Source organism: Dendrobates tinctorius, unplaced genomic scaffold, assembly GCF_039654945.1.
Source record: "Dendrobates tinctorius isolate UK_male_01 unplaced genomic scaffold, ASM3965494v1 ptg000162l, whole genome shotgun sequence".
Classification (NCBI taxonomy): Eukaryota; Metazoa; Chordata; class Amphibia; order Anura; family Dendrobatidae; genus Dendrobates; species Dendrobates tinctorius.
In genome coordinates, this window is record NW_027361829.1 from 24,361,695 (window position 1) to 24,433,783 (window position 72,089).

Sequence of the window (72,089 nt, forward strand, 5' to 3'; positions counted from 1 at the left end):
GGAATGCGTGTCTCAATGCTTTTCAATTGGCAACTTAAAACGTGCCCTGAGGCAATTCAAATGGCAGTAAAGCTCATTGATATGCGCAGGCACACCCATTTACTATGCCAACGCCGACGAACATCACATGACACCCCAGGACAGAGCTTTTAGCACATAATATCAGCTCTTAAAGCGAAACCCACAGCACAAATGCATATCTAGCCTCATCACATGACGCATGCCCCTGAGAGAGAATGTGCGCCAAAGTGGATTTAAAAGCCCAGTGAGCCACCCTGTCTCTAAAACGGCCGACGCGCCAAAGTGATTCTTAAAGGGCCAGCGTGCCAAATCGAAACCTGAGTGACCCCAGGCTCCAAATCGGAGGCTTAGCCACCCCGGCCTCCAAATTGGAGGTTGATCGACCTTGGCCTCCAAATCGGACCCAGCGTGGACCCGCTCAAGAAATCGGACCCAGAGGGGCTCCGCTCACCAAATCAGACCCAGAGTGGCCCCGCCCAGCAAATCGGACCCAGATTAGCCCCGCCCACCAAATCGGGCCCTGAGAGGTCCCGCTCACCAAATTGGACCCAGAGTGGTCCTGTCCACCAAATCGGACCCAGAGTGGTCCCGCCCACCAAATCAGACCCTAAGGGGCCCCACCCACAAAATCGGACCCTGAGGGGCCCCTGCCACAAAATCAGACCCTGAAGGGCCCCAACAAAATCAGACCCTGAGAGGCCTCGGCCAGAAAATCGGACCCTGAGGGGCCCCGCCCACCAAATCAGACCTGAGGGGCCCTGCCCACCAAATTGGACCCAGAGGGGCCTCGCCCATCAAATTGGACCCTGAGGGGACCCGCCCGCCAAATCGGACCCTGAGGGGCCCCGCCCACAAATTGGACCCTGAGTAGCCCCGCCCAACAAAACAGACCCAGAGTGGCTCCACCCACCAAATCGGACCCAGAGTGGCCCCACCCACAAAATCGGATCCAGAGTGGCCCCACCCACAAAATTGGACCCTGAGGGGCCCCGGCCACAAAATCGGACCCTGAGAGGCCCCACCCACAAAATCAGACCCTGAGGGGATCCGGCCACAAAATCAGACCCTGAGGGGCCCCACCCACAAAATTGGACCCTGAGGGGCCCCTCCCACAAAATCGGACCCTGAGTAGACCCGGCCACAAAATCAGACCCTGAGGGGCCCCAACCACAAAATCGGACCCTGGGGGGGCCCCGGCCACAAAATCGGACCCTGAGGGGCCAAACCCTCAAAATCGGATCCTGAGGGGCCCAACCAACAAAATCGGACCCTGAGGGGCCCCAGCCACAAAATCGGACCCTGAGGGGCCCCACCCACAAAATCGGACCCTGAGGGGCCCCGGCCACAAAATCGGATCCTGAGGGGCCCCGGCCACAAAATCGGACCCTGAGCGGCCCAACCACAAAATCGGACCCTGAGGGGCCCCGGCCACAAAATCGGACCCTGAGGGGCCCCAGCCACGACATCGGACCCTGAGGGGCCACAACCACAAAATCAGACCCTGAGGGGCCCCGGACACAAAATCGGACCCTGACGGCCCCCAACCACAAAACCGGACTCTGAGGGGCCCCGCCCACCAAATCGGACCCTGAGTAGCCCCGCCCAACAAAACAGACCCAGAGTGGCTCCACCCACCAAATCGGATCGAGAGTGGCCCCACCCACAAAATCGGATCCAGAGTGGCCCCACCTACAAAATTGGACCCTGAGGGGCCCCGGCCACAAAATCGGACCCTGAGGGGCCCCACCCACAAAATCAGACCCTGAGGGGATCCGGCCACAAAATCAGACCCTGACGGGCCACACCCACAAAATTGGACCCTGAGGGGCCCCGCCCACAAAATCGGACCCTGAGTAGACCCAGCCACAAAATCAGACCCTGAGGGGCCCCAACCACAAAATCGGACCCTGAGGGGCCCCGCCCTCAAAATCGGACCCTGAGTAGACCCGGCCACAAAATCAGACCCTGAGGAGCCCCAACCACAAAATCGGACCCTGGGGGGCCCCGGCCACAAAATCGGACCCTGAGGGGCCCCACCCTCAAAATCGGATCCTGAGGGGCCCAACCAACAAAATCGGACCCTGAGGGGCCCCAGCCACAAAATCGGACCCTGAGGGGCCCCACCCACAAAATCGGACCCTGAGGGGCCCCGGCCACAAAATCGGATCCTGAGGGGCCCCGGCCACAAAATCGGACCCTGAGCGGCCCAACCACAAAATCGGACTCTGAGGGGCCCCGGCCACAAAATCGGACCCTGAGGGGCCCCAGCCACGAAATCGGACCCTGAGGGGCCACAACCACAAAATCAGACCCTGAGGGGCCCCGGCCACAAAATCGGACCCTGAGGGCCCCCAACCACAAAACGGGACACTGAGGGGCCCCAACCACAAAATCGGACCTTGAGGGGCCCCTACCACAAAATCGGACCCTGAGGGGCCCCGGCCACAAAATCAGACCCTGAGAGACCCCGGCCACAAAATCGAACCCAGAGGGGCCCCACCCACAAAATTGGACCCTGAGGGGCCCCGCCCACCAAATCGGACCCTGAGGGTCCCCGCCCACAAAATCGGACCCTGAGGGGCCCCGCCCTCAAAATCGGACCCTGAGGGGCCCCGCCCACCAAATTGGACCCTGAGGGGCCCCGCCAACCAAATTGGACTCTGAGGGGCCCCACCCACAAAATCGGACCCTGAGGGGCCCCACCCTCAAAATCGGACCCTGAGGGGCCCAACCAACAAAATCGGACCCTGAGGAGCCCCAGCCACAAAATTGGGTCCTGAGGGGCCCTGGCCACAAAATCGGACCCTGAGGGGCCCCGGCCAACAAAACAGACCCAGAGTGGCTCCACCCACCAAATCGGACCCAGAGTGGCCCCACCCACAAAATCGGATCCAGAGTGGCCCCACCCACAAAATTGGACCCTGAGGGGCCCCGGCCACAAAATCGGACCCTGAGGGGCCCAACCCACAAAATCAGACCCTGAGGGGCCCCGCCCTCAAAATCGGACCCTGAGTAGACCCGGCCACAAAATCAGACCCTGAGGGGCCCCAACCACAAAATCGGACCCTGGGGGGGCCCCGGCCACAAAATCGGACCCTGAGGGGCCCCACCCTCAAAATCGGATCCTGAGGGGCCCAACCAACAAAATCGGACCCTGAGGGGCCCCAGCCACAAAATCGGACCCTGAGGGGCCCCACCCACAAAATCGGACCCTGAGGGGCCCCGGCCACAAAATCGGATCCTGAGGGGCCCCGGCAACAAAATCGGACCCTGAGGGCCCCCAACCACAAAACCGGACTCTGAGGGGCCCCAACCACAAAATCAGACCCTGAGGGGCCCCAACCACAAAATCGGACCCTGAGGGGCCCCTGCCACAAAATCAGACCGTGAGAGACCGGCCACAAAATCGAACCCAGAGGGGCCCCACCCACAAAATTGGACCCTGAGGGGCCCCGCCCACCAAATCGGACCCTGAGGGTCCCCGCCCACAAAATCGGACCCTGAGGGGCCCCGCCCTCAAAATCGGACCCTGAGGGGCCCCGCCCACCAAATCGGACCCTGAGGGGCCCCGCCAACCAAATCGGACTCTGAGGGGCCCCACCCACAAAATCGGACCCTGAGGGGCCCCACCCACAAAATCGGACCCTGAGGGGCCCCACCCTTAAAATCGGACCCTGAGGGGCCCAACCAACAAAATCGGACCCTGAGGGGCCCCAGCCACAATATCGGGCCCTGACGGGCCCTGGCCACAAAATCGGACCCTGAGGGGCCCCACCCACAAAATCAGACCCTGAGGGGATCCGGCCACAAAATCAGACCCTGAGGGGCCCCGCCCACCAAATCTGACCATGAGGGGCCCGGCGCACCAAATTGGACCCTGAGGGGCCCCGGCCACAAAATCGGACCCTGAGGGGCCACACCCACAAAATCGGACCCTGAGGGGATCCGGCCAAAAAATCAGACCCTGAGGGGACCCGGCCACAACATCGGACCCTGAGGGGCCCCACTCACAAAATCGGACCCTGAGGGGACCCACCCACAAAATCGGACCCAGAGGGGCCCCAACCACAAAATCGGACCCTTAGGGGCCCCGGCCACAAAATCGCACCCTCGCGGGCCCCGGCCACAAAACCGGACCCTGAGGGGCCCCGGCCACAAAATCGGACCCTGAGGGTCCCCGCCTACAAAATTGAACCCTGAGGGGCCCCACCCACAAAATCGGATCCTGAGGGGTCCCACCCACAAAATCGGATCCTGAGGGGCCCCAACCACAATATCGGACCCTGAGGGGCCCCACCCACAAAATCAGACCCTGAGGGCCCCGGCACAAAATTGGATCCTGAGGGGCCCCAACCACAAAATCGAACCCTGAGGGACCCCAACCACAAAATCGGACCCTGAGGGGCCCCACCCACAAAATTGGACCCTGAGAGACCCCGGCCACAAAATCGAACCCAGAAGGGCCCCACCCACAAAATTGGACCCTGAGGGGCCCCACCCACAAAATCAGCCATGAGGGGCCCCACCCACAAAATCAGCCATGAGGGGCCCCACCCACAAAATCGGACCCTGAGGAGCCCCACCCACAAAATCGGACCCTGAGGGGACCCACCCACAAAATCGGACCCTGAGGGGCCCCACCCACAAAATTGGACCCTGAGGAATCCCGGCCACTAATTCAAATCCTTATTAGCCCAGGCCACCGAATCGGATCCTGAGGGGCCCCACCCACCAAATCAGACCCTGAGGCCAAAGTGGCCCCTGAGAGGCACCCACATTTAAAACAGATCCTGAGTTGAAAGTCTTGCAGGGGCAGCAGGCAAGTCTCTCTTAAAGGGGCAGCCCAGGCACCATTTCAAACCACTCTCTGTACTTCCTTCAGGAAATACACATCTAGTATTAATGTTGTAATCCGAACGCTGCTAACTTTTTCTTTTTATTCAGTTGATTTCCGCAATTAATGCGGCCCGAACCGCTACACGCACAGACTCCGTTGAGGTGTCGTTTCGAAGCCAGCATCCACGAGAGGTGTGCTAAGTATTTTTCGTGTTGATCGGATTTGTAGTTTTTGCGCAATTTGCGTTTTTCCCGTCATTGGAATGCACTGTCTCAATGCTTCTCAATGGGAAACTTAAAACGTGCCCTGAGGCGATTGAAATGGCAGCAAAGCTCATTGATATGCGCAGGCACACCCACTTACTAGGCCAACGCCTACGAACGTCACATGACGCCCCCAGGACAGAGCTTCTGACACATAATATCAGCTCTTAAAGCGAAACCCACAGCACAAATGCAAATCTAACTTCATCACATGACGCATGACTATGAGAGAGAATGTGCGCCAAAGTGCTCCCCCGCCCACCAAATCAGACCTTGAGGGGCCCCGCTCACCAAATCGGACCCTGAGAGGCCCCGCTCACCAAATCGGACCCTGAGGAGCCTCGCCCACCAATTCGGATTCTGAAAGGCCCCAACCACAAAATCGGACCCTGAGGGGCCCCGGACACAAAATCGGACCCTGAGGGGCCCCGGACACAAAATCGGACCGTGATGGGCTCCACCCACAAAATCGGGCCCTAAGGGGCCCCAACCACAAAATCAGACCCTTAGGGGCCCCGCCCACCAAATCGGACCCTGAGGGGCCCCGCTGACCAAATCGGACCCTGAGGGGCCCCGCTGACCAAATCGGACCCTGAGGGGCTCCGCCCACCAAATCGGACCCTGAGGGGCACCGCCCACTAAATCGGACCGAGAGTGGCTCCACCCACCAAATCGGACCCTGAGGAGCCCCACCCACCAAATCGTACCCTGAGGGGCCCCCCACCAAATTGGACCCAGAGTGGCCCTGCCCACCAAATCAGACCCAGGGGGCCCCACCCACAAAGTCGGACCCTGAGGGGTCCCGCCCACCAAATCGGACCCTGAGGGGCCCCGCTCGCCAATTCGAACCCTGAGGGGCTCCACCCACCAAATCGGACCCTAAGGGGCACCGCCCACTAAATCGGACCGAGAGTGGCCCCGCCCGCCAAATCGGACCCTGAGGAGCCCCACCCACCAAATCGTACCCTGAGTGGTTCCGGCCACAAAATCGGACCCTGAAGGGCCCCGACCACAAAATTGAACCCTGAGGGGCCCCGCCCACCAAATCGTACCCTGAGGGTTTCCGGCCACAAAATCGGACCCTGAAGGTTTCCGGCCACAAAATCGGACCCTGAGGGTTTCCGGCCACAAAATCGGACCCTGAGGGTTTCCGGCCACCAAATCGGACCCTGAGGGTTTCCGGCCACCAAATCGTACCCTGAGGGTTTCCGGCCACAAAATCGGACCCTGAGGGTTTCCGGCCACAAAATCGGACCCTGAGGGTTTCCGGCCACAAAATCGGACCCTGAGGGTTTCCGGCCACAAAATCGGACCCTGAGGGTTTCCGGCCACAAAATCGGACCCTGAGGGGTCCCGACCACAAAATCGGACCCTGAGGGGCCCCGGCCACAAAATCGGACCCTGAGGGGCCCCACCCACCACATCGGATCCTAAGAGGCCCCACCCACAAAATCGGACCCTGAGGGGCCCCACCCACCAAATCGGACCCTGAGGGGCCCCACCCACCAAATCGGACCCTGAGGGGCACCGGCCACAAAATCGGACCCTGAGGGGCCCCACCCACAAAATCGGGCCTTGAGGGGCCCCACCCACAAAATCGGACCCTGGGGCCAAAGTGGCCCCTGAGAGGCACCCAAAGTTAAAACGGATCCTGAGTTGAAAGTCTTGTAGGGGCATCAGGCAAGTCTCTCTTAAAGGGGCAGCCTGGGCACCATTTCAAACCACTATCTGTACTTCCTTCAGGAAATACACATCTAGTATTAATGTTGTAATCCGAACAAAGCTAACTTATTCTTATTATTCAGTTGATTTCCGCAATTAATGCGGCCCGAACCGCTACATGCACAGACTCCGTTGAGGTGTCGTTTCGAAGCCAGCGTCCATGAGAGGTGTGCTAAGTAATTTTCGTGTCGATCGGATTTGTAGTTTTTGTGCAATTTGCGTTTGAAAAAACATTTTCCTCAATGCAATTCAATGGGGAAATGTTGCCACAGACAAAACATGCCCTGAGGCGATTGAAATGGCAGTTATGCTCATTGATATGCGCAAGCACACCCAGTTACTATGCCAACGCCTACGAACGTCACATGACCTTTCCAGGACACAGTTTCTGGCAGATAATTTCTGCACTTAAAGCGAAACCCACAGCACAAATGCAAATCTAGCTTCATCACATGATGCATGCCCCTGAGAATGTGCGCCAAACTGGCTCTTAAAGGGCTGACGCGCCAAAGTGATTCTTAAGGGGCCGGCGTACAGAAATAAGTCTTAAAGGGCCAGCGTGCTAAATCGAAAGCTGAGTGACCCCAGGCTCCAAATCGGAGGCTGAGCCACCCCGGCCTCCAAATCGGACCCTGAGGGGCCCCACCCACCAAATCAGACCCTGAGGTGCTCCGCCCACCAAATCGGACCCTGAGGTGCCCTGCCCACTAAATTAGACCCAGAGTGGACCCGCCCACCAAATTGGACCCTGAGGGGCCCCACCCACAAAATTGGACCCTGAGGGGCCCCACCCACAAAATCGGACCCTGAGGGGCCACACCCACAAAATCGGACCCTGAGGGACCACACCCACAAAATCGGACCCTGAGGGATCCCGGCCACCAATCCAAGCCCTGAGGAGCCCAGGCCACCGAATCGGATCCTGAGGGGCCCCACCCACCAAATCAGACTCTGAGGCCAAAGTGGCCCCTGAGAGGCACCCACAGTTAAAACGGATCTTGAGTTGAAAGTCTTGCAGGGGTAGCAGGCAAGTCTCTCTTAAAGGGGCAGCCCGGGCACCATTTCAAACCACTATCTGTACTTCCTTCAGGAAATACACATCTAGTATTAATCTTGTAATCCGAACGTTGCTAACTTATTCTTTTTTTTCAGTTGATTTCTGCAATTAATGTGGCCCGAACCGCTACACGCACAGACTCCGTTGAGGTGTCGTTTCGAAGCCAGTGTCCACGAGAGGTGTGCTAAGTAATTTTCATGTCAATCGGATTTGTAGTTTTTGCGCAATTTGCATTAGAAATATTTTTTTTCCCGTCATTGGAATGTATTGTCTAAATGCTTTTCAATGGGGAAATTTTGCCATAGAGAAAACAAGCCCTGAGGCGATTCAAATGGCAGTTAAGCTCATTGATATGCGCAGGCACACCCAGTTACTATGCCAACGCCTACGAACTTTACATGACTCACCCAGGACACAGATTTTGGCAGATAATATCAGCTCTTAAAGCGAAACCCACAGCACAAATGCAAATCTAGCTTCATCAGATGACGCATGCCCCTGAGAGAGAATGTACGCCAAAGTGGATTTAGAAGTCCAGTGCGCCAAACTAGCTCTTAGACGACGCGCCTAAGTGATTCTTAAAAGGCCAGCGCACCAAAATAAGCCTTAAAGGGCCGTCGCGCCAAATCGAATGCTGAGTGACCCCAGGCTCCAAATCGGAGGCTGATCGACCCAGGCCTCCAAATCGGAGGCTGATCGACCCAGGCCTCCAAATCGGAGGCTGATCGACCCCGGCCTCCAAATCGGAGGCTGATCGACCCCGGCCTCCAAATCGGAGTCTGATCGACCCCGACCTCCAAATCGGAGTCTGATCGAACCCGGCCTCCAAATCGTAGTCTGATCGACCCCGGCCTCCAAATCGGAGTCTGATCGACCCCGGCCTCCAAATCGGAGTCTGATCGACCCCGGCCTCCAAATCGGAGTCTGATCGACCCCGGCCTCCAAATTGGAGGCTGATCCACCCCGGCCTCCAAATCGGAGGCTGACCCACCCCGGCCTCCAAATCGGAGGCTGAGCCACCCCAGCCTCCAAATCGGAGGCTGAGCCACCCCGGCCTCCAAATCGGAAGTTCATCGACCCCGGCCTCCAAATCAGAGGCTCTTTGACCTCGGCCTCCAAATCGGAAGCTCAACGACCCCGGCCTCCAAATTGGAGGCTGAGCGACCCCAGCCTCCAAATCTTACCCAGAGTGGCCCCGCCCACCAAATCGGACCCTGTGGGGCCCCGCCCACCAAATCGGACCCTGTGGGGCCCCGCCCACCAAATCGGACCCAGAGTGGTCCCGCCCACCAAATTGGACCCAGAGTGGTCCCGCCCACCAAATTGGACCCAGAGGGGCTCCGCCCACAAAATCAGACCCAGAGGGGCCCCTGCCACAAAATCAGACCCTGAGGGGCCGCGGCCACAAAATCGGACCCTGATGGGCCCCAGTCACAAAATTGGACCCTGAGGGGCCCCGGCCACAAAATCGGACCCTGAGGGGCCCCAAACACAAAATCAGACCCTGAGGGGACCCAACCACAAAATCGGACCCTGAGAGGCCCCACCCACCAAATTGGACCCAGAGTGGTCCCGCCCACCAAATTGGACCCAGAGGGGCCCCACCCACAAAATCGGACCCAGATGGGCCCCTGCCACAAAATCGGACCCAGAGGGGCCCCGGCCACAAAATCGGACCCTGAGGGGCCGTGGCCACAAAATCGGACCCTGAGGGGACCCAACCACAAAATCGAACCCTGAGGGGACCCAACCACAAAATCGGACCCTGAGGGGCCCCACCCACAAAATCAGGCCCTGAGGGGCCCCACCCACAAAATCAGACCATGAGGCCAAAGTGGCCCCTGAGAGGCACCCACAGTTAAATCGTATCCTGAGTTGAAAGTCTTGCAGGGGCAGCAGGCAAGTCTCTCTTAAAGGGGCAGCCCGGGCACCATTTCAAACCACTATCTGTACTTCCTTCAGGAAATACACATCTAGTATTAATGTTGTAATCCGAACGCTGCTAACTTTTTCTTTTTATTCAGTTGATTTCCGCAATTAATGCGGCCCGAACCGCTACACGCACAGACTCCGTTGAGGTTTTGTTTCGAAGCCAGCGTCCATGAGAGCTGTGCTAAGTATTTTTCGTGTCGATCGGATTTGTAGTTTTTGCGCAATTTGCGTTAGAAATTTTTTTTTCCCGTCATTGGAATGCATGTCTCAATGCTTTTCAATGGGCAACTTAAAACGTGCCCTGAGGCAATTCAAATGGCAGTAAAGCTCATTGATATGCGCAGGCACACCCATTTACTATGCCAACGCCTACGAACATCACATGACGACCCCAGGACAGAGCTTCTGGCACATAATATCAGCTCTTAAAGCGAAACCCACAGCACAAATGCAAATCTAGCTTCATCACATGGTGCATGCCCCTGAGAGAGAATGTGCGCCAAAGTGGATTTAGAAGCCCAGTGAGCCACCCTGTCTCTAAAACGGCCGGCGCGCCAAAGTGATTCTTAAAGGGCCAGCGCGCCAAATCGAAAACTGAGTGACCCCAGGCTCCAAATCGGAGGCTTAGGCACCCCAGCCTCCAAATTGGAGGCTGATCGACCCTGACCTTCAAATCGGACCCAGCGTGGCCCCCGCTGAAGAAATCGGACCCAGAGGGGCTCCGCTCACCAAATCAGACCCAGAATGGCCCCGCCCACCAAATCGGCCCCCGAGTGGCCCCGCCCACCATATCGGCCCCCGAGTGGCCCCGCCCACCAAATCGGCCCCCGAGTGGCCCCGCCCACCAAATCGGCCCCCCGAGTGGCCCCGCCCACCAAATCGGCCCCTGAGTGGCCCCGCCCACCAAATTGGACCCAGAGTTGTCCCACCCACCAAAACGAACCCAGAGTGGTTACACCCACCAAATTGGACCCAGAGGGGCTCCGCCCACAAAATCAGACCCAGAGGGGCCCCTGCCACAAAATCAGACCCTGAGGGGCCGCGGCCACAAAATTGGACCCTAATAGGCCCCGGACACAAAATCGGACCCTGAGGGGCCCCAACCACAAAATCGGACCCTGAGGGGACCCAACCACAAAATCGGACCCTGAGAGGTCCCGCCCACCAAATTGGACACAGAGTGGTCCCGCCCACCAAATTGGACTCAGTGGGGCCCCACCCACAAAATCGGACCCTGAGGGGCCGCGGCCACAAAATCGGACCCTGAGGGGCCGCGGCCACAAAATCGGACCCTGAGGGGCCCCAACCACAAAATCGGACCCTGAGGGGCCCCAACCACAAAATCGGACCCTGAGGGGCCCCAACCACAAAATCGGACCCTGAGGGGCCCGACACAAAATCGGACCCTGAGGGGCCCCGGCCACAAAATCGGACCCTGAGGGGCCCCGGCCACAAAATCGGACCCTGAGGGGCCCAGCCCACAAAATCGGACCCTGAGGGGCCCCTGACACAAAATCGGACCCTGACGGGCCCCGGCCACAAAATCGGACCCTGAGGGGCCCCACCTGCAAAATTGGACCCTGAGGGGTTCCGGCCACAAAAATCGGATCCTGATTGGCCCCGGCCACAAAATCGGACCCTGAGGGGCCCCAGCCACAAAATCGGACCTTGAGGGGCCCCACCCACCAAATCAGACCCTGAGGGGCCCCGGCCACCAAATCGGACCCTGAGGGGCCCCGGCCACCAAATCGGACCCTGAGTGGCCCCGGCCACAAAATCGGACCCTGAGAGGCCCCACCCAAAAAAATCGGACCCTGAGGGGCCCCACCCACAAAATCAGGCCCTGAGGGGCCCCACCCACAAAATCAGACCATGAGGCCAAAGTGGCCCCTGAGAGGCACCCACAGTTAAATCGTATCCTGAGTTGAAAGTCTTGCAGGGGCAGCAGGCAAGTCTCTCTTAAAGGGGCAACCCGGGCACCATTTCAAACCACTATCTGTACTTCCTTCAGGAAATACACATCTAGTATTATTATTACTATTCAGTTGATTTCCGCAATTAATGCGGCCTGAACCGCTACACGCACAGACTCCATTGAGGTTTCGTTTCGAAGCCAGCGTTCACGAGAGGTGTGCTAAGTATTTTTCGTGTCGATCAGATTTATAGTTTTTGCGCAATTTGAGTTTGAAAAAACATTTTCCTGTCAATGCATTTCAAATGGAAAATTTTGCCATAGGGAAAACATGGGGCAGTCGTGAGGCGATTCAAATAGCAGTTAAGCTCATTGATATGCGCAGGCACAAACTTTTCATGAGCCCTCCAGGACACAGTTTCTGGCAGATAATATCAGCTCTTAAAGCGAAACCCAGAGCACAAATGCAAATCTAGTTTCATCACATGACGCATGCCCCTGAGAGAGAATATGCGCCAAAGTAGATTAAGAAGCCCAGTGCACCAAACTGGCTCTTAAACGGCCGACGCGCCTAGGTGATTCTTAAAGGGCCGGCGCACCAAAATGAGTCTTAAAGGGCCGGCGCGCCAAATCGAAAGCTGATTGACCCTGGCCTACAAATCGGAGGCTGATCGACCCTGGCCTACAAAACGGAGACTGAGCCACCCTGGCCTCCAAATCGGACCCAGAGTGGCACAGCCCACCAAATCAGACCCTGAGGGGCCCCACCCACCAAGTCAGACCCAGAGTTTCCCCGCCCACTAAATCGGACCCTGAGGGGCTCCGACCAAAAAAATCGGACTCAGAGCGGCCCCGCCCACCAAATCAGACCCAGAGTGGCCCCACCCACCAAATCAGACCCTGAGGGGCCCTGCCCACCAAATCAGACCCAGAGTGGCCCCACCCACAAAATCGGACCCTGAGGGGCCCCAGCCACAAAATCAGACCCCGAGGGGCCCCAGCCACAAAATCGGACCCTAAGGGGCCCCACCCACAAAATCGGACCCTGAGAGGCCCCACCCACAAATCCAGACCCTGAGGGGCCCCGGCCACAAAATCGGACCCTGAGAGACCCCGGCCACAAAATCGGACCCTGAGGGGCCCCAACCACAAAATCAGACCCTGAGGGGCCCGGTCACAAAATCGGACCCTGAGGGGCCCCACCCACAGAATCGGACCCTGAGGGGCCCCACCCACAAAATCGGACCCTGAGGGGCCCCGCTCACTAAATTAGACCCTGAGGGGCCCCACCCTCAAAATCGGACCCTGATGGGGCCCCGGCCACAAAATCGGACCCTGAGGGGCCCCGGCCACAAAATCGGACCCTAAGGGGCCCCGGCCACAAAATCGGACCCTAAGGGGCCCCGGCCACAAAATCGGACCCTGAGGGGCTCCGGCCACAAAATCGGACCCCGAGGGGCCCCACCCGCAAAATCGGACCCTGAAGGGCCTCACCCGCAAAATCGGACTCTGAGGGGCCCCGGCCACAAAATCGGACCCTGAGGGGCCCCGGCCACAAAATCGGACCCTGAGGGGCCCCGGCCACAAAATCGGACCCTGAGGGGCCCCACCCACAAAATCGGACCATAAGGGGCACCACCCACAAAATCGGACCATAAGGGGCCCCACCCACAAAATTGGACCCTGAGGGGCCCCACCCACAAAATCAGACCATGAGGGGCCCCACCCACAAAACTGGAACCTGAGGCATCCCGGCCACCAATACAAACCCTGAGGAGCCCACGCCACCGAATCGGATCCTGAGGGGCCCCACCCACCAAATCAGACCCTGAGGCCAAAGTGGCCCCTGAGAGGCACCCACAGTTAAAACGGATCCGGAGTTGAAAGTCTTGCAGGGGCAGCAGGCAAGTCTCTCTTAAAGGGGCAGCCCGGGCACCATTTCAAACCACTATCTGTACTTCCTTCAGGAAATACACATCTAGTTATTATTATTATTTTCCAGTTGATTTCCACAATTAATGCGGCCCGAACCGCTACACGCACAGACGCCGTTGAGGTGTCGTTTCGAAGCCAGCGTCCATGAGAGGTGTGCTAAGTATTTTTCGTGTCGATCGGATTTGTAGTTTTTGCGCAATTTGCGTTTGAAAATTTTTTTTCCCGTCATTGGAATGCACCGTCTCCAATGCTTTTCAATGGGAAATGGCAAAACGTGCCCTGAGGCGATTGAAATGGCAGTTGAGCTCATTGATATGCGCAGGCACACCCAGTTATTATGCCAACGCCTACGAACGTCACATGATGCCCCTAGGACAGAGCTTCTGCCACATAATATGACGCATGCCCCTGAGAGAGAATGTCCGCCAAAGTGGATTTAGAAGCCCAGTGAGCCACCCTGGCTCTTAAAGGGCCGACGTGCCAAAGTGATTCTTAAAGGGCCGGCGCACCGAAATGAGTCTTAAAGGGCCGGCGCGCCAAATCGAAAGCTGAGTGACCCCAGGCTCCAAATCGGAGGCTGAGCCACCCTGGCCTCCAAATCGGACCCAGTGTGGCCCCGCTAAAAAAATCAGACCCAGAGTGGCACAGCCCACCAAATCGGATCCTGAGGGGCCCCGCCCACTAAATCAGACTCTGAGTGGCCCCGCCCACCAAATCGGACCCTGGATGGCCCCGTCCACCAAATTGGACCCTGAGGAGCCCCGCCCACCAAATTGGACCCTGAGGAGCCCCGCCCACCAAATCGGACCCTGAAGGGCCCCGTCCACCAAATCGGACCCAGAGTGGCCCCGCCCACCAAATCGGACCCAGAGGGGCCCCGCCCATCAAATCGGACCCTGAGGAGCCCCGCCCACCAAATCGGACCAAGAGTGACCCCGTCCACCAAATCGGACCCTGATGGGCCCCGCCCACCAAATCGGACCCAGAGGGGCCCCGCCCACCAAATCGGACCATAAGGGGCACCGACCACTAAATCGGACCCAGAGTGGCCCCGCCCACCAAAATGGACCCAGGGGGCTCCACCCACAAAATCAGACCCTAAGGGGCCCCACCCACAAAATTGGACCCTGAGTGGGCCCGGCCACAAAATCAGACCCTGAGGGGCCCCAACCACAAAATCGGACCCTGAGAGATCCCGGCCACAAAATCGAACCTAGAGGGGCCCCAGTCACAAAATAGGACCCTGAGGGGCCCCAACCACAAAATCAGACCCTGAGGTGACCCGGTCACAAAATCGGACCCTGAGGGGCCTCACCCACAAAATCAGACCCTGAGGGGCCCCACCCACAAAATCAGACCCTGAGGGGCCCCACCCACAAAATCAGACCCTGACGGGCCCCAGCCACAAAATCAGACCCTGAGGGGCCCCACCCACAAAATCGGACCCTGAGAGACCCCGGCCACAAAATCGAACCCAGAGAGGCCCCAACCACAAAATCAGACCCTGAGGGTCCCCGGTCACAAAATCGGACCCTGAGGGGCCCCACCCACAAAATCAGACCCTGAGGGGCCCCAGCCACAAAATCGGACCCAGAGGGGCCCCAACCACAAAATCAGACCCTGAGGTGCCCCGGTCACAAAATCGGACCCTGAGGGGCCCCACCCACAAAATCGGACCCTGAGGGGACCCACACACAAATCCAGACCCTGAGGGGCCCCGGCCACAAAATCGAACCCAGAAGGGCCCCACCCACAAAATTGGACCCTGAGGGGCCCCACCCACAAAATCAGCCATGAGGGGCCCCACCCACAAAATCAGCCATGAGGGGCCCCACCCACAAAATCGGACCCTGAGGAGCCCCACCCACAAAATCGGACCCTGAGGGGACCCACCCACAAAATCGGACCCTGAGGGGCCCCACCCACAAAATTGGACCCTGAGGAATCCCGGCCACTAATTCAAATCCTTATTAGCCCAGGCCACCGAATCGGATCCTGAGGGGCCCCACCCACCAAATCAGACCCTGAGGCCAAAGTGGCCCCTGAGAGGCACCCACATTTAAAACAGATCCTGAGTTGAAAGTCTTGCAGGGGCAGCAGGCAAGTCTCTCTTAAAGGGGCAGCCCAGGCACCATTTCAAACCACTCTCTGTACTTCCTTCAGGAAATACACATCTAGTATTAATGTTGTAATCCGAACGCTGCTAACTTTTTCTTTTTATTCAGTTGATTTCCGCAATTAATGCGGCCCGAACCGCTACACGCACAGACTCCGTTGAGGTGTCGTTTCGAAGCCAGCATCCACGAGAGGTGTGCTAAGTATTTTTCGTGTTGATCGGATTTGTAGTTTTTGCGCAATTTGCGTTTTTCCCGTCATTGGAATGCACTGTCTCAATGCTTCTCAATGGGAAACTTAAAACGTGCCCTGAGGCGATTGAAATGGCAGCAAAGCTCATTGATATGCGCAGGCACACCCACTTACTAGGCCAACGCCTACGAACGTCACATGACGCCCCCAGGACAGAGCTTCTGACACATAATATCAGCTCTTAAAGCGAAACCCACAGCACAAATGCAAATCTAACTTCATCACATGACGCATGACTATGAGAGAGAATGTGCGCCAAAGTGCTCCCCCGCCCACCAAATCAGACCTTGAGGGGCCCCGCTCACCAAATCGGACCCTGAGAGGCCCCGCTCACCAAATCGGACCCTGAGGAGCCTCGCCCACCAATTCGGATTCTGAAAGGCCCCAACCACAAAATCGGACCCTGAGGGGCCCCGGACACAAAATCGGACCCTGAGGGGCCCCGGACACAAAATCGGACCGTGATGGGCTCCACCCACAAAATCGGGCCCTAAGGGGCCCCAACCACAAAATCAGACCCTTAGGGGCCCCGCCCACCAAATCGGACCCTGAGGGGCCCCGCTGACCAAATCGGACCCTGAGGGGCCCCGCTGACCAAATCGGACCCTGAGGGGCTCCGCCCACCAAATCGGACCCTGAGGGGCACCGCCCACTAAATCGGACCGAGAGTGGCTCCACCCACCAAATCGGACCCTGAGGAGCCCCACCCACCAAATCGTACCCTGAGGGGCCCCCCACCAAATTGGACCCAGAGTGGCCCTGCCCACCAAATCAGACCCAGGGGGCCCCACCCACAAAGTCGGACCCTGAGGGGTCCCGCCCACCAAATCGGACCCTGAGGGGCCCCGCTCGCCAATTCGAACCCTGAGGGGCTCCACCCACCAAATCGGACCCTAAGGGGCACCGCCCACTAAATCGGACCGAGAGTGGCCCCGCCCGCCAAATCGGACCCTGAGGAGCCCCACCCACCAAATCGTACCCTGAGTGGTTCCGGCCACAAAATCGGACCCTGAAGGGCCCCGACCACAAAATTGAACCCTGAGGGGCCCCGCCCACCAAATCGTACCCTGAGGGTTTCCGGCCACAAAATCGGACCCTGAAGGTTTCCGGCCACAAAATCGGACCCTGAGGGTTTCCGGCCACAAAATCGGACCCTGAGGGTTTCCGGCCACCAAATCGGACCCTGAGGGTTTCCGGCCACCAAATCGTACCCTGAGGGTTTCCGGCCACAAAATCGGACCCTGAGGGTTTCCGGCCACAAAATCGGACCCTGAGGGTTTCTGGCCACAAAATCGGACCCTGAGGGTTTCCGGCCACAAAATCGGACCCTGAGGGGTCCCGACCACAAAATCGGACCCTGAGGGGCCCCGGCCACAAAATCGGACCCTGAGGGGCCCCACCCACCACATCGGATCCTAAGAGGCCCCACCCACAAAATCGGACCCTGAGGGGCCCCACCCACCAAATCGGACCCTGAGGGGCCCCACCCACCAAATCGGACCCTGAGGGGCACCGGCCACAAAATCGGACCCTGAGGGGCCCCACCCACAAAATCGGGCCTTGAGGGGCCCCACCCACAAAATCGGACCCTGGGGCCAAAGTGGCCCCTGAGAGGCACCCAAAGTTAAAACGGATCCTGAGTTGAAAGTCTTGTAGGGGCATCAGGCAAGTCTCTCTTAAAGGGGCAGCCTGGGCACCATTTCAAACCACTATCTGTACTTCCTTCAGGAAATACACATCTAGTATTAATGTTGTAATCCGAACAAAGCTAACTTATTCTTATTATTCAGTTGATTTCCGCAATTAATGCGGCCCGAACCGCTACATGCACAGACTCCGTTGAGGTGTCGTTTCGAAGCCAGCGTCCATGAGAGGTGTGCTAAGTAATTTTCGTGTCGATCGGATTTGTAGTTTTTGTGCAATTTGCGTTTGAAAAAACATTTTCCTCAATGCAATTCAATGGGGAAATGTTGCCACAGACAAAACATGCCCTGAGGCGATTGAAATGGCAGTTATGCTCATTGATATGCGCAAGCACACCCAGTTACTATGCCAACGCCTACGAACGTCACATGACCTTTCCAGGACACAGTTTCTGGCAGATAATTTCTGCACTTAAAGTGAAACCCACAGCACAAATGCAAATCTAGCTTCATCACATGATGCATGCCCCTGAGAATGTGCGCCAAACTGGCTCTTAAAAGGCTGACGCGCCAAAGTGATTCTTAAGGGGCCGGCGTACAGAAATAAGTCTTAAAGGGCCAGCGTGCTAAATCGAAAGCTGAGTGACCCCAGGCTCCAAATCGGAGGCTGAGCCACCCCGGCCTCCAAATCGGACCCTGAGGGGCCCCACCCACCAAATCAGACCCTGAGGTGCTCCGCCCACCAAATCGGACCCTGAGGTGCCCTGCCCACTAAATTAGACCCAGAGTGGACCCGCCCACCAAATTGGACCCTGAGGGGCCCCACCCACAAAATTGGACCCTGAGGGGCCCCACCCACAAAATCGGACCCTGAGGGGCCACACCCACAAAATCGGACCCTGAGGGACCACACCCACAAAATCGGACCCTGAGGGATCCCGGCCACCAATCCAAGCCCTGAGGAGCCCAGGCCACCGAATCGGATCCTGAGGGGCCCCACCCACCAAATCAGACTCTGAGGCCAAAGTGGCCCCTGAGAGGCACCCACAGTTAAAACGGATCTTGAGTTGAAAGTCTTGCAGGGGTAGCAGGCAAGTCTCTCTTAAAGGGGCAGCCCGGGCACCATTTCAAACCACTATCTGTACTTCCTTCAGGAAATACACATCTAGTATTAATCTTGTAATCCGAACGTTGCTAACTTATTCTTTTTTTTCAGTTGATTTCTGCAATTAATGTGGCCCGAACCGCTACACGCACAGACTCCGTTGAGGTGTCGTTTCGAAGCCAGTGTCCACGAGAGGTGTGCTAAGTAATTTTCATGTCAATCGGATTTGTAGTTTTTGCGCAATTTGCATTAGAAATATTTTTTTTCCCGTCATTGGAATGTATTGTCTAAATGCTTTTCAATGGGGAAATTTTGCCATAGAGAAAACAAGCCCTGAGGCGATTCAAATGGCAGTTAAGCTCATTGATATGCGCAGGCACACCCAGTTACTATGCCAACGCCTACGAACTTTACATGACTCACCCAGGACACAGATTTTGGCAGATAATATCAGCTCTTAAAGCGAAACCCACAGCACAAATGCAAATCTAGCTTCATCAGATGACGCATGCCCCTGAGAGAGAATGTACGCCAAAGTGGATTTAGAAGTCCAGTGCGCCAAACTAGCTCTTAGACGACGCGCCTAAGTGATTCTTAAAAGGCCAGCGCACCAAAATAAGCCTTAAAGGGCCGTCGCGCCAAATTGAATGCTGAGTGACCCCAGGCTCCAAATCGGAGGCTGATCGACCCAGGCCTCCAAATCGGAGGCTGATCGACCCAGGCCTCCAAATCGGGGGCTGATCGACCCCGGCCTCCAAATCGGAGGTTGATCGACCCCGGCCTCCAAATCGGAGTCTGATCGACCCCGACCTCCAAATCGGAGTCTGATCGAACCCGGCCTCCAAATCGTAGTCTGATCGACCCCGGCCTCCAAATCGGAGTCTGATCGACCCCGGCCTCCAAATCGGAGTCTGATCGACCCCGGCCTCCAAATCGGAGTCTGATCGACCCCGGCCTCCAAATTGGAGGCTGATCCACCCCGGCCTCCAAATCGGAGGCTGACCCACCCCGGCCTCCAAATCGGAGGCTGAGCCACCCCAGCCTCCAAATCGGAGGCTGAGCCACCCCGGCCTCCAAATCGGAAGTTCATCGACCCCGGCCTCCAAATCAGAGGCTCTTTGACCTCGGCCTCCAAATCGGAAGCTCAACGACCCCGGCCTCCAAATTGGAGGCTGAGCGACCCCAGCCTCCAAATCTTATCCAGAGTGGCCCCGCCCACCAAATCGGACCCTGTGGGGCCCCGCCCACCAAATCGGACCCTGTGGGGCCCCGCCCACCAAATCGGACCCAGAGTGGTCCCGCCCACCAAATTGGACCCAGAGTGGTCCCGCCCACCAAATTGGACCCAGAGGGGCTCCGCCCACAAAATCAGACCCAGAGGGGCCCCTGCCACAAAATCAGACCCTGAGGGGCCGCGGCCACAAAATCGGACCCTGATGGGCCCCAGTCACAAAATTGGACCCTGAGGGGCCCCGGCCACAAAATCGGACCCTGAGGGGCCCCAAACACAAAATCGGACCCTGAGGGGACCCAACCACAAAATCGGACCCTGAGAGGCCCCACCCACCAAATTGGACCCAGAGTGGTCCCGCCCACCAAATTGGACCCAGAGGGGCCCCACCCACAAAATCGGACCCAGATGGGCCCCTGCCACAAAATCGGACCCAGAGGGGCCCCGGCCACAAAATCGGACCCTGAGGGGCCGTGGCCACAAAATCGGACCCTGAGGGGACCCAACCACAAAATCGAACCCTGAGGGGACCCAACCACAAAATCGGACCCTGAGGGGCCCCACCCACAAAATCAGGCCCTGAGGGGCCCCACCCACAAAATCAGACCATGAGGCCAAAGTGGCCCCTGAGAGGCACCCACAGTTAAATCGTATCCTGAGTTGAAAGTCTTGCAGGGGCAGCAGGCAAGTCTCTCTTAAAGGGGCAGCCCGGGCACCATTTCAAACCACTATCTGTACTTCCTTCAGGAAATACACATCTAGTATTAATGTTGTAATCCGAACGCTGCTAACTTTTTCTTTTTATTCAGTTGATTTCCGCAATTAATGCGGCCCGAACCGCTACACGCACAGACTCCGTTGAGGTTTTGTTTCGAAGCCAGCGTCCATGAGAGCTGTGCTAAGTATTTTTCGTGTCGATCGGATTTGTAGTTTTTGCGCAATTTGCGTTAGAAATTTTTTTTTCCCGTCATTGGAATGCATGTCTCAATGCTTTTCAATGGGCAACTTAAAACGTGCCCTGAGGCAATTCAAATGGCAGTAAAGCTCATTGATATGCGCAGGCACACCCATTTACTATGCCAACGCCTACGAACATCACATGACGACCCCAGGACAGAGCTTCTGGCACATAATATCAGCTCTTAAAGCGAAACCCACAGCACAAATGCAAATCTAGCTTCATCACATGGTGCATGCCCCTGAGAGAGAATGTGCGCCAAAGTGGATTTAGAAGCCCAGTGAGCCACCCTGTCTCTAAAACGGCCGGCGCGCCAAAGTGATTCTTAAAGGGCCAGCGCGCCAAATCGAAAACTGAGTGACCCCAGGCTCCAAATCGGAGGCTTAGGCACCCCAGCCTCCAAATTGGAGGCTGATCGACCCTGACCTTCAAATCGGACCCAGCGTGGCCCCCGCTGAAGAAATCGGACCCAGAGGGGCTCCGCTCACCAAATCAGACCCAGAATGGCCCCGCCCACCAAATCGGCCCCCGAGTGGCCCCGCCCACCATATCGGCCCCCGAGTGGCCCCGCCCACCAAATCGGCCCCCCGAGTGGCCCCGCCCACCAAATCGGCCCCCCGAGTGGCCCCGCCCACCAAATCGGCCCCTGAGTGGCCCCGCCCACCAAATTGGACCCAGAGTTGTCCCACCCACCAAAACGAACCCAGAGTGGTTACACCCACCAAATTGGACCCAGAGGGGCTCCGCCCACAAAATCAGACCCAGAGGGGCCCCTGCCACAAAATCAGACCCTGAGGGGCCGCGGCCACAAAATTGGACCCTAATAGGCCCCGGACACAAAATCGGACCCTGAGGGGCCCCAACCACAAAATCGGACCCTGAGGGGACCCAACCACAAAATCGGACCCTGAGAGGTCCCGCCCACCAAATTGGACACAGAGTGGTCCCGCCCACCAAATTGGACTCAGTGGGGCCCCACCCACAAAATCGGACCCTGAGGGGCCGCGGCCACAAAATCGGACCCTGAGGGGCCGCGGCCACAAAATCGGACCCTGAGGGGCCCCAACCACAAAATCGGACCCTGAGGGGCCCCAACCACAAAATCGGACCCTGAGGGGCCCCAACCACAAAATCGGACCCTGAGGGGCCCCTGACACAAAATCGGACCCTGAGGGGCCCCGGCCACAAAATCGGACCCTGAGGGGCCCCGGCCACAAAATCGGACCCTGAGGGGCCCAGCCCACAAAATCGGACCCTGAGGGGCCCCTGACACAAAATCGGACCCTGACGGGCCCCGGCCACAAAATCGGACCCTGATGGGGCCCCACCTGCAAAATTGGACCCTGAGGGGTTCCGGCCACAAAAATCGGATCCTGATTGGCCCCGGCCACAAAATCGGACCCTGAGGGGCCCCAGCCACAAAATCGGACCTTGAGGGGCCCCACCCACCAAATCAGACCCTGAGGGGCCCCGGCCACCAAATCGGACCCTGAGGGGCCCCGGCCACCAAATCGGACCCTGAGTGGCCCCGGCCACAAAATCGGACCCTGAGAGGCCCCACCCAAAAAAATCGGACCCTGAGGGGCCCCACCCACAAAATCAGGCCCTGAGGGGCCCCACCCACAAAATCAGACCATGAGGCCAAAGTGGCCCCTGAGAGGCACCCACAGTTAAATCGTATCCTGAGTTGAAAGTCTTGCAGGGGCAGCAGGCAAGTCTCTCTTAAAGGGGCAACCCGGGCACCATTTCAAACCACTATCTGTACTTCCTTCAGGAAATACACATCTAGTATTATTATTACTATTCAGTTGATTTCCGCAATTAATGCGGCCTGAACCGCTACACGCACAGACTCCATTGAGGTTTCGTTTCGAAGCCAGCGTTCACGAGAGGTGTGCTAAGTATTTTTCGTGTCGATCAGATTTATAGTTTTTGCGCAATTTGAGTTTGAAAAAACATTTTCCTGTCAATGCATTTCAAATGGAAAATTTTGCCATAGGGAAAACATGGGGCAGTCGTGAGGCGATTCAAATAGCAGTTAAGCTCATTGATATGCGCAGGCACAAACTTTTCATGAGCCCTCCAGGACACAGTTTCTGGCAGATAATATCAGCTCTTAAAGCGAAACCCAGAGCACAAATGCAAATCTAGTTTCATCACATGACGCATGCCCCTGAGAGAGAATATGCGCCAAAGTAGATTAAGAAGCCCAGTGCACCAAACTGGCTCTTAAACGGCCGACGCGCCTAGGTGATTCTTAAAGGGCCGGCGCACCAAAATGAGTCTTAAAGGGCCGGCGCGCCAAATCGAAAGCTGATTGACCCTGGCCTACAAATCGGAGGCTGATCGACCCTGGCCTACAAAACGGAGACTGAGCCACCCTGGCCTCCAAATCGGACCCAGAGTGGCACAGCCCACCAAATCAGACCCTGAGGGGCCCCACCCACCAAGTCAGACCCAGAGTTTCCCCGCCCACTAAATCGGACCCTGAGGGGCTCCGACCAAAAAAATCGGACTCAGAGCGGCCCCGCCCACCAAATCAGACCCAGAGTGGCCCCACCCACCAAATCAGACCCTGAGGGGCCCTGCCCACCAAATCAGACCCAGAGTGGCCCCACCCACAAAATCGGACCCTGAGGGGCCCCGCCCACCAAATTAGACCCTGAGGGGCCCCACCCTCAAAATCGGACCCAGAGGGGCCCCACCCACAAAATCAGACCCCGAGGGGCCCCAGCCACAAAATCGGACCCTAAGGGGCCCCACCCACAAAATCGGACCCTGAGAGGCCCCACCCACAAATCCAGACCCTGAGGGGCCCCGGCCACAAAATCGGACCCTGAGAGACCCCGGCCACAAAATCGGACCCTGAGGGGCCCCAACCACAAAATCAGACCCTGAGGGGCCCGGTCACAAAATCGGACCCTGAGGGGCCCCACCCACAGAATCGGACCCTGAGGGGCCCCACCCACAAAATCGGACCCTGAGGGGCCCCGCTCACTAAATTAGACCCTGAGGGGCCCCACCCTCAAAATCGGACCCTGATGGGGCCCCGGCCACAAAATCGGACCCTGAGGGGCCCCGGCCACAAAATCGGACCCTAAGGGGCCCCGGCCACAAAATCGGACCCTAAGGGGCCCCGGCCACAAAATCGGACCCTGAGGGGCTCCGGCCACAAAATCGGACCCCGAGGGGCCCCACCCGCAAAATCGGACCCTGAAGGGCCTCACCCGCAAAATCGGACTCTGAGGGGCCCCGGCCACAAAATCGGACCCTGAGGGGCCCCGGCCACAAAATCGGACCCTGAGGGGCCCCGGCCACAAAATCGGACCCTGAGGGGCCCCACCCACAAAATCGGACCATAAGGGGCACCACCCACAAAATCGGACCATAAGGGGCCCCACCCACAAAATTGGACCCTGAGGGGCCCCACCCACAAAATCAGACCATGAGGGGCCCCACCCACAAAACTGGAACCTGAGGCATCCCGGCCACCAATACAAACCCTGAGGAGCCCACGCCACCGAATCGGATCCTGAGGGGCCCCACCCACCAAATCAGACCCTGAGGCCAAAGTGGCCCCTGAGAGGCACCCACAGTTAAAACGGATCCGGAGTTGAAAGTCTTGCAGGGGCAGCAGGCAAGTCTCTCTTAAAGGGGCAGCCCGGGCACCATTTCAAACCACTATCTGTACTTCCTTCAGGAAATACACATCTAGTTATTATTATTATTTTCCAGTTGATTTCCACAATTAATGCGGCCCGAACCGCTACACGCACAGACGCCGTTGAGGTGTCGTTTCGAAGCCAGCGTCCATGAGAGGTGTGCTAAGTATTTTTCGTGTCGATCGGATTTGTAGTTTTTGCGCAATTTGCGTTTGAAAATTTTTTTTCCCGTCATTGGAATGCACCGTCTCCAATGCTTTTCAATGGGAAATGGCAAAACGTGCCCTGAGGCGATTGAAATGGCAGTTGAGCTCATTGATATGCGCAGGCACACCCAGTTATTATGCCAACGCCTACGAACGTCACATGATGCCCCTAGGACAGAGCTTCTGCCACATAATATGACGCATGCCCCTGAGAGAGAATGTCCGCCAAAGTGGATTTAGAAGCCCAGTGAGCCACCCTGGCTCTTAAAGGGCCGACGTGCCAAAGTGATTCTTAAAGGGCCGGCGCACCGAAATGAGTCTTAAAGGGCCGGCGCGCCAAATCGAAAGCTGAGTGACCCCAGGCTCCAAATCGGAGGCTGAGCCACCCTGGCCTCCAAATCGGACCCAGTGTGGCCCCGCTAAAAAAATCAGACCCAGAGTGGCACAGCCCACCAAATCGGATCCTGAGGGGCCCCGCCCACTAAATCAGACTCTGAGTGGCCCCGCCCACCAAATCGGACCCTGGATGGCCCCGTCCACCAAATTGGACCCTGAGGAGCCCCGCCCACCAAATTGGACCCTGAGGAGCCCCGCCCACCAAATCGGACCCTGAAGGGCCCCGTCCACCAAATCGGACCCAGAGTGGCCCCGCCCACCAAATCGGACCCAGAGGGGCCCCGCCCATCAAATCGGACCCTGAGGAGCCCCGCCCACCAAATCGGACCAAGAGTGACCCCGTCCACCAAATCGGACCCTGATGGGCCCCGCCCACCAAATCGGACCCAGAGGGGCCCCGCCCACCAAATCGGACCATAAGGGGCACCGACCACTAAATCGGACCCAGAGTGGCCCCGCCCACCAAAATGGACCCAGGGGGCTCCACCCACAAAATCAGACCCTAAGGGGCCCCACCCACAAAATTGGACCCTGAGTGGGCCCGGCCACAAAATCAGACCCTGAGGGGCCCCAACCACAAAATCGGACCCTGAGAGATCCCGGCCACAAAATCGAACCTAGAGGGGCCCCAGTCACAAAATAGGACCCTGAGGGGCCCCAACCACAAAATCAGACCCTGAGGTGACCCGGTCACAAAATCGGACCCTGAGGGGCCTCACCCACAAAATCAGACCCTGAGGGGCCCCACCCACAAAATCAGACCCTGAGGGGCCCCACCCACAAAATCAGACCCTGACGGGCCCCAGCCACAAAATCAGACCCTGAGGGGCCCCACCCACAAAATCGGACCCTGAGAGACCCCGGCCACAAAATCGAACCCAGAGAGGCCCCAACCACAAAATCAGACCCTGAGGGTCCCCGGTCACAAAATCGGACCCTGAGGGGCCCCACCCACAAAATCAGACCCTGAGGGGCCCCAGCCACAAAATCGGACCCAGAGGGGCCCCAACCACAAAATCAGACCCTGAGGTGCCCCGGTCACAAAATCGGACCCTGAGGGGCCCCACCCACAAAATCGGACCCTGAGGGGACCCACACACAAATCCAGACCCTGAGGGGCCCCGGCCACAAAATCGAACCCTGAGAGACCCCGGCCACAAAATCGGACCCTGAGGGGCCCCAACCACAAAATCGGACCCTGAGGGTCCCCGGTCACAAAATCGGACCCTGAGGGGCCCCACCCACAAAATCAGACCCTGAGGGGCCCCAGCCACAAAATCGGACCCTGAGGGGCCCCAACCACAAAGTCAGACCCTGAGGTGCCCCAACCACAAAATCAGACCCTGAGGGGCCCCACCCACAAAATCGGACCCTGAGAGACCCCGGCCACAAAATTGAACCCAGAGGGGCCCCAGTCACAAAATCGGACCCTAAGGGGCCCCAGTCACAAAATCGGACCCTGAGGGGCCCCACCCACAAAATCAGACCCTGAGGGACCCCAGCCACAAAATCGGACCCTGAGGGGCCCCACCCACAAAATCGGACCCTGAGGGGACCCAGAGGGGACCCACCCACAAATCCAGACCCTGAGGGGCCCCGGCCACAAAATCGGACCCTGAGAGACCACGGCCACAAAATCGGACCCTGAGGGGCCCCAACCACAAAATCAGACCGAGGGTCCCCGGTCACAAAATCGGACCCTGAGGGGCCCCACCCACAAAATCAGACCCTGAGGGGCCCCACCCACAAAACTGGACCCTGAGGCATCCCGGCCACCAATAAAAACCCTGAGGAGCCCAGGCCACCGAATCGGATCCTGAGGGGCCCCACCCACCAAATCAGACCCTGAGGCCAAAGTGGCCCCAGAGAGGCACCCACACTTAAAACGGATCCTGAGTTGAAAGTCTTGCAGGGGCAGCAGGCAAGTCTCTCTTAAAGGGGCAGCCCGGGCACCATTTCAAACCACTATCTGTACTTCCTTCAGGAAATACACATCTAGTATTAATGTTGTAATCCGAACGCTGCTAACTTTTTCTTTTTATTCAGTTGATTTCCGCAATTAATGCGGCCCGAACCGCTACACGCACAGACTCCGTTGAGGTGTTGTTTCGAAGCCAGCATCCACGAGAGGTGTGCTAAGTATTTTTCGTGTCGATCGGATTTGTAGTTTTTGCGCAATTTGCGTTTGAAAATTTTTTTTCCCGCCATTGGAATGCGTGTCTCAATGCTTTTCAATTGGCAACTTAAAACGTGCCCTGAGGCAATTCAAATGGCAGTAAAGCTCATTGATATGCGCAGGCACACCCATTTACTATGCCAACGCCGACGAACATCACATGACACCCCAGGACAGAGCTTTTAGCACATAATATCAGCTCTTAAAGCGAAACCCACAGCACAAATGCATATCTAGCCTCATCACATGACGCATGCCCCTGAGAGAGAATGTGCGCCAAAGTGGATTTAGAAGCCCAGTGAGCCACCCTGTCTCTAAAACGGCCGACGCGCCAAAGTGATTCTTAAAGGGCCAGCGTGCCAAATCGAAACCTGAGTGACCCCAGGCTCCAAATCGGAGGCTTAGCCACCCCGGCCTCCAAATTGGAGGCTGATCGACCTTGGCCTCCAAATCGGACCCAGCGTGGACCCGCTCAAGAAATCGGACCCAGAGGGGCTCCGCTCACCAAATCAGACCCAGAGTGGCCCCGCCCAGCAAATCGGACCCAGATTAGCCCCGCCCACCAAATCGGACCCTGAGAGGTCCCGCTCACCAAATTGGACCCAGAGTGGTCCTGTCCACCAAATCGGACCCAGAGTGGTCCCGCCCACCAAATCAGACCCTAAGGGGCCCCACCCACAAAATCGGACCCTGAGGGGCCCCTGCCACAAAATCAGACCCTGAAGGGCCCCAACAAAATCAGACCCTGAGAGGCCTCGGCCAGAAAATCGGACCCTGAGGGGCCCCGCCCACCAAATCAGACCTGAGGGGCCCTGCCCACCAAATTGGACCCAGAGGGGCCTCGCCCATCAAATTGGACCCTGAGGGGACCCGCCCGCCAAATCGGACCCTGAGGGGCCCCGCCCACAAATTGGACCCTGAGTAGCCCCGCCTAACAAAACAGACCCAGAGTGGCTCCACCCACCAAATCGGACCCAGAGTGGCCCCACCCACAAAATCGGATCCAGAGTGGCCCCACCCACAAAATTGGACCCTGAGGGGCCCCGGCCACAAAATCGGACCCTGAGAGGCCCCACCCACAAAATCAGACCCTGAGGGGATCCGGCCACAAAATCAGACCCTGAGGGGCCCCACCCACAAAATTGGACCCTGAGGGGCCCCGCCCACAAAATCGGACCCTGAGTAGACCCGGCCACAAAATCAGACCCTGAGGGGCCCCAACCACAAAATCGGACCCTGAGGGGCCCCGCCCTCAAAATCGGACCCTGAGTAGACCCGGCCACAAAATCAGACCCTGAGGGGCCCCAAACACAAAATTGGACCCTGGGGGGGCCCCGGCCACAAAATCGGACCCTGAGGGGCCAAACCCTCAAAATCGGATCCTGAGGGGCCCAACCAACAAAATCGGACCCTGAGGGGCCCCAGCCACAAAATCGGACCCTGAGGGGCCCCACCCACAAAATCGGATCCTGAGGGGCCCCGGCCACAAAATCGGACCCTGAGCGGCCCAACCACAAAATCGGACCCTGAGGGGCCCCGGCCTCAAAATCGGACCCTGAGGGGCCCCAGCCACGAAATCGGACCCTGAGGGGCCACAACCACAAAATCAGACCCTGAGGGGCCCCGGACACAAAATCGGACCCTGACGGCCCCCAACCACAAAACCGGACTCTGAGGGGCCCCGCCCACCAAATCGGACCCTGAGTAGCCCCGCCCAACAAAACAGACCCAGAGTGGCTCCACCCACCAAATCGGATCGAGAGTGGCCCCACCCACAAAATCGGATCCAGAGTGGCCCCACCTACAAAATTGGACCCTGAGGGGCCCCGGCCACAAAATCGGACCCTGAGGGGCCCCACCCACAAAATCAGACCCTGAGGGGATCCGGCCACAAAATCAGACCCTGACGGGCCACACCCACAAAATTGGACCCTGAGGGGCCCCGCCCACAAAATCTGACCCTGAGTAGACCCAGCCACAAAATCAGACCCTGAGGGGCCCCAACCACAAAATCGGACCCTGAGGGGCCCCGCCCTCAAAATCGGACCCTGAGTAGACCCGGCCACAAAATCAGACCCTGAGGAGCCCCAACCACAAAATCGGACCCTGGGGGGCCCCGGCCACAAAATCGGACCGAGGGGCCCCACCCTCAAAATCGGATCCTGAGGGGCCCAACCAACAAAATCGGACCCTGAGGGGCCCCAGCCACAAAATCGGACCCTGAGGGGCCCCACCCACAAAATCGGACCCTGAGGGGCCCCGGCCACAAAATCGGATCCTGAGGGGCCCCGGCCACAAAATCGGACCCTGAGCGGCCCAACCACAAAATCGGACTCTGAGGGGCCCCGGCCACAAAATCGGACCCTGAGGGGCCCCAGCCACGAAATCGGACCCTGAGGGGCCACAACCACAAAATCAGACCCTGAGGGGCCCCGGCCACAAAATCGGACCCTGAGGGCCCCCAACCACAAAACGGGACACTGAGGGGCCCCAACCACAAAATCGGACCTTGAGGGGCCCCTACCACAAAATCGGACCCTGAGGGGCCCCGGCCACAAAATCAGACCCTGAGAGACCCCTGCCACAAAATCGAACCCAGAGGGGCCCCACCCACAAAATTGGACCCTGAGGGGCCCCGCCCACCAAATCGGACCCTGAGGGGCCCCGCCCACAAAATCGGACCCTGAGGGGCTCCGCCCTCAAAATCGGACCCTGAGGGGCCCCGACCACCAAATTGGACCCTGAGGGGCCCCGCCAACCAAATTGGACTCTGAGGGGCCCCACCCACAAAATCGGACCCTGAGGGGCCCCACCCTCAAAATCGGACCCTGAGGGGCCCAACCAACAAAATCGGACCCTGAGGAGCCCCAGCCACAAAATTGGGTCCTGAGGGGCCCTGGCCACAAAATCGGACCCTGAGGGGCCCCGGCCAACAAAACAGACCCAGAGTGGCTCCACCCACCAAATCGGACCCAGAGTGGCCCCACCCACAAAATCGGATCCAGAGTGGCCCCACCCACAAAATTGGACCCTGAGGGGCCCCGGCCACAAAATCGGACCCTGAGGGGCCCAACCCACAAAATCAGACCCTGAGTGGATCCGGCCACAAAATCAGACCCTGAGGGGCCCCACCCACAAAATTGGACCCTGAGGGGCCCCGCCCACAAAATCGGACCCTGAGTAGACCCGGCCACAAAATCAGACCCTGAGGGGCCCCAACCACAAAATCGGACCCTGAGGGGCCCCGCCCTCAAAATCGGACCCTGAGTAGACCCGGCCACAAAATCAGACCCTGAGGGGCCCCAACCACAAAATCGGACCCTGGGGGGGCCCCGGCCACAAAATCGGACCCTGAGGGGCCCCACCCTCAAAATCGGATCCTGAGGGGCCCAACCAACAAAATCGGACCCTGAGGGGCCCCAGCCACAAAATCGGACCCTGAGGGGCCCCGGCCACAAAATCGGATCCTGAGGGGCCCCGGCAACAAAATCGGACCCTGAGGGCCCCCAACCACAAAACCGGACTCTGAGGGGCCCCAACCACAAAATCAGACCCTGAGGGGCCCCAACCACAAAATCGGACCATGAGGGGCCCCGGCCACAAAATCAGACCGTGAGAGACCGGCCACAAAATCGAACCCAGAGGGGCCCCACCCACAAAATTGGACCCTGAGGGGCCCCGCCCACCAAATCGGACCCTGAGGGTCCCCGCCCACAAAATCGGACCCTGAGGGGCCCCGCCCTCAAAATCGGACCCTGAGGGGCCCCGCCCACCAAATCGGACCCTGAGGGGCCCCGCCAACCAAATCGGACTCTGAGGGGCCCCACCCACAAAATCGGACCCTGAGGGGCCCCACCCTCAAAATCGGACCCTGAGGGGCCCAACCAACAAAATCGGACCCTGAGGGGCCCCAGCCACAAAATCGGGCCCTGACGGGCCCTGGCCACAAAATCGGACCCTGAGGGGCCCCACCCACAAAATCAGACCCTGAGGGGATCCGGCCACAAAATCAGACCCTGAGGGGCCCCGCCCACCAAATCGGACCCTGAGGGGCCCCACCCACAAAATCGGACCCTGAGGGGCCCCACCCTCAAAATCCGACCCTGAGGGGCCCAATCAACAAAATCGGACCCTGAGGGGCCCCAGCCACAAAATCGGGTCCAGAGGGGCCCTGGCCACAAAATCGGACCCTGAGGGGCCCCGGCCACAAAATCGGATACTCAGGGGCCCCGTCCACAAAATCGGACCCTGAGAGACCCCGGCCACAAAATCGAACCCAGAGGGGCCCCAACCACAAAATTGGACCCTGAGGGGCCCCGCCCTCAAAATTGGACCCTGAGGGGCCCCGCCCACCAAATCGGACCCTGAGGTGTCCCGCCAACCATATCGGACTCTGAGGGGCCCCACCCACAAAATCGGACCCTGAGGGCCCCAACCACAAAATAGGACCCTAAGGGGCCCCGCCCTCAAAATCGGACCCTGAGTAGACCCGGCCACAAAATCAGACCCTGAGGGGCCCCAACCACAAAATCGGACCCTGAGGGGCCCCGGCCACAAAATCGAACCCTGAGGGGCCCCGGCCACAAAATCGGATCCTGAGGGGCCCAGCCACAAAATCGGACCCTGAGGGGCCCCGGCCACAAAATCGGACCCTGAGAGACCCCAGCCACAAAATCGGACCCTGAGTAGACCCGGCCACAAAATCAGACCCTGAGGGGCCTCAACCACAAAATCGGACCCTGAGGGGCCCCACCCTCAAAATCGGATCCTGAGGGGCCCCGGCCACAAAATCTGACCCTGAGGGGCCCCGGCCACGAAATCGGACCCTGAGGTGCGCCGGCCACAAAATCGGACCCTGAGGGGCCCCAACCACAAAACCGGACCCTGAGGGGCCCCAACCACAAAATCGGACCCTGAGGGGCCACAGCCACAAAATCGGACCCAGAGGGGCCCCACCCACAAAATCGGAACCTGAGGGGCCCCGCCCTCAAAATCGGACCCTGAGAGGCCCTCCCAACAAATCGGACCCTGAGGGGCCCCGCCGACCATATCGGACTCTGAGGGGCCCCACCCACAAAATAGGACCCTGAGGGCCCCCAACCACAAAATAGGACCCTGAGGGGCCCCACCCTCAAAATCGGACCCTGAGTAGACCCGGCCACAAAATCAGACCCTGAGGGCCCCCAACCACAAAATCGGACCCAGAGGGGCCCCGGCCACAAAAATCGAACCCTGAGGGGCCCCACCCTCAAAATCGGATCCTGAGGGGCCCAACCAACAAAATCGAACCCTGAGGGGCCCCACCCACAAAATCTGACCCTGAGGGGCCCCAGCCACAAAATCGGAACCTGAGGGGCCCCGGCCACAAAATCGGACCCTGAGGGGCCCCACCCTCAAAATCGGACCCTGAGTGGCCCAACCAACAAAATCGGACCCTGAGGGGCCCCAGCCACAAAATCGGGCCCTGAGGGGCTCTGGCCACAAAATCGGACCATGAGGGGCCCCGGCCACAAAATCGGACCCTGAAGGGCCCCGTCCACAAAATCGGACCCTGAGGGGTCCTGGCCACAAAATCATACCCTGAGGGGCCCCAACCACAAAATCGGACCCTGAGGGGCCCCACCCACAAAATCGGACCCTGAGGGGCCCCGGCCACAAAATCGGAACCTGAAGGGCCCCGGCCACAAAATCGGACCCTGAGGGGACCCACCCACAAAATAGGACCCTGAGGGGCCATACCCACAAAATCGGACCCTGAGAGGCCACACCCACAATATCAAACCCTGAGGTGCCCCACCCACAAAATTGGACCCTGAGGAATCCCGGCCACTAATTCAAATCCTGAGGAGACCAGGCCACCGAATCGGATCCTGGGGGCCCCACCCACCAAATCAGACCCTGAGGCCAAAGTGGCCCCTGAGAGGCACCCACATTTAAAACGGATCCTGAGTTGAAAGTCTTGCAGGGGCAGCAGCCAAGTCTCTCTTAAAGGGGCAGCCCAGGCACCATTTCAAACCACTATCTGTACTTCCTTCAGGAAATACACATCTAGTGTTAATTTTGTTATCTTTATTCAGTTGATTTCCGCAATTAATGCGGCCCGAACCGCTACACGCACAGACTCCGTTGAGGTGTCGTTTCGAAGCCAGCGTCCACGAGAGGTGTGCTAAGTATTTTTCGTGTTGATCGATTTGTAGTTTTTGCGCAATTTGCGTTAGAAAATTTTTTTTCCCGTCATTGGAATGAATTGTCTCAATGCATTTGAATGGGGAAATTTTGCCATAGACAAAACATGCCCTGAGGCGACTGAAATGGCAGTTGAGCTCATTGATATGCGCAGGCACACCCAATTACTATGCCAACGCCTACGAAAGTAACATGACGCCCCAAGGACAGTGCTTCTGCCACATAATATCAGCTCTTAAAGCGAAACCCACAGCACAAATGCAAATCTGGCTTCATCACATGACGCATGCCCCTGAAAGAGAATGTGCGCCAAAATGGATTTAGAAGCCCAGTGAGCCAAACTGGCTATTAAAGGGCCGACGCGCCAAAGTGATTCTTAAAGGGCCGGTGCACCGAAATGAGTCTTAAAGGGCCGGCGCACCAAATCGAAAGCTGAGTGACCCCAGGCTCCAAATCGGAGGCTGAGCCACCCCGGCCTACAAATCGGAGGCTGAGCCACCCTGGCCTCCAAATCGGACCCAGTGTGGCCCCGCTCAAAAAGTCAGACCCAGAGTGGCCCCACCCACCAAAACGGACCCAGAGTGGCACAGCCCACCAAATCGGACACTGAAGGGCCCGCCCACCAAAGCAGACTCAGAGTGGCCCCACCCACAAAATCGGATCCTGAGGGGCCCCACCCACAAAATCGGACCCTGAGGGGCAACACCCACAAAATCGGACCCTGAGGGGCCACACCCACAAAATAAGACCGTGAGGGGCCCCACCCACAAAATTGGACCCTGAGGAATCCCGGCCACTAATTCAAATCTTGAGGAGCCCAGGCCACTGAATCGGATACTGAGGGGCCCCACCAACCAAATCAGACCCTGAGGCAAAAGTGGCCCCTGAGAGGCACCCACATTTAAAACGGATCCTGAGTTGAAAGTCTTGCAGGGGCAGCAGGCAAGTCTCTCTTAAAGGGGCAGCCCGGGCACCATTTCAAACCACTATCTGTACTTCCTTCAGGAAATACACATCTAGTATTATTATTACTATTCAGTTGATTTCCGCAATTAATGCGGCCCGAACCGCTACACGCACAGACTCCGTTGAGGTGTCGTTTCGAAGCCAGCGTCCACGAGTGGTGTGCTAAGTATTTTTCGTGTTGATCGGATTTGTAGTTTTTGCGCAATTTGCGTTTGAAAAAACATTTTCCTGTCATTGGAATGCATTGTCTCAAAAAATTTTGCCATAGGGAAAACATGGGGCAGTCGAGAGGTGGCAGGTAAGCACATTGATATGCGCAGGCACACCCAGTTACTATGCCAATGCCTACGAACTTTACATGACCCCAGCAGGACACAGTTTCTGCCAGATAATATCAGCTCTTAAAGCGAAACCAAAGCACAAATGCAAATCTAGCTTCATCACATGATGCATGCCCCTAAAAGATAATGTACGCCAAAGTGGATTTAGAAGCCCAATGCGCCAAACTGGCTCTTAAAGGGCCGACGCGCCTAAGTGATTCCTAAAGGGCCGGCGCACCAAAATGAGTCTTAAAGGGCCGGTGCGCCTAATCGAAAGCTGAGTGACCACAGGTTCCAAATCGGAGGCTGAGCCACCCCAGCCTCCAAATCGGAGGCTGATCGACCCTGGCCTACAAATCGGAGGCTGAGCCACCCTGGCTTCCAAATCGGACCCAGAGTGGCCCCGCCCACCAAATCGGACCCAGAGTGGCCCCGCCAGCCAAATCGGATCCTGAGGGGCCCCACCCACCAAATCAGTTCCTGAGGGGCCCCACAGGCCAAAGTGGACCCTGAGAGGCACCCACAGTTAAAACGGATCCTGAGTTGGAAGTCTTAGAGGGGCAGCAGGCAAGTCTCTCTTAAAGGGGCAGCCTGGGCACCATTTCAAACCACTATCTGTACTTCCTTCAGGAAATACACATCTAGTTATAGTGGTTTGAAAAAACCACTATATTGTAATCCGAACGCTGCTAACTTATTCTTCTTCTTATTATTATTATTATTATTAAGTTGATTTCCGCAATTAATGCGGCCCGAACCGCTACACGCACAGACTCCGTTGAGGTGTCGTTTCGAAGCCAGCGTCCATGAGAGGTGTGCTAAGTATTTTTCGTGTCGATCGGATTTGTAGTTTTTGCGCAATTTGCGTTTGAAAATTTTTTTTCCCGTCATTGGAATGCACTGTGTCAATGCTTTTCAATGGGAAGCTTAAAACGTGCCCTGAGGCGATTGAAATGGCAGTTGAGCTCATTGATATGCGCAGGCAGACCCAGTTACTATGCCAACGCCTACGAACGTCACATGACATCTCCAGAACAGAGCTTTTGCCACATAATATCAGCTCTTAAAGCTAAACCCACAGCACAAATGCAAATCTAGCTTCATCACATGACACATGCCCCTGAGAGAGAATGTGTGCGCCAAAGTGGATTTAGAAGCCCAGTGAGCCACCCTGGCTCTTAAAGGGCCGACGCGCCAAAGTGATTCTTAAAGACCCGGCGCACCAAAATGAGTCTTAAAGGGCCGGCGCACCAAATCGAAAGCTGAGTGACCCAAGGCTCCAAATCGGAGGCTGATAGACCCTGGCCTACAAAAAGGAGGCTGAGCAACCCTGGCATCCAAATCGGACCCAGAGTGGCCCCGCCCACGAAATCGGACCCAGAGTGGCCTCGCCCACCAAATCAGACCCAGAGTGGCCCCGCCCACCAAATTGGACCCTGAGGGGCCCCACCCACAAAATCGGACCCTGACGGCCCCACCCACAAAATCGGACCCTGAGGGGCCCCACCCACAAAATCGGACCCTGAGGGGCCCCACCCACAAAATCGAACCCTGAGGGGCCCCAACCACAAAATCGGACCCTGAGGGGCCCCAACCACAAAATCGGACCCAGAGTGGACCTGCCCACCAAAATGGACCCAGGGGGCTCCACCCACAAAATCAGACCCTAAGGGGCCCCACCCACAAAATCGGACCATGAGGGGCCACACCCACAAAATCAGACCCTGAGGGGATCTGGCCACAAAATCAGACCCTGAGGGGCCCCGGCCACAAAATCGGACCCTGAGGGCCCCACCCACAAAATCGGACCCTGAGGGGCCACACCCACAAAATCGGAGCTTGAGGGATCCCTGCCAACAATTCAAACCCTGAGGAGCCCAGGCCAAGGAATCAGATCATGAGGGGCCCCACCCACCAAATCAGACCCTGAGGCCAAAGTGGCACCTGAGAGGCACTCACAGTTAAAACGGATACTGAGTTGAAAGTCTTGCAGGGGCAGCAGGCAAGTCTCTCTTAAAGGGGCAGCCCGGGCACCATTTCAAACCACTATCTGTACTTCCTTCAGGAAATACACATCTAGTATTATTATTATTATTCAGTTGATTTTCCGCAATTAATGTGGCCCGAACCGCTACACGCACAGACTCCGTTGACGTGTTGTTTCGAAGCCAGCGTCCACGAGTGGTGTGCTAAGTATTTTTCGTGTCGATGAGATTTGTAGTTTTTGCGCAATTTGCGTTTTAAAAAACATTTTCCTGTCATTGGAATGCACTGTCTCCAATGCATTTTAATGGGAAAATGTTGCCATAGTGAAAACACGGTGCAGTCGTGAGGTGGCAGTTATGCTCATTGATATGCGTAGGCCAGGGCCGGCGTCAGCACCCGGGCAAATGCCAGGGCCCTGGCGAAATGGGAGGACCCACTCACGCTGTCTGGGATACCCCCCGGCCGCCGCCATGCCCCCATGTACTGACCCCAACCTGCGCCCTCCGCGAGGGACCCACGCAGTGACGCAGCCCCTTAGGCTGAGTGCAGACGACTTTTTGGCCCTGCGGATTTTTCCGCTCAGAATGGAATAAATCCACTGGTCAAATGACCTGCATTTTTCCTGCGGATTTCTTCCATTTTTCCTGCGGTTTTATTGCGGTTTTTGTACGGTTTTCCCCCTGCGGATTTGGAGACAGGGGAGATGGAAAACCGCACAAAAGAAGTAACATGCTGCGGATTTTGAACCGCAGGAAAACCGCGCGGAAAAATCCGCAGCGTCTGCACAGCGTTTTTTTTTCATTGATTTTAAGGCTACTGTACATCACAATGCGGATATGCAACGTTTCTGCGCGGTAAAATCCGCTGCGGATCCACTGGATATCTGCATCGTGTGCACACAGCCTTACTGCCAGCAATGGTCATCGCTTCCTTCGGCTGTAATCTTGTGTGCGGTGTTGACACAGGACCTGTGATGAGGTCACAGGAGGGGAGGAGTCAGGGGTCACATGATCAGGGTGGCTGCAGGACTCTGTTGTGCTGGTCGCTTGTCATTATGGTGCTGGTCTGGATGGATGAGGTAACGTTTATGTGTGGGATGGTGGGCTCAGGGAGGGGTTTAACAAGGTGGATGTAGCAGAGCTGTTTGTGTACTTGTGTGGGGTCAGAAGGGGTTTACAAGGTGATGTAGCAGAGTCGTGTGTGTACTTGTGTGGGGTCAGGAGGGGTTTACAAGGTGGATGTAGTAGAGCCATGTGTGTACTTTGTGTGGGGTCAGGAGGTGTTTTACAAGGTGGATGTAGCAGTGCCGTGTGTGTACTTGTGTGGGGTCAGGGAGGGGTTTTACAAGGTGGATGTAGCAGTGCCGTGTGTATACTTGTGTGGGGTCAGGAGGGGTTTTACATGGTGGATGTAGCAGAGCCGTGTGTGTACTTGTGTAGGGTCAGGAGGGGTTTTACAAGGTGGATGTAGCAGAGCCGTGTGTGTACTTGTGTGGGGTCAGGAGGGGTTTACAAGGTGGATGTAGCAGAGCCGTGTGTGTACTTGTGTGGGGTCAGGAGGGGTTTACAAGGTGGATGTAGCAGAGCCGTGTGTGTACTTGTGTGGGGTCAGGAGGGGTTTACAAGGTGGATGTAGCAGAGCCGTGTGTGTACTTGTGTGGGGTCAGGAGGTGTTTTACAAGGTGATGTAGCAGAGCCGTGTGTGTACTTGTGTGGGGTCAGGGAGGGGTTTTACAAGGTGGATGTAGCAGTGCCGTGTGTGTACTTGTGTGGGGTCAGGAGGGGTTTTACATGGTGGATGTAGCAGAGCCATGTGTGTACTTGTGTGGGGTCAGGAGGGGTTTACAAGGTGGATGTAGCAGAGCCGTGTGTGTACTTGTGTGGGGTCAGGAGGGGTTTACAAGGTGATGTAGCAGAGCCATGTGTGTACTTGTGTGGGGTCAGGAGGGGTTTACAAGGTGGATGTAGCAGAGCCGTGTGTGTACTTGTGTGGGGTCAGGAGGGGTTTACAAGGTGGATGTAGCAGAGCCGTGTGTGTACTTGTGTGGGGTCAGGAGGTGTTTTACAAGGTGATGTAGCAGAGCCGTGTGTGTACTTGTGTGGGGTCAGGGAGGGGTTTTACAAGGTGGATGTAGCAGTGCCGTGTGTGTACTTGTGTGGGGTCAGGAGGGGTTTTACATGGTGGATGTAGCAGAGCCATGTGTGTACTTGTGTGGGGTCAGGAGGGGTTTACAAGGTGGATGTAGCAGAGCCGTGTGTGTACTTGTGTGGGGTCAGAAGGGGTTTACAAGGTGATGTAGCAGAGCCATGTGTGTACTTTGTGTGGGGTCAAGAGGTGTTTTACAAGGTGGATGTAGCAGTGCCATGTGTGTACTTGTGTGGGGTTAGGAGGGGTTTACAAGGTGATGTAGCAGAGCTGTTTGTGTACTTTGTGTGGGGTCAGGAGGTGTTTTACAAGGTGGATGTAGCAGAGCCGTGTATGTACTTTGTGTGGGGTCAGGAGGTGTTTTACAAGGTGGATGTAGCAGAGCCGTGTGTGTACTTGTGTGGGGTCAGGAGGGGTTTTACATGGTGGATGTAGCAGTGCCGTGTGTGTACTTGTGTGGGGTCAGGAGGGGTTTACAAGGTGATGTAGCAGAGCTGTTTGTGTACTTTGTGTGGGGTCAGGAGGTGTTTTACAAGGTGGATGTAGCAGAGCCGTGTGTGTAATTTGTGTGGGGTCAGGAGGTGTTTTACAAGGTGGATGTAGCAGAGCCATGTGTGTACTTGTGTGGGGTCAGGAGGGGTTTACAAGGTGATGTAGCAGAGCCGTGTGTGTACTAGTGTGGGGTCAGGAGGGGTTTTACATGGTGGATGGTGCAGTGCCGTGTGTGTACTTGTGTGGGGTCAGGAGGGGTTTACAAGGTGGATGTAGCAGTGCCGTTTGTGTACTTGTGTGGGGTCAGGAGCGGTTTACAAGGTGATGTAGCAGAGCTGTTTGTGTACTTTGTGTGGGGTCAGGAGGTGTTTTACAAGGTGGATATAGCAGTGCCGTGTGTGTACTTGTGTGGGGTCAGGAGGTGTTTTTCAAGGTGGATGTAGCAGAGCCGTGTGTGTACTTGTGTGGGGTCAGGAGGTGTTTTTCAAGGTGGATGTAGCAGAGCCGTGTGTGTACTTGTGTGAGGTCAGGAGGAGGGGGTTTTACAAGGTGGATGTAGCAGAGCTGTGTTTGTACTTGTGTGGGGTCAGGAGGGGTTTAACAAGGTGTATGTAGCAGAGCCGTGTGTGTACTTGTGTGGGGTCAGGAGGGGTTTTACATGGTGGATGTAGCAGAGCCGTGTGTGTACTTCTGTGGGGTCAGGAGGGGTTTACAAGGTGGACGTAGCAGAGCCGTGTGTGTACTTGTGTGGGGTCAGGAGGGGGTTTTACAAGGTGGATGTAGCAGAGCCGTGTGTGTACTTGTGTGGGGTCAGGAGGGGTTTTGCAAGGTGGATGTAGCAGAGCCGTGTGTGTACTTGTGTGGGGTCAGGAGGGGGTTTTACAAGGCGGATGTAGCAGAGCCGTGTGTGTACTTGTGTGGGGTCAGGAGAGGTTTTACAAGGTGGATGTAGCAGAGCCGTGTGTGTACTTGTGTGGAGTCAGGAGGGGTTTACAAGGTGGATGTAGCAGAGCCGTGTGTGTACTTGTGTGGGGTCAGGAGGGGTTTACAAGGTGGATGTAGCAGAGCCGTGTGTGTACTTGTGTGGGGTCAGGAGGGGTTTACAAGGTGGATGTAGCAGAGCCGTGTGTGTACTTGTGTGGGGTCAGAAGGGGTTTACAAGGTGATGTAGCAGAGCCATGTGTGTACTTTGTGTGGGGTCAAGAGGTGTTTTACAAGGTGGATGTAGCAGTGCCATGTGTGTACTTGTGTGGGGTTAGGAGGGGTTTACAAGGTGATGTAGCAGAGCTGTTTGTGTACTTTGTGTGGGGTCAGGAGGTGTTTTACAAGGTGGATGTAGCAGAGCCGTGTATGTACTTTGTGTGGGGTCAGGAGGTGTTTTACAAGGTGGATGTAGCAGAGCCGTGTGTGTACTTGTGTGGGGTCAGGAGGGGTTTTACATGGTGGATGTAGCAGTGCCGTGTGTGTACTTGTGTGGGGTCAGGAGGGGTTTACAAGGTGATGTAGCAGAGCTGTTTGTGTACTTTGTGTGGGGTCAGGAGGTGTTTTACAAGGTGGATGTAGCAGAGCCGTGTGTGTAATTTGTGTGGGATCAGGAGGTGTTTTACAAGGTGGATGTAGCAGAGCCATGTGTGTACTTGTGTGGGGTCAGGAGGGGTTTACAAGGTGATGTAGCAGAGCCGTGTGTGTACTAGTGTGGGGTCAGGAGGGGTTTTACATGGTGGATGGTGCAGTGCCGTGTGTGTACTTGTGTGGGGTCAGGAGGGGTTTACAAGGTGGATGTAGCAGTGCCGTTTGTAAACCGCTCCTGACCCAACACAAGTACACAAAGTGATGTAGCAGAGCTGTTTGTGTACTTTGTGTGGGGTCAGGAGGTGTTTTACAAGGTGGATATAGCAGTGCCGTGTGTGTACTTGTGTGGGGTCAGGAGGTGTTTTTCAAGGTGGATGTAGCAGAGCCGTGTGTGTACTTGTGTGGGGTCAGGAGGTGTTTTTCAAGGTGGATGTAGCAGAGCCGTGTGTGTACTTGTGTGAGGTCAGGAGGAGGGGGTTTTACAAGGTGGATGTAGCAGAGCTGTGTTTGTACTTGTGTGGGGTCAGGAGGGGTTTAACAAGGTGTATGTAGCAGAGCCGTGTGTGTACTTGTGTGGGGTCAGGAGAGGTTTTACATGGTGGATGTAGCAGAGCCGTGTGTGTACTTCTGTGGGGTCAGGAGGGGTTTACAAGGTGGACGTAGCAGAGCCGTGTGTGTACTTGTGTGGGGTCAGGAGGGGGTTTTACAAGGTGGATGTAGCAGAGCCGTGTGTGTACTTGTGTGGGGTCAGGAGGGGTTTTGCAAGGTGGATGTAGCAGAGCCGTGTGTGTACTTGTGTGGGGTCAGGAGGGGGTTTTACAAGGTGGATGTAGCAGAGCCGTGTGTGTACTTCTGTGGGGTCAGGAGGGGTTTACAAGGTGGATGTAGCAGAGCCGTGTGTGTACTTGTGTGGGGTCAGGAGAGGTTTTACAAGGTGGATGTAGCAGAGCCGTGTGTGTACTTGTGTGGGGTCAGGAGGGGTTTACAAGGTGGATGTAGCAGAGCCGTGTGTGTACTTGTGTGGGGTCAGGAGGGGTTTACAAGGTGGATGTAGCAGAGCCGTGTGTGTACTTGTGTGGGGTCAGGAGGGGTTTTACAAGGTGGATGTAGCAGAGCCGTGTTTGTACTTGTGTGGGGTCAGGAGGGGTTTACAAGGTGGATGTAGCAGAGCCATGTGTGTACTTTGTGTGGGGTCAGGAGGTGTTTTGCAAGGTAGATGTAGCAGAGCCGTGTGTGTACTTGTGTGGGGTCAGGAGAGGTTTTACAAGGTGGATGTAGCAGAGCCGTGTGTGTTGTTTGGTGGGGTCAGGAGGGGTTTACAAGGTGTACGGAGCAGAGCCGTGTGTGTACGAGGTGTACGGAGCAGAGCCGTGTGTGTACGATGTGTACGGAGCGAAGCCGTGTGTGTACGAGATGTACGGAACGGAGCCCTGTGTGTACGGAGCTGAGCCGTGTGTTTATGGAGCGGAGCAGAGCCGGGGGTGTACGGAGCGGAGCCGTGTGTGTACGAGGTGTATGGTGGGGAGCATTTATACCTCCCGAGTCCCAACCGTCCCGGATCCAGCGAGACAGTTCTGATTTTGAGAGAGAGACTGCCCCAGCCGGGAGCATACTTTCCCCGCGGGACACAGGAGTACACAGTGGAGCTCCAAGAAGCAATTTAAAACTTGCACGTAACGTTCTGCCGGAAGTGAGGTGCTGGAAGCTGACCAGAAATTAGGTCATTTCAGTAGGAGATTGTGACGGAACCATGGAGGCACTTCAGGGAATGCTTCAGATCCATCACCGTGTCCTCCTCTGACAGAGCGGACAGTGGGATCGCCTTGGAATCGGGCATGTCGGGCATGTGAGCGGATCATGATATGTCCTGCACCAGGAGGCTCAGGTGGGCACTACAATGGGAGCTGGGCTGCTATAGTATCTTTATAGAATTTTTCTTTCTCTGTTTCTTTCTCTCTCTGTTCTTTCTCTCTAATCTTTTTTTCTCTCTCTCTGTTCTTTCTTTCTTTCCTTCTTTCTTTCTCTGTTCTTTCTCTCTCTCTCTCTCTGTTCTCTCTTTCCTCTTTTTCTTTCTCTCTCTCTGATCTTTCTTTCCCCTCTTTCTTTCTATCTGTTCTTTCCCCTCTTTCATTTTCTCTCTACCTCTCTGTTCTTTCTTTCTTTCCCCTCCTTCTTTCTCTCTCTCCGTTCTTTTTTTCTGTTGACGCTTTTTCTCTGTGTTCTTTCTCTCTCCGTTCTTTCTTCCCCTCTTTTTTACTCTCTCCCTCTCTGTTCTTTTTTCCCCTCTTACTTTCTTTCTTTCTTTCTCTCTCTGTTCTTTTTTTCCGTCCACTCTTTCTTTCTCTTTGTTCTTTTTCTTTCTTTTTTCCTTCTCTCTGTTCTTTCTTTCTTTACCCTCTTTCTTTCTCTTTCTCTCTGTTCTTTTCTTTCTCTTTCTCTCTCTGTTCTTCCTTTCTTTCTCTTTGTTCTTTATTTTCTTTCTTTCTCTTTCTTTCTATGTTCTTTCTTTCTTTCTCTCGCTCTCTGTAGCTTTCTCTCTCTGTTCTTCCTTCCATTCTTTCTCTCTTTCTTTCTCTGTTCTTTATTTCCCCTCTTTCTTTCTTTCTGTTCTCTCTCTGTTCTTTCTCTCGCTCTCTTCTTTCTTTCATGCGTACACTACTAATCAGTAGCCTCCTTCAGATGAACGTGTTTTGCCACAGAGCGAGTGTCTGTGTGGATCACATGCGTGTCCGTGTGATCCACGCGGAGACAAGTCCGTTTTTGGCGGTCACCACGGATGTCACACGGCATGAGTCGTGGTATGTGTTAAGGGGGGGCCCACTGAGACTTTTTCGCCCGGGGACCTCAAAAACCTGGAGTCGGCCCTGGCGCAGGCACACCCAGTTACTATGCCAACGAATACGAACTTTACATGACCCCAGCAGGACACAGTTTCTGCCAGATAATATCAGCTCTTAAAGCGAAACCCAAAGCACAAATGCAAATCTAGCTTCATCACATGATGCATGCCCCTGAGAGAGAATGTCCGCCAAAGTGGATTTAGAAGCCCAGTGCGCCAAACTAGCTTTTAAAGGGCCGACGCGCCTAAGGGATTCTTAAAGGGCTGACGCACCGAAATGAGTCTTAAAGGGCCGGCGCGCCAAATCGAAAGCTGAGTGACCCCACGCTCCAAATCGGAGGCTGATCGACCCTGGCCTACAAATCGGAGGCTGAGCCACCCTGGCCTCCAAATCGGACCCAGAGTGGCCCCGCCCACCAAATCGGATCCTGAGGGGCCCCACCCACCAAATCAGACCCTGAGCGGCCCCACAGACCAAAGTGGCCCCTGAGAGGCACCCACAGTTAAAACGGATCCTGAGTTGAAAGTCTTGCAGGGGCAGCAGGCAAGTCTCTCTTAAAGGGGCAGCCCGGGCACCATTTCAAACCACTATCTGTACTTCCTTCAGGAAATACACATCTAGTATTAATGTTGTAATCCGACCGCTGCTAACTTATTCTTATTATTCAGTTGATTTCCGCAATTAATGCGGCCCGAAACGCTACACGCACAGACTCCGTTGAGGTGTCGTTTCGAAGCCAGCATCCATGAGAGGTGTGCTAAGTAATTTTCGTGTCGATTGGATTTGTAGTTTTTGCGCAATTTGCATTAGAAATTTTTTTTTCCCGTCATTTGAATGTATTGTCTCAATGCTTTTCAATGGGGAAATTTTGCCTTAGAGAAAACATGCCCTGAGGCGATTCAAATGGCAGTTTAGCTCATTGATATGTGCAGGCAGACCCAGTTACTATGCCAGCGCCAAAGAACTTCACATGACCCCAGCAGGACACAGTTTCTGGCGATAATATCAGCTCTTAAAGCGAAACCCACAGCACAAATGCAAATCTAGCTTCATCACATGACGCGTGCCCCTGAGAGAGAATGTACGCCATAGTGAATTTAGAAGCCCAGTGCGCCAAACTAGCTCTTAAACAGTCGACGCGCCTAAGTGAATCTTAAAGGGCCGGCGCACCAAAATGAGCCTTAAAGGGCTGGCGCGCCAAATCGAATGCTGAGTGACCCCAGGCTCCAAATCGGAGGCTGATCGACCCTGGCCTACAAATCGGAGGCTGAGCCACCCAGGCCAACAAATTGGCCCCGAAGTGGCACCGCCCTCCAAATCAGACACAGAGAGGCCCCGCCCACCAAATTGGACCCTGAGGGGCCCCGCTCACCAAATCAGACCCGTAGTGGCCCCGCCCTCCAAATCGGACCCAGAGTGGCCCGCCCACCAAATTGAACCCTGAGGGGCCCCTCCCACCAAATCAGACTCAGATTGGTCCCGCCTACCAAATTGTACCCTGAAGGGCCCCGCCCACCAAATTGGACCCAGAGTGGCCCCGCCCACCAAATCAGACCCTGAGGGGTCCCACCCACCAAATCTGACCCTAAGGGGCCCCACCCACCTAATCAGACCCAGAGTGGCCCCGCTCACCAAATCAGGCCATGAGGGGCACCGCCCACCAAATCAGACCCTCATGGGCCCCGCCTGCCAAATCATACCCTGAAGAGCCCCACCCACCAAATCGGATCCTGAGGGGACCCGCCCACCAAATCGGACCCTGAGAGGCCCCGTCTACCAAATCGGAACCAGAGGAGCTCCGCCCATGAAATTGGACCCTGTGGGGCCCCACTCACCAAATCGGACCCTGTGGGGCCCCGCTCACCAAATTGGACCCAGAGTGGCCCCTCCCACCAAATCAGACCCTGTGGGGCCCCACCCTGCAAATCAGACCCTGTGGTGCCCCACCCACCATATCGAACTCTGAGGGGCCCCGCCCACCAAATCGGACCCAGAGGGGTCCCACCCGCCAAATCAGACCCTGAGGGGCCGTGCCCACCAAACCGGACCCTGAGGGGCCTCGCCCACCAAATCGGCCCACCAATTCAAGCCCTGAGGAGTCCAGTCCACTGAATCGGATCCTGAGGGGCCTCACCCACCAAATCAGACCCTGAGGGGCCCCACAGGCCAAAGTGGCCCCTGAGAGGCACCCACAGGTAAAACGGATACTGAGTTGAAAGTCTTGCAGGGGCAGCAGGCAAGTCTCTCTTAAAGTGGCAGCCCGGGCACCATTTCAAACCACTATCTGTACTTCCTTCAGGAAATACACATCTACTATTACAATTATAATGCGCCAATCACAAGTTATTCAGTTGATTTCCGCAATTAATGCGGCCCGAACCGCTACACGCACAGACTCCGTTGAGGTGTCGTTTTGAAGCCAGCGTCCATGAGAGGTGTGCTAAGTATTTTTCGTGTCGATCAGATTTGTAGTTTTTGCGCAATTTGCATTTGAAATTTTTTTTTCCCGTCAATGGAATGCACTGTCTCCAATGCTTTTCAATGGGAAATGGCAAAACGTGCCCTGAGGCGATTGAAATGGCAGTAAAGCTCATTGATATGCACAGGCACACCCAGTTACTATGCCAACGCCTACGAACGTCACATGACGCCCCCAGGACAGAGCTTCTGCCACATAATATCAGCTCTTAAAGCGAAACCCACAGCACAAATGCAAATCTACCTTCATCACATGACGCATGCCCCTGAGAGAGAATGTGCGCCAAAGTGCGCCCCCGCCCACCAAATCGGACCCTGAGGGGCCCCGCCCACCAAATCGGACACTGAGAGATCCCGCCCACCAAATCAGCCCCTGAGGGGCCCCGCTCACCAAATCGGACCCTGAGGGGCCCTGCTCACCAAATTGAGCTCTCAGGGGCCCCGCTCACCAAATCGGACTCTGAGCGGCCCCGCCCACCAAATCAGACCCTGAGGGGCCCCTCCCACCAAATCGAACCCTGAGGGGCTCTGCCCACCAAATCGGACCCTGAGGGGCCCCACCCACCATATCAGACCCTGAGGGGCCCTGTCCACCAAATCAGACCCTGAGGGGCCCCGCCCACCAAATCAGACCCTGAGGGGCCCCGCCCACCAAATCAAACCCTGAGGGGCCCCGCCCACCAAATCGGACCCTGAGGGATCCCGCCCACCAAATCGGATGCTGTGGAGCCCCACCCACCAAATCGGACCCTGAGGGGCCCCGCCCGCCAAATCAGACCCTGAGGGGCCCCGCCCACCAACTTGGACCCTGAGGGGCCCCCACCAAATTGGACCCAGAGTGGCCCCACCCACCAAATCAGACCCAGATGGCCCCACCCACCAAATTAGACCCTGAGGGGCCCCGGCCACCAAATTAGACCCTGAGGGGCCCCATCCACAAAATTGGACCCTGAGGCGCCACGGCCACCAAATCGGACCCTGAGGGGCCCCGACCACAAAATTGGACCCTGAGGGGCCACGGCCACCAAATCGGACCCTGCGGGGCCCTCCCACCACTTCGGACCCTGAGAGGCCCCACCCACCAAATCGGACCTTGAGGGGCCCCACCCACCAAATCGGACCCTGAGAGGCCCCACCCACAAAATCAGACCCTGAGGGGCCCCGGCCACAAAATCGGACCCTGAGGGGCCCCAACCACCAAATCGGACCCTGAGGGGCCCCAGCCACAAAATCAGACCCTGAGGGGCCCCACCCACCAAATCGGACCCTGAGGGGCCCCGGCCACCAAATCGGACCCTGAGGGGACCCGGCCACCAAATCGGACCCTGAGGGGCCCCGGCCACAAAATCGGACCCTGAGGGGCCCCACCCACAAAATCAGGCCCTGATGGGCCCCACCCACAAAATCAGACCCTGAGGCCAAAGTGGCCCCTGAGAGGCACCCACAGTTAAAACGGATCCTGAGTTGAAAGTCTTGCAGGGGCAGCAGGCAAGTCTCTCTTAAAGGGGCAGCCCGGGCACCATTTCAAACCACTATCTGTACTTCCTTCAGGAAATACACATCTAGTATTAATGTTGTCATCCGAACGCTGCTAACTTTTTCTTTTTATTCAGTTGATTTCCGCAATTAATGCGGCCCGAACCGCTACACGCACAGACTCCGTTGAGGTGTTGTTTCGAAGCCAGCGTCCACGAGAGGTGTGCTAAGTATTTTTCGTGTCGATCGGATTTGTAGTTTTTGCGCAATTTGCGTTTGAAATTTTTTTTTCCCGTCATTGGAATGCGTGTCTCAATGCTTTTCAATGGGCAACTTAAAACGTGCCCTGAGGCAATTCAAATGGCAGTAAAGCTCATTGATATGCGCAGGCACACCTATTTACTATGCGAACGCCTACGAATGTCACATGATGCCCCCAGGACAGAGCTTTTGGCACATAATATCAGCTCTTAAAGCGAAACCCACAGCAGAAATGCAAATCTAGCCTCATCACATGAAGCATGCCCCTGAGAGAGAATGTGCGCCAAAGTGGATTTAGAAGCCCAGTGAGCCACCCTGTCTCTAAAACGGCCGACGCGCCAAAGTGATTCTTAAAGGGCCAGCGCGCCAAATCGAAAACTGAGTGACCCCAGGCTCCAAATCGGAGGCTTAGCCACCCCAGCCTCCAAATTGGAGGCTGATCGACCCTGGCCTCCAAATCGGACCCAGCGTGGCCCCGCTCAAGAAATCAGACCCAGAGGGGCTCCGCTCATCAAATCAGACCCAGAGTAGCCCCACCCACCAGATTGGACCCTGAGGGGCCCCGCCCACCAAATCGCCCCCGAGTGGCCCCGCCCACCAAATCGGCCCCCGAGTGGCCCCGTCCACCAAATCGGGCCCCGAGTGGCGCCGCCCACCAAATCGACCCCCGAGTGGCCCCACCCACCAAATCGGCCCCCGAGTGGCCCCGCCCACCAAATTGGACCCAGAGTGGTCCCTCCCACCAAATCGGACTCAGATGGGCTCCGCCCACAAAATCAGACCCTATGGGGCGCCACCCAAAAAATCGGACCCTTAGGGTCCCCGGCCACAAAATCAGACCCTGAGGGGCCCCAACAAAATCAGACCCTGAGGGGCCTCTGCCACAAAATCGGACCCTGATGGGCCCCAGTCACAAAATCGGACCCTGAGGGGCCCCGGCCACAAAATCGGACCCTGAGGGGCCCCACCCACAAAATCGGACCCTGAGGGGCCGCAGCCACAAAATCAGACCCTGAGGGGCCCCAGCCACAAAATCGGACCCTGAGGGGCCCCACCCACAAAATCAGACCCTGAGGGGCCCCACCCACAAAATCACCCTGTGAGGCCCCAGCCACAAAATCGAATCGTGAGAGACCCTGGCCACAAAATCGAACCCTGAGAGACCCCGGCCACAAAATCAGACCCTGAGGGGCCCCACCCACAAAATCGGACCCTGAGGGGCCCCACCCACAAAATTGGACCCTGAGGGGCCCCGGCCACAAAATCAGATCCTGAGGCGCCCCAAACACAAAATCGGACCCTGAGAGGCTCCGGACACAAAATCAGACCCTGAGGGGCCCCAACCACAAAATCGGACCCTGAGAGGCACCGGCCACAAAATCGGACCCTGAGGGGCCCCGGACACAAAATCGGACCCTGAGTGGCCCCGGCCACAAAATCAGACTCAGTGTCCCCGCCCACCAAATCGGACCCTGAAGTGCCCCACCCACCAAATCGGACCCAGAGTGGCCCCGCCCACCAAATCAGACCCTGAGGGGCCCCGCCCACCAAATCAGACCCTGAGGGGCCCCACCCACCAAATCGGACCCTGAGGGGCCCCGCCCACCAATTCGGACCCTGAGTGGCCCCGGCCACTAAATCAGATTCTGAAATGCCCCAACCACAAAATCGGACCCTGAGGGGCCCCACCCACAAAATCGGAACCTGAGGGGCCCCGCTGACCAAATTGAACTCTGAGGGGCCCCACTCACCAAATCGGACCCTGAGTTGCCCCGCCCACCAAATTGGACCCTGAGGGGCCCCGCCCACCAAATCGGACCGAGTGGCCCCGTCCACCAAATCGGACCCTAAGGGGCCCCACCCACAAAATCGGACCCTGAGGGGCCCCACCCACAAAATCGGGCCCTGAGGGGTCCCACCCACAAAATCAGACCCTGAGGCCAAAGTGGCCCCTGAGAGGCACAGTTAAAATGGATCCTGAGTTGAAAGTCTTGCAGGGGCAGCAGGCAAGTCTCTCTTAAAGGGGCAGCCCGGGCACCATTTCAAACCACTGTCTGTACTTCCTTCAGGAAATACACATCTAGTTATAGTGGTTTGAAAAACCCACTATATTGTAATCCGAACGCTGCTAACTTTTTCTTTTTATTCAGTTGATTTCCGCAATTAATGCGGCCCGAACCGCTACACGCACAGACTCCGTTGAGGTGTTGTTTCGAAGCCAGCGTCCACGAGAGATGTGCTAAATATTTTTCGTGTCGATCGGATTTGTAGTTTTTGCGCAATTTGCGTTTGAAATTTTTTTTTCCCGTCATTGGAATGCGTGTCTCAATGCTTTTCAATGGGCAACTTAAAACGTGCCCTGAGGCAATTCAAATGGCAGTAAAGCTCATTGATATGCGCAGGCACACCCATTTACTATGCGAACGCCTACGAATGTCACATGACGCCCCCAGGACAGAGCTTTTGGCACATAATATCAGCTCTTAAAGCGAAACCCACAGCAGAAATGCAAATCTAGCCTCATCACATGAAGCATGCCCCTGAGAGAGAATGTGCGCCAAAGTGGATTTAGAAGCCCAGTGAGCCACCCTGTCTCTAAAACGGCCGACGCGCCAAAGTGATTCTTAAAGGGCCAGCGCGCCAAATCGAAAACTGAGTGACCCCAGGCTCCAAATCGGAGGCTTAGCCACCCCAGCCTCCAAATTGGAGGCTGATCGACCCTGGCCTCCAAATCGGACCCAGCGTGGCCCCGCTCAAGAAATCGGACCCAGAGGGGCTCCGCTCATCAAATCAGACCCAGAGTAGCCCCGCCCACCAGATTGGACCCTGAGGGGCCCCGCCCACCAAATCGCCCCCGAGTGGCCCCGCCCACCAAATCGGCCCCCCGAGTGGCCCCGCGCACCAAATCGGGCCCCGAGTGGCGCCGCCCACCAAATCGACCCCCGAGTGGCCCCACCCACCAAATCGGCCCCCGAGTGGCCCCGCCCACCAAATTGGACCCAGAGTGGTCCCGCCCACCAAATCGGACCCAGATGGGCTCCGCCCACAAAATCAGACCCTATGGGGCCCCACCCACAAAATCGGACCCTTAGGGTCCCCGGCCACAAAATCAGACCTGAGGGGCCCCAACAAAATCAGACCCTGAGGGGCCTCTGCCACAAAATCGGACCCTGATGGGCCCCAGTCACAAAATCGGACCCTGAGGGGCCCCGGCCACAAAATCGGACCCTGAGGGGCCCCACCCACAAAATCGGACCCTGAGGGGCCCCAGCCACAAAATCAGACCCTGAGGGGCCCCAGCCACAAAATCGGACCCTGAGGGGCCCCACCCACAAAATCAGACCCTGAGGGGCCCCACCCACAAAATCAGACCCTGCGAGGCCCCAGCCACAAAATCGAACCGTGAGAGACCCCGGCCACAAAATCGAACCCTGAGAGACCCCGGCCACAAAATCAGACCCTGAGGGGCCCCACCCACAAAATCGGGCCCTGAGGGGCCCCACCCATAAAATCGGGCCCTGAGACCAAAGTGGCCCATGAGAGGCACCAACAGTTAAAACGGATCCTGAGTTGAAAGTCTTGCAGGAGCAGCAGGCAAGTTTCTATTAAAGGGGCAGCCCAGGCACCATTTCAAACCACTATCTGTACTTCCTTCAGGAAATACACATCTAGTTATTAAGTTGATTTCCGCAATTAATGCGGCCCGAACCGCTACACGCACAGACTCCGTTGAGGTGTCGTTTCGAAGCCAGCGTCCATGAGAGGTGTGCTAAGTATTTTTCGTGTCGATCGGATTTGTAGTTTTTGCGCAATTTGCGTTTGAAATTTTTTTTTCCCGTCATTGGAATGCACTGTCTCAAATGCTTTTCAATGGGTAATGGCAAAACGTGCCCTGAGGCGATTGAAATGGCAGTTGAGCTCATTGATATGCGCAGGCAGACCCAGTTACTATGCCAACACCTACGAGAGTCACATGATCTCTCCAAGACAGAGCTTCTGCCACATAATATCAGCTCTTAAAGCAAAACCCACAGCACAAATGCAAATCTAGCTTCATCACATGACACTTGCCCCTGACAGAGAATGTGCGCCAAAGTGGATTTAGAAGCCCAGTGAGCCACCCTGGCTCTTAAAGGGCCGACGCGCCAAAGTGATTCTTAAAGAGCCGGCGCACCAAAATGAGTCTTAAAGGGCCGGCGCGCCAAATCGAAAGCTGAGTGACCCAAGGCTCCAAATCGGAGGCTGATAGACCCTGGCCTACAAAAAGGAGGCTGAGCCACCCTGGCATCCAAATTGGACCCAGAGTGGCCCGCCCACCAAATCGGACCCATAGTGGCCCCGCCCACCAAATCGGACCCAGAGTGGCCCCGCCCACCAAATCAGACCCAGAGTGGCCCCACCCACCAAATTGGACCCTGAGGGGCCCCACCCACAAAATCGGACCCTGAGGGGCCACGGCCACAAAATCGGACCCTGAGGGGCCCCGCCTACAAAATTGAACCCTGAGGGGCCCCAACCACAAAATCAGATCCTGAGGGGACCCACCCACAAAATCGTATCCTGAGTGGCCCCACCCACAATATCGGACCCTGAGGGGCCCCACCCACAAAATCAGACCCTGAGGGCCCCGGTCACAAAATTGGATCCTGAGGGGCCCCAACCACAAAATCGATCCCTGAGGGGCCCCAACCACAAAATCGGACCCTGAGGGGCCCCACCCACAAAATTGGATCCTGAGGGGCCCCACCCACAAAATTGGACCCTGAGGGGCCCCGGCCAAAAAATTGGACCCTGAGGGGCCCCACCCACAAAATCAGACCCTGAGGGACCCCGGCCACAAAATCGGACCCTGAGGGGCCCCACCCACAAAATCGGACCCTGAGGGGATCCGGCCACAAAATCGGACCCTGAGGGGCCCCGGCCATAAAATCGGACCCTGAGGGGCCCCAACCACAAAATCGGACCCTGAGGGGCCCCAACCACAAAATCGGACCCTGAGGGGCCCCGGCCACAAAATCGGACCCTGAGGGGCCCCGCCTACAAAATTTAACCCTGAGGGGCCCCAACCACAAAATCAGATCCTGAGGGGCCCCACCCACAAAATCGGATCCTGAGGGCCCCACCCACAATATCGAACCCTGAGGGGCCCCACCCACAAAATCAGACCCTGAGGGCCCCGGTCACAAAATTGGATCCTGAGGGCCCCCAACCACAAAATCGATCCCTGAGGGGCCCCACCCACAAAATTGGACCCTGAGGGGCCCCACCCACAAAATTGGACCCTGAGGGGCCCCACCCACAAAATTGGACCCTGAGGGGCCCCACCCACAAAATTGGACCCTGAGGGGCCCCGGCCACAAAATCGGACCCTGAGGGACCCCGGCCACAAAATCGGACCCTGAGGGGCCCCTCCCACAAAATCGGGCCCTGAGGGGATCCGGCCACAAAATAAGACCCTGAGGGGCCCCGGGCACAACATCGGACCCTGAGGGGCCCCACTCACAAAATCGGACCCTGAGGGGCCCCAACCACAAAATCGTACCCTGAGGGGCCCCAACCACAAAATCGTACCCTGAGGGGCCCCGGCCACAAAATCGGACCCTGAGGGGCCCCAGCCACAAAATCGGACCCTCACGGGCCCCGGCCACAAAATCGGACCCTGAGGGGCCCCGGCCACAAAATCGGACCCTGAGGGGACCCGGCCACAAAATCGGACCCTGAGGGGCCCCGCCTACAAAATTGAACCCTGAGGGTCCCCAACCACAAAATCGGATCCTGAGGGGCCCCACCCACAATATCGGACCCTGAGGGGCCCCACCCACAATATCGGACCCTGAGGGGCCCCACCCACAAAATCAGACCCTGAGGGCCCCGGTCACAAAATTGGATCCAGAGGGGCCCCAACCACAAAATCGATCCCTGAGGGGCCCCAACCACAAAATCGGACCCTGAGGGGCCCCACCGACAAAATTGGACCCTGAGGGGCCCCACCGACAAAATTGGACCCCGAGGGGCCCCACCCACAAAATTGGACCCTGAGGGGCCCCACCCAGAAAATTGGACCCTGAGGGGCCCCACCCACAAAATTGGACCCTGAGGGGCCCCGGCCAAAAAATTGGACCCTGAGGGGCCCCAACCACAAAATCAGATCCTGAGGGGACCCACCCACAAAATCAGATTCTGAGGGGCCCCACCCACAAAATCAGACCCTGAGGGCCCCGGTCACAAAATTGGATCCTGAGGGGCCCCAACCACAAAATCGATCCCTGAGGGGCCCCAACCACAAAATCGGACCCTGAGGGGCCCCACCCATAAAATTGGATCCTGAGGGGCCCCACCCACAAAATTGGACCCTGAGTTGCCCCGGCCAAAAAATTGGACCCTGAGGGACCCCACCCACAAAATCAGACCCTGAGGGACCCCGGCCACAAAATCGGACCCTGAGGGGCCCCACCCACAAAATCGGACCCTGAGGGGATCCGGCCACAAAATCGGACCCTGAGGGGCCCCGGCCATAAAATCGGACCCTGAGGGGCCCCAACCACAAAATCGGACCCTGAGGGGCCCCAACCACAAAATCGGACCCTGAGGGGCCCCGCCTACAAAATTGAACCCTGAGGGGCCCCAACCACAAAATCAGATCCTGAGGGGCCCCACCCACAAAATCGGATCCTGAGGGGCCCCTCCCACAATATCGGACCCTGAGGGGCCCCACCCACAAAATCAGACCCTGAGGGCCCCAGTCACAAATTGGATCCTGAGGGCCCCCAACCACAAAATCGATCCCTGAGGGGCCCCACCCACAAAACTGGACCCTGAGGGGCCCCACCCACAAAATTGGACCCTGAGGGGCCCCGGCCAAAAAATTGGACCCTGAGGGGCCCCACCCACAAAATTGGACCCTGAGGGGCCCCTGCCACAAAATCAGACCCTGAGGGACCCCGGCCACAAAATCGGACCGAGGGGCCCCTCCCACAAAATCGGACCCTGAGGGGATCCGGCCACAAAATCAGACCCTGAGGGGCCCCGGGCACAACATCGGACCCTGAGGGGCCCCACTCACAAAATCGGACCCTGAGAGGCCCCACCGACAAAATTGGACCCTGAGGGGCCCCACCCACAAAATTGGACCCTGAGGGGCCCCACCCACAAAATTGGACCCTGAGGGGCCCCGGCCAAAAAATTGGACCCTGAGGGGCCCCACCCACAAAATTGGACCCTGAGGGGCCCCGGCCACAAAATCAGACCCTGGTGGACCCCGGCCACAAAATCGGACCCTGAGGGGCCCCACCCACAAAATCGGACCCTGAGGGGATCCGGCCACAAAATCAGACCCTGAGGGGCCCCGGCCACAACATCGGACCCTGAGGGGCCCCACTCACAAAATCGGACCCTGAGGGGCCCCAACCACAAAATCGGACCCTGAGGGGCCCCAACCACAAAATCGGACCCTGAGGGGCCCCAGCCACAAAATCAGACCCTAAGGGGCCCTGCCCAACAAATTGGACCCTGAGGGACTCCACCCACCTAATCGGACCCTGAGAGGCCTCATCCATCAAATCGGACCCTGAGGGTCCCCACCCACCAAATCAGACCCTAAGGGACCACGCCCACCAAATCGAACCCTGAGGGGCCCCGCCCACCAAATCGGACCCTGAGGGGCTTCGACCACAAAATTGGACCCTAAGGGGCCCCACCCACCAAATCGGACCCTGAGGTGCCCCACCCACAAAATCAGACCTTGAGGGGCCCCGGCCACAAAATCGGACGTTGATGGGCCCCACCCACCAAATTGGACCCTGAAGGGCCCCGCTCACCAAATTGAACTCTGAGAGGCCCCGCCCACCAAATCGGACCCTAAGGGGCCCCGCCCGCCAAATCGAATTCTGAAAGGTCCCAACCACAAATTCGGACTCTGAGGGGCCCTGGACACAAAATCGGACCCTGTGGGGCTCCACCCACAAAATCGGACCCTGAGGGGCCCCAACCACAAAACCGGACCCTGAGGGGCTCCGCCCACCAAATCTGACCCTGAGGGGCCCCGCTGACCAAATCGGGGGCTGAGCCACCCCGGCCTCCAAATCGGAGGCTCGACGACCCCATCCTCCAAATCGGAAGCTCATCGACCACGGCCTCCAAATCGGAAGCTCATCGACCCCGGCCTCCAAATCGGAAGCTCATTGACCCCGGCCTCCAAATCGGAAGCTCATCGACCCCGGCCTCCAAATCGGAGGCTCTTTGATCTCGGCATCCAAATCGGAAGCTCATCGACCCCGGCCTCCAAATCGGAGGCTGAGCGACCCCAGCCTCCAAATCTTACCGAGATTGACCCCACCCACCAAATTAAACCCAGAGAGGCCCTGCACACCAAACCGGACCGAGGGGCCCCGCCCACCAAATTGGACCCAGAGTGGCCCCGCCCATCAAATCAAATCCTGAGTGGTCCCGCCCACCAAATTGGACCCAGAGTGGTCCCGCCCACCAAATTGGACCCAGAGTGGTCCCGCCCACCAAATCGGACCCAGAGTGGTCCCGCCCACCAAATCGGACCCAGGGGGCCCCAACCACAAAATCGGACCCTGAAGGGCCCCGGCCACCAAATCGTACCCTGAGGGGCCCCGGCCACAAAATCGTACCCTGAGGGGCCCCGGCCACCACATCGGACCCTGAGGGGCCCCACCCACCAAATCGGACACTGAGGGGCTCCACCCACCAAATCGGACCCTGGGGGGCCACACCCACCAAATCGGACCCTGAGGGGCCCTGGCCTCAAAATCAGACTCTGAGGGCCCCACCCACCAAATCGGACCCTGAGGGGCCTCACCCACCAAATCGGATTCTGAAGGGTCCCAACCACAAAATCGGACCCTGATTGGCCCCGGACACAAAATCGGACCCTGAGGGGCCCAAGCCACAAATTCGGACCCTGAGGTTCCCCACCCACCAAATCGGATCCTAAGGGGCCCCGCCCACCAACTCGGACCCTGAGGGGACCCGCCCACCAACTCGGACCCTGAGGGGCCCCCCACCAAATTTGACCCAGAGTGGCCCCATCCACCAAATCAGACCCAGGGGGCCCCACCCACAAAATCAGACCCTGAGGGGCCTTGGCCACCAAATCGGACCCTGAGGGGCCCCGACCACAAAATTGGACCCTGAGGGGCCCTGGCCACAAAATCGGACCCTGAGGGGCCCCACCCACCAAATCGGACCCAGAGGGGCCCCACTCACAAAATCGGACCCTGAGGGGGCCCGGCCACAAAATCGGACCCTGAGGGGCCACACCCACAAAATCGGACCCTGAGGGGTTCCGGCCACAAAATCGGACCCTGAGGGGGCCCGGCCACAAAATCGGACCCTGAGGGGCCACACCCACAAAATCGGACCCTGAGGGGTTCCGGCCACAAAATCGGACCCTGAGGGGCCCCTCCCACCAGATCAGACCCTGAGGGGCCCCGGCCACAAAATCGGACCCTGAGGGGCCCCGGCCACAAAATCGGACCCTGAGGGGCCCCACCCACAAAATCGGACCCTGAGGGGTTCCGGCCACAAAATTGGACCCTGACGGGCCCCGGCCACAAAATCGGACCCTGAGGGGGCCCACCCACCAAATCAGCCCCTGAGCGGCCCCAGCCACCTAATCGGTCCCTGAGGGGCCCCACCCACCAAATCGGACCCTGAGGTGCCCCGTCCACAAAATCTGACCCTGAGGGGCCCCACCCACAAAATCGGACCCTGAGGCCAAAGTGGCCCCTGAGAGGCACCCACAGTTAAAACGGATCCTGAGTTGAAAGTCTTGCAGGGGCAGCAGGCAAGTCTCTCTTAAAGGGGCAGCCCAGGCACCATTTCAAACCACTATCTGTACTTCCTTCAGGAAATACACATCTAGTATTATTACTATTCAGTTGATTTCCGCAATTAATGCGGCCCGAACCGCTACATGCACAGACTCCGTTGAGGTGTCGTTTCGAAGCAAGCGTCCATGAGAGGTGTGCTAAGTATTTTTCGTGTCGATCGGATTTGAAGTTTTTGCGCAATTTGCGTTTGAAATTTTTTTTTCCCGTCATTGGAATGCACTGTCTCCAATGCTTTTCAATGGGAATCTTAAAACATGCCCTGAGGCGATTGAAATGGCAGTTGAGCTCATTGATATGCACAGGCCCACCCAGTTACTATGCCAACACCTACGAAAGTCACATGACGCCCCCAGGAGAGAACTTCTGACACATAATATCAGCTCTTAAAGCAAAACCCACAGCACAAATGCAAATCTAGCTTCATCACATGACGCATGCCCCTGAGAGAGAATGTGCGCCAAAGTGGATTTAGAAGCCCAGTGAGCCACCCTGGCTCTTAAAGGGCCGACGCGCCAAAGTGATTCTTAAAGAGCCGGCGCACCAAAATGAGTCTTAAAGGGCAGGCGTGCCAAATCGAAAGCTGAGTGACCCAAGGCTCCAAATCGGAGGCTGATAGACCCTGGCTTACAAAAAAGAGGCTGAGCCACCCTGGCATCCAAATCGGACCCAGAGTGGCCCCGCCCACCAAATCAGACCCAGAGTGGCCCCGCCCACCAAATCAGACCCAGAGTGGCCCCGCCCACCAAATTGGACCCTGAGGGGCCCCACCCACAAAATCGGACCCTAAAGGGCCCCACCCACAAAATCGGACCCTGAGGGGCCCCAACCACAAAATCGGACCCTGAGGGGCCGCACCCACAAAATCGAACCCTGAGGGGACACACCCACAAAATCAGACCCTGAGGGGCCCCAGCCTCAAAATCAGACCCTAAGGGGCCCTGCCCACCAAATTGGACCCTGAGGGACTCCACCCACCTAATCGGACCCTGAGAGGCCTCGTCCACCAAATCGGACCCTGAGGGTCCCCACCCACCAAATCAGACCCTAAGGGACCACGCCCACCAAATCGAACCCTGAGGGGCCCCGCCCACCAAATCGGACCCTGAAGGGCCCCCCACCAAATTGGACCCAGAGTGGCCCTGCCCACCAAATCAGACCCAGGGGGCCCCACCCACAAAATTGGACTCTAAGGGGCCCCGCCCACAAGACAGGACCGAGAGGCTCCGGCCACAAAATCTGACACTGAGGGATCCTGTCCACCATTTCAAGCCCTGAGGAGCCCAGGCCACCGAATAGGTCCTGAGGGGCCCCGCCCACCAAATCGGACACTGTGGGGCCCCGCCAACTAAATTGAACCCTGAGGGGTCCCAATCACAAAATCGGACCCTGAGGGGCCCCGGACACATAATCGGACCCTGAGGGGCCCCGGCCACAAAATCGGACCCTGAGGAGCCCCGCCCACCAAATCGGACCCTAAGGGGCCCCGCTCACCAAATTGGACCCTGAGGGGCCCCGCCCACCAAATCGGACCCAGAGTAGCTCCGCCCAACAAAACGGACCCAGAGTGGCCCCACCCACCAAATCGGACCCTGAGGGGCCCCACTCACAAAATCGGACCCTGAGGGGCCCCAACCACAAAATTGGACCCTGAGGAGCCCCGGCTACAAAATCGGGACCTGAGGGGCCCCACCTACAGAATTGGACCCTGAGGGGCCCTGGCCACAAAATCAGACCCTGAGGGGTCCCACCCACAAAATCGGACCCTGAGGGGCCCTGCCACCAAATCGGACCCTGAGGGGCCCCGCCCACCAAATCGGATTCTGAAGGGCCCCAACCACAAAATCGGACCCTGAGGGGCCCCGGACACAAAATCGGACCCTGAGGGGCCCCACCCACAAAATTAGACCCTGAGGAGCCCCACCCACCAAATCGGACCCTAAGGTGCCCCGCCCACCAAATCGGACCCTTAGGGGCCCCGCCCACCAAATCAGACCCTTTGGGGCCCCCACCAAATTGGACCCAGAGTGGACCCGCCCACCAAATCAGACCCAGGGGGCCCCACCCACAAAATCAGACCCTGAGGGGCTCCGGCCACCAAATCGGACCCTGAGGGGCTTCGACCACAAAATTGGACCCTAAGGGGCCCCACCCACCAAATCGGACCCTGAGGTGCCCCACCCACAAAATCAGACCTTGAGGGGCCCCGGCCACATGATCGGACCTTGATGGGCCCCACCCACCAAATTTGACCCTGAAGGGCCCCGCTCACCAAATTGAACTCTGAGAGGCCCCGCCCACCAAATCGGACCCTAAGGGGCCCCGCCCGCCAAATCGAATTCTGAAAGGCCCCAACCACAAATTCGTACCATGAGGGGCCCTGGACACAAAATCGGACCCTGTGGGGCTCCACCCACAAAATCGGACCCTGAGGGGCCCCAACCACAAAACCGGACCCTGAGGGGCTCCGCCCACCAAATCTGACCCTGAGGGGCCCCGCTGACCAAATCGGGGGCTGAGCCACCCCGGCCTCCAAATCGGAGGCTCAACGACCCCGACCTCCAAATCGGAGGCTCAACGACCCCGGCCTCCAAATCGGAGGCTCGATGTCCCCGGCCTCCAAATCGGAGGCTCGACGACCCCGGCCTCCAAATCGGAAGCTCATCGACCACGGCCTCCAAATCGGAAGCTCATCGACCCCGGCCTCCAAATCGGAAGCTCATCGACCCCGGCCTCCAAATCGGAAGCTCATCGACCCCGGCCTCCAAATCGGAGGCTGAGCGACCCCAGCCTCCAAATCTTACCCAGATTGACCCCACCCACCAAATTAAACCCAGAGAGGCCCTGCCCACCAAACCGGACCGAGGGACCCCGCCCACCAAATTGGACCCCGTGGGGCCCCGACCACTAAATCAGACCCAGAGTGGCCCCGCCCATCAAATCAAATCCTGAGAGGTCCCGCCCACCAAATCGGACCCTGAGGGGCCCCGCCCACCAAATCGGACCCTGATGGGCCCCGCCCACCAAATCGGACCCTGAGGGGCCCCGCCCACCAAATCAAATCCTGAGAGGTCCCGCCCACCAAATTGGACCCAGAGTGGTCCCACCTACCAAATCGGACCCAGAGTGGTCCCGCCCACCAAATCGGACCCAGGGGGCCCCAACCACAAAATCGGACCCTGAAGGGCCCCGGCCACCAAATCGGACCCTGAGGGGCCTCGGCCACAAAATCGTACCCTGAGGGGCCCCGGCCACCACATCGGACCCTGAGGGGCCCCACCCACCAAATCGGTCACTGAGGGGCTCCACCCACCAAATCGGACCCTGGGGGGCCACACCCACCAAATCGGACCCTGAGGGGCCCTGGCCTCAAAATCGGACTCTGAGGGCACCACCCACCAAATCGGTCCCTGAGGGGCCCTGGCCACAAAATCAAACCATGAGGGGCCCCGGCCAATTAATCGGACCCTGAGGAGCCCCACCCACAAAATCGGACCCTGAGGGACCCACACTACCAAATCAGATCATGAGGGGCCCGGGACACAAGATCGGACCCTGAGGGGCCCCGCCCACCAAATCGAACCCTGAGGGGCCCCGCCCACCAAATCGGACCCTGAGGGGCCCCGCCCACCAATTCGGATTCTCAAGGGCCCCAACCACAAAATCGGACCCTGAGGGGCCCCTGACACAAAATCGGACCCTGAGGGGCTCCAACCACAAATTCGGATCCTGAGGAGCCCCGCCCACCAAATCGGACCCTGCGGGGCCCCGCCCACCAAATCGGACCCTGATGGGCCCCGCCCACCAAATCGAACCCTGAGGGGCCCCACCCAACAAATCGGACCCTGAGGGGCCCCGCCCACCAAATCAAACCCTGAGGGATCCCGCCCACCAAATCGGACCCTGAGGGGCCCCGCCCACCAAATCAGACCATGAGGGTCCCCGCACACCAAATCGGACCCTGAGGGGCCCCCCACCAAATTGGACCCTGTGGAGCCCCGGCCACAAAATCGGACCCTGAGGGCCCCCCACCAAATCGGATTCTGAAGGGCCCCAACCACAAAATCAGACCCTGAGAGGCTCCAACCACAAATTCGGACCCTGAGGAGCCCCACCCACTAAATCGGACCCTGAGGGGCCCCGCCCACCAAATCGGACGCTGATGGGCCCTGCCCACCAAATTGGACCCTGAGGGATCCCGCCCACCAAATCGGACCCCCGAGGGGCCTCGTCCACCAAATCAGACCCTGAGGGGCCCCACCCACCAAATCGGACTCTGAGGGGCCCCGCCCACCAAATCGAACCCTGAGGGGCCCCGCCCACCAAGTCGGACCCTGAGGGGCCCCACCCACCAAACAGGACCCTGAGGGACTCCACCCAGCAAATCGGACCTTGAGGGGCCCCGCCCACCAAATCGGACCCTTATGGGCCCCGCCCACCAAATCGGACCCTGAGGGGCCCCGCCCACCACATCTGACCCTGAGGGGCCCCGCCCACCAAATCGAATCCTGAGGGGCTCTGCCCACCAAATCGGACCCTGAGGGATCCCGCCCACCAAATCGGACCCCGAGGGTCCCCGCCCACCAAATTGGACCCCGAGGGTCCCCGCCCACCAAATCGGACCCTGAGGGGCCCCGCCCACCAAATTGGACCCTGAGGGGCCCCGCCCACCAAATTGGACCCTGATGGGCCCCGCCCACCAAATCAGACCCTGAGGGGCCCCGCCCACCAAAACGGATTCAGAGATCCTGACCACCAAATCAGACCCTGAGGGGCCCCACTAACCAAATCGGACCCTGAGGGGCCCTGCTCATCAAATCGGACCCTGAGGGGCCTTGCTCACCAAATTGAACTCTGAGGGGCCCCGCTCACCAAATCGGACCCTGAGGGGCCCCGCCCACCAAATCGGATTCTGAATGGCCCCAAGCACAAAATCGGACCCTGAGGGGCCCCGGACACAAAATCGGACCCTGATGGGCCCCAACCACAAAATCGAACCCACAGTGGCCCAGTCCACCAAATCGGACCCTGAGGGGCCCCACCCACAAAATCGGACCCTGAGGGGACCCATCCAAATCAGACCCTGAGGGGCCCCACCCACCAAATCGGATCCTGAGGGGCACCGCTCACCAAATCGGACCCTGAGGGGCCCTGCTCACCAAATTGAACTCTAAGAGGCCCCGTTCACCAAATCAGACCCTGAGGGGCCCCGCCCACCAAATCAGATTCTGAGTAGCCCCGCTCACCAAATCGGACCCTGAGGGGCTCCGCCCACCAAATCAGATTCTGAAAGACCCCAACGACAAAATCGGACCCTGAGGGGACCGGACACAAAATCAGACCCTGAGGGGCCCCACCCACAAAATCGGACCCTGAGGGGCCCCAACCAAAAAATCGGACCCTGAGGGGACCCGCCCACCAAATTTGAATCTCAGGGGCCCCGCTGACCAAATCGAACCCTGAGGGGCCCAATTGACCAAATCGGACCCATAGGGGCCCTGCTCACCAAATCGGGCCCTGAGGGGCCCCGCCCACCAAATCGGATTCTGAGTGGCCCCGCCCACCAAATCGGGCCCTAAGGGGCCCCGCCCACAAAATCAGACCCTGAGGGGCCCCAACCACAAATTCAGACCCTAAGGGGCCCCGCCCACCAAATTGTACACTGAGGGGCCCCGCCCACCAAATCGGACAACTGAGGGGCCCCCCACTAAATTGGACCCAGAGTGGCCCCGCCCACCAAATCAGACCCGGGGGCCCCACCCACAAAATCAAACACTGAGGGGCCCCGGCCACCAAATCGGACCCTAAGGGGCTCCACCCACAAATTCGGACCCTGAGGGGCCCAATCACAAAATCTGACACTGAGGGGCCCCGCCCACCAAATCTGACCGAGGGGCCCCGCTGACCAAATTGGTCCCTGAGGGGCCCCACTGACCAAATCGGACCCTGAGGGGCCCCGCTCACCAAATTGGACTCTGAGGGGCCCAGCTCACCAAATCGGACCCTGAGGGGCCCCGCCCACCAAATAGTATTCCGAGTGGTCCCGCTCACCAAATCGGACCATGAGGGGCCCCGCCCACCAAATCGGACCCTGAGTGGCCCCACCCACCAAATCGGACCCTGAGGGGCCTCACCCACCAAATCGGATTCTGAAGGGTCCCAACCACAAAATCAGACCCTGATTGGCCCCGGACACAAAATCGGACCCTGAGGGGCCCAAGCCACAAATTCGGACCCTGAGGAGCCCCACCCACCAAATCGGATCCTAAGGGGCCCCGCCCACCAAATCGGACCCTGAGGGGACCCGCCCACCAAGTCGGACTCTGAGGGGCCCCCACCAAATTTGACCCAGAGTGGCCCCGTCCACCAAATCAGACCCAGGGGGCCCCACCCACAAAATCAGACCCTGAGGGGCCTTGGCCACCAAATCGGACCCTGAGGGGCCCCGACCACAAAATTGGACCCTGAGGGGCCCCGGCCACAAAATCGGACCCTGAGGGGCCCCACCCACCAAATCGGACCCTGAGGGGCCCCACCCACAAAATCGGACCCTGAGGGGCCCCGGCCACAAAATTGGACCCTGAGGGGCCCCGGCCACAAAATCGGACCCTGAGGGGCCCCACCCACAAAATCAGACCCTGAGGGACCCACACTACCAAATCAGACCATGAGGGGCCCCGGCCACAAAATCGGACCCTGAGGGGCCCCGCCCACCAAATCGGACCCTGAGGGGCCCCGCCCACCAAATCGGACCCTGAGGGGCCCCGCCCACCAATTCGGATTCTCAAGGGCACCAACCACAAAATCGGACCCTGAGGGGTCCCGGACACAAAACCGGACCCTGAGGGGCTCCAACCACAAATTCGGACCCTGAGGAGCCCCGCCCACCAAATCGGACCCTGAGGGGCCCCGCCCACCAAATCGGACCCTGAGGGGCCCCGCCCACCAAATCGGACCCTGAGGGTCCCCGCCCACCAAATCAAATCCTGAGAGGTCCCGCCCACCAAATTGGACCCAGAGTGGTCCCACCTATCAAATCGGACCCAGAGTGGTCCCGCCCACCAAATCGGACCCAGGGGGCCCCAACCACAAAATCGGACCCTGAGGGGCCCCTGCCACAAAATCGGACCCTGAGGGGCCCCTGCCACAAAATCGGACCCTGAGGGGCCGCGGCCACAAAATCAGACCCTGAGGGGCCGCGGCCACAAAATCGGACCCTGAGGGGCCCCAACCACAAAATCGGACCCTGAGGGGACCCAACCACAAAATCGGACCCTGAGGGGCCCCTGACACAAAATCGGACCCTGAGGGGCCCCGGCCACAAAATCGGACCCTGAGGGGCCCAACCCACAAAATCGGACCCTGAGGGGACCTGCCCACCAAATTGGACCCTGAGGGGCCCCGCCCACCAAATCGGACCCTGAGAGGTCCCACCCACAAAATCGGACCCTGACGGGCCCCGGCCACAAAATCGGACCCTGAGGGGCCCCACCTGCAAAATTGGTCCCTGAGGGGTTCCGGCCACAAAAATCGGATCCTGATTGGCCCCGGCCACAAAATCGGACCCTGAGGGGCCCCAGCCACAAAATCGGACCCTGAGGGGCCCAACCCACAAAATCGGACCCTGAGGGGACCTGCCCACCAAATTGGACCCTGAGGGGCCCCGCCCACCAAATCGGACCCTGAGAGGTCCCACCCACAAAATCAGACCCTGACGGGCCCCGGCCACAAAATCGGACCCTGAGGGGCCCCACCCACAAAGTCGGGCCGTGAGGGGCCCCACCCACAAAATCGGACCCTGAGGCCAATGTGGCCCCTGAGAGGCACCCACAGTTAAAACGGATCCTGAGTTGAAAGTCTTGCAGGGGCAGCAGGCAAGTCTCTCATAAAGGGGCAGCCCGGGCACCATTTCAAACCACTATCTGTACTTCATTCAGGAAATACACATCTAGTTATAGTGGTTTGAAAAAACCACTATATTGTAATCCGAACGCTGCTAACTTATTCTTCTTCTTATTATTATTATTATTAAGTTGATTTCCGCAATTAATGCGGCCCGAACCGCTACACGCACAGACTCCGTTGAGGTGTCGTTTCGAAGCCAGCGCCCATGAGAGGTGTGCTAAGTATTTTTCGTGTCGATCGGATTTGTAGTTTTTGTGCAATTTGCGTTTGAAAATTTTTTTTCCCGTCATTGGAATGCACTGTCTCCAATGCTTTTCAATAGGAAATGGCAAAACGTGCCCTGAGGCGATTGAAATGGCAGTTGAGCTAATTGATATGCGCAGGCAGACCCAGTTACTATGCCAACGCCTACGAACTTCACTTGAACCCCAGCACAGAGCCTCTGCCACATAATATCAGCTCTTAAAGCGAAACCCACACCACAAATGCAAATCTAGCTTCATCACATGACACTTGCCCCGAGAGAGAATGTGCGCCAAAGTGGATTTAGAAGCCCAGTGAGCCACCCTGGCTCTTAAAGGGCCGACGCGCCAAAGTGATTCTTAAAGAGCCGGCGCACCAAAATGAGTCTTAAAGGGCCGGCGCGCCAAATCGAAAGCTGAGTGACCCAAGGCTCCAAATCGGAGGCTGATAGACCCTGGCCTACAAAAAGGAGGCTGAGCCACCCTGGCATCCAAATTGGACCCAGAGTGGCCCCGCCCACCAAATCGGACCCAGAGTGGCCCCGTCCACCAAATCAGACCCAGAATGTCCCCGTCCACCAAATCAGACCCAGAGTGGCCCCGTCCACCAAATTGGACCCTGAGGGGCCCCACCCACAAAATCGGACCCTGAGGGGCCCCGGCCACAAAATCGGACCCTGAGGGGCCCCGCCTACAAAATTGAACCCTGAGGGGCCCCAACCACAAAATCAGATCCTGAGGGGCCCCACCCACAAAATCGGATCCTGAGGGGCCCCACCCACAATATCGGACCCTGAGGGGCCCCACCCACAAAATCAGATCCTGAGGGCTCCGGTCACAAAATTGGATCCTGAGGGGCCCCAACCACAAAATCGGACCCTGAGGGGCCCCAACCACAAAATCGGACCCTGAGGGTCCCCACCCACAAAATTGGACCCTGAGGGGCCCCACCCACAAAATTGGACCCTGAGGGGCCCCGGCCAAAAAATTGGACCCTGAGGGGCCCCACCCACAAAATTGGACCCTGAGGGGCCCCGGCCACAAAATCAGACCCTGAGGGACCCCGGCCACAAAATCGGACCCTGAGGGGCCCCACCCACAAAATCGGACCCTGAGGGGATCCGGCCACAAAATCAGACCCTGAGGGGCCCCGGCCACAAAATCGGACCCTGAGAGGCCCCACTCACAAAATCGGACCCTGAGGGGCCCCACTCACAAAATCGGACCCTGAGGGGCCCCAACCACAAAATCGGACCCTGAGGGGCCCCAACCACAAAATCGGACCCTGAGGGGCCCCGGCCACAAAATCGGACCCTGAGGGGCCCCGCCTACAAAATTGAACCCTGAGGGACCCCAACCACAAAATCAGATCCTGAGGGGCCCCACCCACAAAATCGGATCCTGAGGGGGCCCACCCACAATATCGGATCCTGAGGGGCCCCACCCACAAAATCAGACCCTGAGGGCCCCGGTCACAAAATTGGATCCTGAGGGGCCCCGGCCACAACATCGGACCCTGAGGGGCCCCACTCACAAAATCCGACCCTGAGGGGCCCCAACCACAAAATCAGACCCTGAGGGGCCCCAACCACAAAATCGGACCCTGAGGGGCCCCGGCCAAAAAATTGTACCCTGAGGGGCCCCACCCACAAAATCGGACCCTGAGGGGATCCGGCCACAAAATCAGACCCTGAGGGGCCCCGGCCACAACATCGTACCCTGAGGGGCCCCACTCACAAAATCGGACCCTGAGGGGCCCCAACCACAAAATCGGACCCTGAGGGGCCCCGGCCACAAAATCGGACCCTGAGGGGCCCCAACCACAAAATCGGACCCTCACGGGCACCGGCCACAAAATCGGACCCTGAGGGGCCCTGCCACAAAATCCGGACCCTGAGGGGCCCCGCCTACAAAATTGAACCCTGAGGGGCCCCAAACACAAAATTGGATCCTGAGGGGGCCCACCCACAATATCGGACCCTGAGGGGCCCCACCCACAAAATCAGACCCTGAGGGCCCCGGTCACAAAATTGGATCCTGAGGGGCCCCTGACACAAAATCGGACCCTGAGGGGCCCCGGCCACAAAATCGGACCCTGAGGGGCCCAACCCACAAAATCGGACCCTGAGGGGACCTGCCCACCAAATTGGACCCTGAGGGGCCCCGCCCACCAAATCGGACCCTGAGAGGTCCCACCCACAAAATCGGACCCTGACGGGCCCCGGCCACAAAATCGGACCCTGAGGGGCCCCACCTGCAAAATTGGTCCCTGAGGGGTTCCGGCCACAAAAATCGGATCCTGATTGGCCCCGGCCACAAAATCGGACCCTGAGGGGCCCCAGCCACAAAATCGGACCCTGAGGGGCCCAACCCACAAAATCGGACCCTGAGGGGACCTGCCCACCAAATTGGACCCTGAGGGGCCCCGCCCACCAAATCGGACCCTGAGAGGTCCCACCCACAAAATCAGACCCTGACGGGCCCCGGCCACAAAATCGGACCCTGAGGGGCCCCACCCACAAAGTCGGGCCGTGAGGGGCCCCACCCACAAAATCGGACCCTGAGGCCAATGTGGCCCCTGAGAGGCACCCACAGTTAAAACAGATCCTGAGTTGAAAGTCTTGCAGGGGCAGCAGGCAAGTCTCTCATAAAGGGGCAGCCCGGGCACCATTTCAAACCACTATCTGTACTTCATTCAGGAAATACACATCTAGTTATAGTGGTTTGAAAAAACCACTATATTGTAATCCGAACGCTGCTAACTTATTCTTCTTCTTCTTCTTATTATTATTATTAAGTTGATTTCCGCAATTAATGCGGCCCGAACCGCTACACGCACAGACTCCGTTGAGGTGTCGTTTCGAAGCCAGCGCCCATGAGAGGTGTGCTAAGTATTTTTCGTGTCGATCGGATTTGTAGTTTTTGTGCAATTTGCGTTTGAAAATTTTTTTTCCCGTCATTGGAATGCACTGTCTCCAATGCTTTTCAATAGGAAATGGCAAAACGTGCCCTGAGGCGATTGAAATGGCAGTTGAGCTAATTGATATGCGCAGGCAGACCCAGTTACTATGCCAACGCCTACGAACTTCACTTGAACCCCAGCACAGAGCCTCTGCCACATAATATCAGCTCTTAAAGCGAAACCCACACCACAAATGCAAATCTAGCTTCATCACATGACACTTGCCCCGAGAGAGAATGTGCGCCAAAGTGGATTTAGAAGCCCAGTGAGCCACCCTGGCTCTTAAAGGGCCGACGCGCCAAAGTGATTCTTAAAGAGCCGGCGCACCAAAATGAGTCTTAAAGGGCCGGCGCGCCAAATCGAAAGCTGAGTGACCCAAGGCTCCAAATCGGAGGCTGATAGACCCTGGCCTACAAAAAGGAGGCTGAGCCACCCTGGCATCCAAATTGGACCCAGAGTGGCCCCGCCCACCAAATCGGACCCAGAGTGGCCCCGTCCACCAAATCAGACCCAGAATGTCCCCGTCCACCAAATCAGACCCAGAGTGGCCCCGTCCACCAAATTGGACCCTGAGGGGCCCCACCCACAAAATCGGACCCTGAGGGGCCCCGGCCACAAAATCGGACCCTGAGGGGCCCCGCCTACAAAATTGAACCCTGAGGGGCCCCAACCACAAAATCAGATCCTGAGGGGCCCCACCCACAAAATCGGATCCTGAGGGGCCCCACCCACAATATCGGACCCTGAGGGGCCCCACCCACAAAATCAGATCCTGAGGGCTCCGGTCACAAAATTGGATCCTGAGGGGCCCCAACCACAAAATCGGACCCTGAGGGGCCCCAACCACAAAATCGGACCCTGAGGGTCCCCACCCACAAAATTGGACCCTGAGGGGCCCCACCCACAAAATTGGACCCTGAGGGGCCCCGGCCAAAAAATTGGACCCTGAGGGGCCCCACCCACAAAATTGGACCCTGAGGGGCCCCGGCCACAAAATCAGACCCTGAGGGACCCCGGCCACAAAATCGGACCCTGAGGGGCCCCACCCACAAAATCGGACCCTGAGGGGATCCGGCCACAAAATCAGACCCTGAGGGGCCCCGGCCACAAAATCGGACCCTGAGAGGCCCCACTCATAAAATCGGACCCTGAGGGGCCCCACTCACAAAATCGGACCCTGAGGGGCCCCAACCACAAAATCGGACCCTGAGGGGCCCCAACCACAAAATCGGACCCTGAGGGGCCCCGGCCACAAAATCGGACCCTGAGGGGCCCCGCCTACAAAATTGAACCCTGAGGGACCCCAACCACAAAATCAGATCCTGAGGGGCCCCACCCACAAAATCGGATCCTGAGGGGGCCCACCCACAATATCGGATCCTGAGGGGCCCCACCCACAAAATCAGACCCTGAGGGCCCCGGTCACAAAATTGGATCCTGAGGGGCCCCGGCCACAACATCGGACCCTGAGGGGCCCCACTCACAAAATCCGACCCTGAGGGGCCCCAACCACAAAATCAGACCCTGAGGGGCCCCAACCACAAAATCGGACCCTGAGGGGCCCCGGCCAAAAAATTGTACCCTGAGGGGCCCCACCCACAAAATCGGACCCTGAGGGGATCCGGCCACAAAATCAGACCCTGAGGGGCCCCGGCCACAACATCGTACCCTGAGGGGCCCCACTCACAAAATCGGACCCTGAGGGGCCCCAACCACAAAATCGGACCCTGAGGGGCCCCGGCCACAAAATCGGACCCTGAGGGGCCCCAACCACAAAATCGGACCCTCACGGGCACCGGCCACAAAATCGGACCCTGAGGGGCCCTGCCACAAAATCCGGACCCTGAGGGGCCCCGCCTACAAAATTGAACCCTGAGGGGCCCCAAACACAAAATTGGATCCTGAGGGGGCCCACCCACAATATCGGACCCTGAGGGGCCCCACCCACAAAATCAGACCCTGAGGGCCCCGGTCACAAAATTGGATCCTGAGGGGCCCCGGCCACAACATCGGACCCTGAGGGGCCCCACTCACAAAATCCGACCCTGAGGGGCCCCAACCACAAAATCGGATCCTGAGGGGGCCCACCCACAATATCGGACCCTGAGGGGCCCCACCCACAAAATCAGACCCTGAGGGCCCCGGTCACAAAATTGGATCCTGAGGGGCCCCGGCCACAACATCGGACCCTGAGGGGCCCCACTCACAAAATCCGACCCTGAGGGGCCCCAACCACAAAATCGGACCCTGAGGGGCCCCAACCACAAAATCGGACCCTGAGGGGCCCCGGCCACAACATCGGACCCTGAGGGGCCCCACTCACAAAATCCGACCCTGAGGGGCCCCAACCACAAAATCGGACCCTGAGGGGCCCCAACCACAAAATCGGACCCTGAGGGGCCCCGGCCACAAAATCGGACCCTGAGGGGCCCCGGCCACAAAATCGGACCCTGAGGGGCCCCGGCCACAAAATTGGACTCTGAGGGGCCCCGGCCACAAAATCGGACCCTGAGGGGCCCCGCCTACAAAATTGAACCCTGAGGGGCCCCAACCACAAAATCGGATCCTGAGGGGCCCCACCCACAAAATCGGATCCTGAGGGCCCCACCCACAATATCGGACCCTGAAGGGCCCCACCCACAAAATCAGACCCTGAGGGCCCCGGTCACAAAATCGGACCCTGAGGGACCCCGGCCACAAAATCGGACCCTGAGGGGCCCCACCCACAAAATCAGACCCTGAGGGGATCCGGCCACAAATTCAGACCCTGAGGGGCCCCGGCCACAACATCGGACCCTGAGGGGCCCCACTCACAAAAACGGACCCTGAGGGGCCCCAACCACAAAATCGGACCCTGAGGGGCCCCAACCACAAAATCGGACCCTGAGGGGCCCCGGCCAAAAAATTGGACCCTGAGGGCCCCGGTCACAAAATTGGATCCTGAGGGGCCCCAACCACAAAATCGATCCCTGAGGGGCCCC